Source organism: Sceloporus occidentalis, unplaced genomic scaffold (genome assembly GCF_023333645.1).
Source record: "Sceloporus occidentalis isolate IW3139 unplaced genomic scaffold, rSceOcc1.0.p SCAF_2, whole genome shotgun sequence".
NCBI lineage: Eukaryota > Metazoa > Chordata > Lepidosauria > Squamata > Phrynosomatidae > Sceloporus > Sceloporus occidentalis.
In genome coordinates this window covers 145,185,273-145,249,949 of record NW_028316982.1, presented here as the reverse complement: position 1 = coordinate 145,249,949, position 64,677 = coordinate 145,185,273, and the positions used below count along the sequence as shown (strand labels likewise).

At 45.5% G+C, this 64,677-nt stretch overlaps 4 protein-coding genes across 9 annotated transcripts; 3 read left to right on the top strand and 1 right to left on the bottom strand.

Annotated features, from left to right (window-relative positions):
• The first annotated feature begins 8,690 nt into the window (after positions 1–8,690).
• Positions 8,691–18,440, top strand: LOC149319110 (putative zinc finger protein 75C). The gene is made up of 5 exons (XM_089508384.1): positions 8,691–8,762; positions 10,980–11,146; positions 12,375–12,495; positions 15,029–15,172; positions 18,424–18,440. The coding sequence occupies exons 2-5, from the start codon at positions 11,072–11,074 to the stop codon at positions 18,438–18,440; spliced, it is 357 nt and encodes a 118-aa protein (XP_089364510.1). The 5' UTR covers positions 8,691–8,762; positions 10,980–11,071.
• A 2,132-nt stretch (positions 18,441–20,572) lies between these two features.
• On the top strand, positions 20,573–33,363 carry LOC149319109 (COMM domain-containing protein 6-like). Of its 6 annotated transcripts, none has more exons than XR_016280128.1 (8): positions 20,573–20,669; positions 22,815–22,873; positions 26,185–26,250; positions 26,476–26,552; positions 27,110–27,278; positions 28,131–28,283; positions 30,796–31,138; positions 33,197–33,363. XR_016280128.1 is itself a non-coding variant. In XM_089511122.1 (7 exons), exons 1-7 carry the CDS (start codon positions 20,630–20,632, stop codon positions 30,844–30,846), a joined length of 615 nt encoding a protein of 204 aa, XP_089367248.1. In that variant the 5' UTR covers positions 20,573–20,629; the 3' UTR covers positions 30,847–31,516. The 6 variants fall into 6 exon arrangements, 3 of the variants coding, with proteins under 3 accessions (XP_089367248.1, XP_089367250.1, XP_089367249.1); XR_016280130.1 differs by lacking the exon at positions 33,197–33,363 and adding an exon at positions 32,929–33,031; XR_016280129.1 differs by lacking the exon at positions 33,197–33,363 and adding an exon at positions 31,292–31,327.
• Positions 33,364–34,777: 1,414 nt separating this feature from the next.
• LOC149319108 (ATP-dependent chromatin remodeler CHD2-like) lies at positions 34,778–51,499 on the top strand. The gene is made up of 10 exons (XM_089508383.1): positions 34,778–34,811; positions 35,051–35,189; positions 35,296–35,446; positions 36,557–36,682; positions 37,240–37,371; positions 37,723–37,869; positions 38,087–38,265; positions 39,134–39,233; positions 39,578–39,863; positions 51,162–51,499. The coding sequence occupies exons 2-10, from the start codon at positions 35,140–35,142 to the stop codon at positions 51,497–51,499; spliced, it is 1,509 nt and encodes a 502-aa protein (XP_089364509.1). The 5' UTR covers positions 34,778–34,811; positions 35,051–35,139.
• A 7,462-nt stretch (positions 51,500–58,961) lies between these two features.
• LOC149319107 (uncharacterized) lies at positions 58,962–63,394 on the bottom strand. The gene is made up of 2 exons (XM_089511119.1): positions 63,337–63,394; positions 58,962–60,797 (listed from the first exon to the last, which is right to left on the bottom strand). Exons 1-2 carry the CDS (start codon positions 63,383–63,385, stop codon positions 58,972–58,974), a joined length of 1,875 nt encoding a protein of 624 aa, XP_089367245.1. The 5' UTR covers positions 63,386–63,394; the 3' UTR covers positions 58,962–58,971.
• Positions 63,395–64,677: the final 1,283 nt, after the last annotated feature.

The following is a 64,677-nucleotide window of genomic DNA, read 5'->3' as shown; positions in this document are numbered from 1 at the left end:
TGTTCTAGCAATGCAAAGCGTGATTTTTTTTACACCAGATCCAGAGTCACTCCTCTCTAGCAATTCGGATTGAGGTTAAAACGTCATGTTTTTGCACACCAGGTTGCCTTTCTGTTGTCCTTCCGAAGTGAGGGGCAAGCAAAGTCAGTTCGATTCCAAGCAAATCACGTGATGCGGATTCAAGCAAAGGGGAGTGAGTGCACACTGTATTACCACACCAGAGCATACTTTGAGGGTTCAGCAATGCGAATCGGCACCCTTGGGCATGCTCAGTGGTGCTCTGGACGCTGTCCTCATTTCCTGCCCCCTCCTTAGCTGTCATCCTTCATAGAGGTGAAGGAGGAGGCAGGGGATGATGGGATCGGTAGCAGGTTGAAGGAGAGGTGCAGATCAGAGTCTAGGAACAGTTAGGGGATGATGGGATAGGTCACTGGGGGTCCCTGGGGCCAGGATGGGGATGCAGGAGAAGGCAGGGGATGATGGGATAGGTCCCTGGGGCAAGGATCAGGATGCAGGAGAAGGCAGGGGATGATGGGATAGCTCTCTGGAGGTCCCTGGGGCCAGGATCAGGATGCAGGAGCAGTCAGGGGATGATGGGATAGGTCGCTGGGGGTCCCTGGGGCCAGGATCAGGATGCAGGAGAAGGCAGGGGATGATGGGATAGCTCTCTGGAGGTCCCTGGGGCCAGGATCAGGATGCAGGAGCAGTCAGGGGATGATGGGATAGGTCGCTGGGGGTCCCTGGGGCCAGGATCAGGATGCAGGAGAAGGCAGGGGATGATGGGATAGGTCACTGGGGGTCCCTGGGGCAAGGATCAGGATGCAGGAGAAGGCAGGGGATGATGGGATAGCTCTCTGGAGGTCCCTGGGGCCAGGATCAGGATGCAGGAGCAGTCAGGGGATGATGGGATAGGTCGCTGGGGGTCCCTGGGGCCAGGATCAGCATGCAGGAGAAGGCAGGGGATGATGGGATAGCTCTCTGGAGGTCCCTGGGGCCAGGATCAGGATGCAGGAGCAGTCAGGGGATGGTGGGATAGGTCGCTGGGGGTCCCTGGGGCCAGGATCAGGATGCAGGAGAAGGCAGGGGATGATGGGATAGGTCACTGGGGGTCCCTGGGGCCAGGATCGGGATGAAGGAGAAGGCAGGGGATGATGGGATAGGTCCCTGGGGGTCCCTGGGGCAAGGATCAGGATGCAGGAGAAGGCAGGGGATGATGGGATAGCTCTCTGGAGGTCCCTGGGGCCAGGATCAGGATGCAGGAGCAGTCAGGGGATGATGGGATAGGTCGCTGGGGGTCCCTGGGGCCAGGATCAGGATGCAGGAGAAGGCAGGGGATGATGGGATAGGTCACTGGGGGTCCCTGGGGCCAGGATCGGGATGAAGGAGAAGGCAGGGGATGATGGGATAGGTCGCTGGGGGTCCCTGGGGCCAGGATCGGGATGCAGGAGCAGTCAGGGGATGACAGGATAGGTCGCTGGGAGTCCCTGGGGCCAGGATCAGGATGCAGGAGCAGTCAGGGGATGATGGGATAGGTAGCTGGGGGTACCTTGGGCCAGGATTGGGATGCAGGGGAAGTCAGGGGATGATGGGTTAGCTCGCTGGGGGTCCCTGGGGCCAGGATCAGGATGCAGGAGGAGTCAGGGGATGATGGGATTGGTAGGAGGCTGAAGGAGGGGAGCAGATCAGGGTCTAGGAGAAGGCAGGGGATGATGGGATTGGTGGCAGGCTGAAGGAAGGGATCATATCGGGGTCTAGGAGGATGCAGGGGACGCAGGGGATGATGGGATCGGCTGGTTGGCAGAAAGGAGGAGATGGCATGAAGGAAGAGGAGGGGAATGACGGAGCAGGACGCAGGGGCCAAGGAGGGTGGCATCAGAGTGCTTTTTCACACCAGAACAAATCGCAGTGCAATCGAAGGCAGCCTGGAAGCGAATTCTCTGGAGTCATGAGAACAGGACCCGGAACAATGGATGCAAGCTACAGGAAAAGAGATTCAACCTCAACATTAGGAGGAAGAACTTCCTGACAGTAAGGGCTTTTCGACAGTGGAACAAACTCCCTCGGAGTGTAGTGGAGTTTCCTTCCTTGGAGGTCTTTAAGCAGAGGCTGGATGGCCATCTGTCGGGGATGCTTTGATTTGGATTTCCTGCATGGCAGGGGGTTGGACTGGATGACCCTTGTGGTCTCTTCCAACTCTATGATTCTATGAACATTGGACTTTTTCCCCGTTTTTATCAACATGAGGGGTGACTTCAGAAACACTGTTGAAGCAATTCGCAAGGGGCTCCCATAGAAATCAATGGCGTCTGATAAAACAGTCAGTTTATGACATGAAACCGGATCATTGGAAGTGCAATCACTTTGGAAGTGAGCTGGAACGGAGTCACAACACCACCAAAAAGCTGAGTGTGATATGCTCCGTATAGTACATTTGGCTTCCAAAGATTATAGTGCATTTAGCCATTTGTTGCCAAATTTCAGAGGCAAATGTCATTTCTAAAAAGCAGTTCTGGACAGCACTGTGGGCTTGAGGGCCATGGGGCCAACCCCAAATTAGATCCAGAGACATTCTCCCATATCCCCCAACATTTCACAGACGGAAAAAACAAGACGCATGTGGACAAGCAACGCCAGAAAGTGGTGAAGATGGTCAAACTTGTTTATGAGGAAGATCACACAAGCGGGGAAGGGCACAGCACTTTGCTTTTGCCTCAGACTCCTAGCAAGGACATGTCCCTGCCCCCTTCTTTCTTCTCCTTTCCCCACGTTTGAGTTGATAGGGTGCAAACTCCTTGGCATTCATTATGCAGAAACTGGAGTCAGCTGAAGAAAGGGGAAAGTGGGAGGCGAAGAGAGAAACCAGGACATTTTAAACGCCCCCGAAATAATGGGGTGACAGAGGATTAACCAGGACTGTCTCTGCCAAACTTGGACAGTATTGTATTTCATTCCTTTCATAAATTGGCCCAGCAGTGACCCAGATGAAGCTAATAGGATAGTGACTCACCAAAGAGCTGTTGTACCTCGGTAGCCTCTTTCTCTTGGAGCCCAGCTCCCTCTGGCTGGCTTCTCTGTCAGCCATCAGGTGGACAGCGGTCCTGGTGGTCCTGCACTTGGGTCACTTCCAGCAAGAGAGGAGCCAAAGCTGTGTACAATGAGGCCAAGATGAAGGTCCTGAGAAAAGGGACCAGGGTTAGGATTGGCTTGGCAAGAAACCCTGCAGCAGTCAAAGACAAAGAGAACAGCATCCTGCTGGGGACATACGCAGGTGACATATGCCGCCTTTGGGCCCATGCAGAGGTGGGTATCCCCTTCCTCCCTCTGCACCAAACAAAGCCCCCTGGACCTAGCATAGATTCACTGCAGCTCCCCTACACAACAGATACGCCATGCCATATTAGTCGTGGGGGATTAGGGCGTGGGAAATTGGAGAGGGCCCTGGTTAGATCCCCGTAGCTAGATGTGAAATGAGTGCATCATTTGCTGAAACCTCCTGACCTCCCCAGTGGCCCTCAGAGGAAGATGTCTGTTTTCCTTCTGGCTACAAAAACACAGCTGGATTCTTCTCCAATACCTCACACCCAACACTCTCACCAGGCATGGAATGGCCATGCCAGATGGCTTCCACAACTCTATGGTAATACCTGGGTCAGTGAATGCCCAGTTGTACCGTGATTCCACATGGAGCAACACTAGATCATAGAGGGTTCTGCTGGGTCAGGCTGTCTGACCTCATGGCCCCTCATTCTCCCAGTGGCCAAACCAGTTGCCCTCCATTCCCCAAGGAGGCCCCTGGTCAAGCAGAGCAGAAAAGGAGCTCTCTCTTCTCTGGTTGCCCCCCCTGCCAAGAGATCCAGCCCTCCTCCCAGGATCGGGGGGCACCAGAGGATTGAGCTGATGGGAAGGGAACACCCAATTCCCAAGGCAGCCTTCTGCCTGCGGAGAAGTCACAATTCTGAGAGTGTCTCTGCCCACACTGTTGCTTGGTCATCTTGGCTTGAGAATGTCCTGTTCTAGCCACATGCAGGACTAAATCTTAGCCTGTATCCTATCCTATACTTAGTCCTGATCAGAGTAGAATCACTCAGTCTCTTGGATTTACCTACAGATTGACTCACCAGTCAATTATGGGTTCAGTGAGTCTACGCTAGGGTTAACCAATAGGATTCATGACTCCTCAGACTTTATATTCAGAAATGTTGCAATAGAATGTAGAAAATATATATATACAGAATTATGCATTTTATAACATTCATTGTATGGACTTTAGTTTCAATAAAAATTATTTTTCAAAAAGACTTTAAATGCAGGAATGCTAATTTTTCCATGCTGTGTCATCATCACTGATGAGAATTTGATTTCTATTTCATGCAGAGGAGGAGGAGGAGCACCTTCTTTATGGAAAGCTTCTATAGCAGAGCATTAAAAAGAGAGTCTGTGAACATCTAGAAGGCAATGCCTTCTAGTCAACATGGGTTTCAACAAGAACATGAGTTTCAACAAGAAACAAGTCATGCCAGACAAATCTAATCTCCAATGATGATCCTGGTAGATGAAGGGAATGCTGTGGATATAGTATACCTTGATTTCAGTAAGGCCTTTGACAAGTTTCCCCTTGACATTCTTGCAAAGAAGCGATTTTGGGCTGCATCAATAGAAGTTTAGTGTCTGCATCAAGGGAAGTAATAGTGCCACTCTATTCTGCTTTGGTCAGGCCCCACCTGGAATAATATTGTGCCCAGTTCTGGGCACCACAATTCAAAAAGAATGTTGAGAAACTGGAGCCATGTGTCCAAAGGAGGGCAACTAAAGTGGTGAAGGATTTGGAAACCATGCCCTATGAGGAATAACTTAGGGAAGTGGGGATGTTTAGCCTGGAGAAGAGAAGGTGATATCATAGCTCTGTTTAAATTTTTGAAGGGATGTCATATTGAGGAGGGAGCAAGCTTGTTTTCTGCTGCTCCAGAGAACAGGACCCGGAACAATGGATGCAAGCTGAGGAAAAGAGATTCCACCTCAACATTAGGAGGAACTTCCTCACAGTAAGGTCTGTTTGACAGTGGAACTGACTCCTTCCTCGGAGTGCAGTGGAGTCTCCTTCCTTGGAGGTCTTTATGCAGAAGCTGGATGGCCATCTGTCAATGGGGATGCTTTGATTGAGAGTTCCTGCATGGCAGAATGGGGTTGGACTGGATGGCCAACTCTATGATTCTATGATTTATATCCCAGGTGGAGAAACTCCGGCCTCTGGGCTGTATAAAACCTGCATTACTTTATGGATCTGACCCACGGCTGCCCCTCATCACACCCCCTTCCCCATTTAGACACTGGCGAAAATAATCATTTCATTTTTCCAAATGAGACAAATCTCTGGGCTTAACTGCTGTGTTTATAATATAATAATATAATAACAATAAATTTATTTATATACCGTCTTACCAAAAAGGTCAAAGCGATTTACAAATTTACCATTACAACATTTGTGTGTTTGTGTGTGTCAGTCACAGCAGGAGCATGAAGTATGCACCTCCGCCCTCTGCTTGCTAAAGCCACACAGAAATTGAGGCATGTACATTTCTGGGCATTGTTTCTGAATGGATCTATTGTCAAAATCACAATTTCTTTACTTTTCCTTGTATATATTTTTTAAAAGATGCACACTGCTGAATATGTTGCACTTATACAACAAAAATCTATAAATGTATATAGGTTTATGAGTGAAGATTGCATCCTGGGTTATGCTCGTTTTTGGGAAGTGAAGACCTATGTAAATTCCTTTTATAAACCCAGTGAAACAAATACCTGACAAAGCTCTACTAAACAACACGAACACAGTCCCCACACAAAGGACTCACTGGCGCATTGTGTGTCTGTCTGGGGTCTGGAAATCCAACTTCCACCTTCTGGGAAGACAATGCTGCCAGAGGCTGAATTTGGGGCTTTACGGCTGCCAAGCATGGACCCAGTCTCTCAGCTGCAGCTCTCCCACACAATCCTGGACTGAAACATTTAAACAAAGGTCCTCTTCCAGCTCCAGGAATAAAGGCCTACCTTCAGTACAAAGCCCCTGATTCCTGCAGAAAGGCCTCTCCTGCAGTCCTTTATGGCCGGAGCTTCCTGGGTCAGAGGCGTCTCCTCAGCCGCAGAGAAGGGTGGCTCTGAGTGCGAAGGAGGAGGAGGAGGTCCACAGGGCTGAGGGAGGGAAGGCAATGGGGAAAAGGTCAGTGCCAATGGCCATGGAGGGCAGAAGGTGATGCCTAGGAAGCTCCTCTGAGTCCCAGCCCTAGTAACTCCTGGTAGTAAATAGCCCAGGGGGTGAGGGGGTCTCCTTTTCCCAAAGTGGAGTAGTAAGGACCGGTTCCCATGGGACTGTGGGCCCCCATGACCTCTTAGCAAATCTATGGGATACACTGCCTCAAAGAGCATTGGAGGAGTCTCTGGCTGGATGGCCATCTCTTTGGAGGACTTGAGGGCAGAATGGGGCTGAATGCATGGCCCTTGGGGCTCCCTTCCAGCCCTAGGAGCCTTTGAAGCCTACCTTACAAGGCTGTTGTGGAATCACAAGACAATTACTACACAAGAATGGCCACCTTTTAGCAGCTTACAATAAAAAATATCCATACAATACAACAATAACTTGTTTCATGATCTCCCAAACCCTGACCTTAACATTCCCATCCAAAATAAAATACCATTAAATTATTGGACAGTTGTCATTAAAAACAGGGATAGTAGTCAAAGCCCGATGTTTGTGAAGAATAAGAATAAGGCTTCTATTAAAACTATCATTCCCATTTCTGATCCCTTTTAAAACCCTTGTTCCCCAGAAGGAGCAGAGCTGTGTAATAAGAAAACCCTCTCAAAAAAGAGACACAAAGAGACACACTTCCTGCCTTTTGGCCCAAGGAGCCTGGCCTCCTTCTCTCTCTGGAGCCTCAGGAGAGAAAGAGGAGCCTCAAGCAGCACAAAATGGCCAACACTCTCACCAGGCATTGAATGGCCATGTGAGATGGCTTCCGCCTCTCTCTCCCAGCCCCCAAAGCCCAGCCTCCCCACTGCCCCTGAGTCCCCTGCCCCCCCTTCCTCAGACCCCCACAGGCTCCTTCCTTTCTTCCTTCACCCCAAAATGGAGGACCAGAGGCACAAAGAGACACACTTCCTTTTGGCCCAAGGAGCCTCTGTTCAACTGAGGCCTCAGAGAAGGTTCTGGAAAATTATTCCCCAAAGTCACAAGCAGCACAAAATGGCTGCTGCAAAGACAAAATGGCCGCCTGTGCCTCAGCGCTTGGCAGTTTGACGCCTTTAGGGAAGCCAAAATGGAGGATGAAAGGGCCCCAAAGTCAGAAGGGTCCGCAAATAGGATTCCTGAACCTAAACAATCCAGAAAGGTTTTCCTGATCGCACACGATGGATGAGAGAACACAAAAAGTCCCCAAACAGGATTTCCAAACCTTAACAACACCTAAACATTTTCCTGATGCTATTGAAAGGAGGAACCTGATCCCCTCCTTAATTACAATCAATAGTGAAAGATATTAATATTAAGTGTGCCCATCATCCACAGCTCAGGTCTTGACCGCTCAGGGAGGCCAGTCCAGCGTCCGTCCTCCTTTCCTAATGCATTCCTCCTCTTTTCCCCAGCATCAGCCCCTTTCCCAAGAAGGCTGCATCTGCACTATAGAAATAAGGCACTTTGACACCGCTTTAACTGCTCAGTGCTATGGAATCCTGGGATTTTACCTTTGGGACACTTAGCCTTCTCTGCAGATAGCTCTCATGCCACAACAAACTACAAGTCCCAGGATTCCACAGATGGAACCAGGAGAGTTAAAGCAGTTTTGATTGGGATTATTTCTGTAGTGCAGATACAGCCTAAGTCTGTTTTAAAAGGATAGAAGCACCCAAGTCGAATTTTTATCCTGTTAAAAATGATTTTGCTTTTTTAAATTAAAACTAGTTTGTTTTTCTGTCTAATCCTTATTCTTCTTCTTGTTGTTGTTGTTTGTATGTATCATTCTTGGTCATATGAGATGGTCTGGTGTCTCGCCTTCCTTCTTGCCTGAAAATCTATCCATAAGAAAACTGGGGAGACTTTTAAAACCTCCCAAAGGAGGTACTTTTGGCCTAGTTTGGGGGGCAGCCTCCTCTTAGAAGCCAAAGCCCAATGTTTGTAAAGAGGAAGAATAAGACTTGTATTAAAAGTATCATTCCCATTTCTGATCCCTTTTAAAACCATGTTCCCCAGAAGGAGCAGAGCTGTGTAATAAGAAAACCCTCTCAGAAAAGAGACACACTTCCTCCCTTTTGGCCCAAGGAGCCTGGCCTCCTTCTCTCTGTGGAGCCTCAGGAGAGAAAGAGAGGCCTCAGAGAAGGTTCTGGAACATTATTCCCCACACTCACAAGCAGCACACAAAATGGCTGCCGGAAAACAAAATGGCTGCCGGAAAACAAAATGGCTGCCGGAAAACAAAATGGCCGCCAGAATGCAAACTGTGAGTCTGGGCAGTGGGCGGGGTCTTCCAGCTCCTCTGCCCCCATTGGCCAGCCTCAAGAGGAGGAGGAGGAGCTTCTGTTTCTCTATTTAGCTCTGTGCGGAAGAGTGAGTGAGGAGGAGAGAGACAGACAAGGCCTGGAAGTGTTAGGCTTCTCTGCTTTGCTGAGGTCTGCCTTGGGTCTGCTGCTGCTTTTCTTTGGCCTTGCCCTCAGGGTGAGGAGGCAAGGAGCCCAGCAGTCCTTCTAGGCATGGCCCACTCTCTCTGAAGGTGGGAGAGTGGGACTCCCCAAAGGGGATGGCTCTCCTGCTGTAGCTATGATGGTGGTGGTGATGGTGATATTTTGAGGGCTGTGGGGCAGGGATGGGGCTGCCTCCACCCCTTAATCATCATTAGTGCCACCACTCCTGGGCATTCTTGCCTGAACCACTGTCATGGCCATGGCTCTGTGTCAGGGAGATCTGGGAATTGCCTTTTGGTTTCCCATTTTAGCTGTTGTTAAGGTTCACAAATCCTGACTTTGGGGCCCCTTCATCCTCCATTTTGGCTTCCCTAAAGGCGTCAAACTGCCAAGCGCTGAGGCACAGGCGGCCATTTTGTCTTTGCAGCGGCCATTTTGTGCTGCTTGAGGCTCCTCTTTCTCTCCTGAGGCTCCAGAGAGAGAAGGAGGCCAGGCTCCTTGGGCCAAAAGGGAGGAAGTGTATGTCTTTTCTGAGAGGGTTTTCTTATTACACAGCGCTGCTCCTTCTGGGGAACATGGTTTTAAAAGGGATCAGAAATGGGAATGATAGTTTTAATAGAAGCCTTATTCTTCCTCTTTACAAACATTGGGCTTTGGCTTCCAAGAGGAGGCTGCCCCCCAAACTAGGCCAAAAGTACCTCCTTTGGGAGGTTTTAAAAGTCTCCCCAGTTTTCTTATGGATAGATTTTCAGGCAAGAAGGAAGGCGAGACACCAGACCATCTCATATGACCAAGAATGATACATACAAACAACAACAACAACAAGAAGAATAAGGATTAGACAGAAAAACAAACTAGTTTTAATTTAAAAAAGCAAAATCATTTTTAACAGGATAAAAATTCGACTTGGGTGCTTCTATCCTTTTAAAACTGACTCAGGCTCTATCTCCGCTACAGAAACAATCCGGTTCGAAACCACTTTAACTCTCCTGGTTCCATCTGTGGAATCCTGGGACTTGTAGTTTGTTGTGGCATGAGAGCTCTCTGGCAGAGAAGGCTAAGTGTCACAAAGATAAAATCCCAGGATTCCATAGCACTGAGCAGTTAAAGCGGTGTCAAAGTGCCTTATTTCTATAGTGCAGATGCAGCCTTCTTGGGAAAGGGGCTGATGCTGGGGAAAAGAGGAGGAATGCATTAGGAAAGGAGGACGGACGCTGGACTGGCCTCCCTGAGCGGTCAAGACCTGAGCTGTGGATGATGGGCACACTTAATATTAATATCTTTCACTATTGATTGTAATTAAGGAGGGGATCAGGTTCCTCCTTTCAATAGCATCAGGAAAATGTTTAGGTGTTGTTAAGGTTTGGAAATCCTGTTTGGGGACTTTTTGTGTTCTCTCATCCATCGTGTGTGATCAGGAAAACCTTTCTGGATTGTTTAGGTTCAGGAATCCTATTTGCGGACCCTTCTGACTTTGGGGCCCTTTCATCCTCCATTTTGGCTTCCCTAAAGGCATCAAACTGCCAACTGCCAAGCGCTGAGGCACAGGCGGCCATTTTATCTTTGCAGCGGCCATTTTGTGCTGCTTGTGACTTTGGGGAATAATTTTCCAGAACCTTCTCTGAGGCCTCAGTTGAACAGAGGCCTCTCTTTCTCTCCTGAGGCTCCAGAGAGAGCAGGAGGTCAGGCTCCTTGGACCAAAAGGAAGTGTGTCTCTTTGTGCCTCTGGTCCTCCATTTTGGGGCGAAGGAAGAAAGGAAGGAGCCTGTGGGGGTCTGAGGAAGGGGAGGCAGGGGACTCAGGGGCAGTGGGGAGGCTGGGCTTTGGGGGCTGGGAGAGAGAGGCGGAAGCCATCTCACATGGCCATTCAATGCCTGGTGAGAGTGTTGGGTGCGAGGTATTGAAGAAGAATCCAGCTGTGTTTTTGTAGCCAGAAGCAAAACAAAGACATCTTCCTCTGAGGGCCACTGGGGAGGTCAGGAGGTTTCAGCAAATGATGCACTCATTTCACATCTAGCTACGGGGACATAACCAGGGCCCTCTCCAATTTCCCACGCCCTAATCCCCCACGACTAATATGGCATGGCGTATCTGTTGTGTAGGGGAGCTGCAGTGAATCTATGCTAGGTCCAGGGGGCTTTGTTTGGTGCAGAGGGAGGAAGGGGATACCCACCTCTGCATGGGCCCAAAGGCAGCATATGTCACCTGCGTATGTCCCCAGCAGGATGCTGTTCTCTTTGTCTTTGACTGCTGCAGGGTTTCTTGCCAAGCCAATCCTAACCCTGGTCCCTGGTCCCTTTTCTCAGGACCTTCATCTTGGCTTCCTTATACACGGCTTTGGGGCCTCTCTTGCTGGAAGTGACCCAAGTGCAGGACCACCAGGACCCCTGCCCACCTGATGGCTGACAGAGAGGCCAACCAGAGGGAGCTGGGCTCCAAGAGAAAGAGGCTACCGAGGTACAACAGCTCTTTGGTGAGTCACTATCCAAATAATAATAATAATAATAATAATTTATTTACTTATACCCCGCTCTTCAGCCAGAAGGCTATCAAATTGTTAATTGGACATTTCCCTGCCCTTAGGCTTACAATCTAAAGAGACAAGAAACAAAAGGAGAAGGGAATGGCAGTGGGGAAGGGGGAAAGTCCAGCAGGTCTTCACTCCCTCTTATGCCTGGACCAGGGCAGATGGACTGGAGGGAGGGCCCTTCTTATTATTTTTTATCTACAATGCCCATCAGGCCTAGCCAACATTGCCGCAGGTGAAGGATTATGAGAGCTATAGTCCTCAAATAGCTGGAGGGTGCAATTCCCCATTTCAGTTTTAAAAGATGGGGCATTTTAAACATTATTAGACTGGCAGTGGTGAGATGAGGATGTTCTCTCAGCTTCATCTGGGTCACTGCTGGGCCAATTTATGAAAGGAATGAAATAAAATACTGTCCGAGTTTGGCAGAGACAGTCCTGGTTAATCCTCTGTCACCCCATTATTTCGGGGGCGTTTAAAATGTCCTGGTTTCTCTCTTCTCCTCCCACTTTCCCCTTTCTTCAGCTGACTCCAGTTTCTGCATAATGAATGCCAAGGAGTTTGCACCCCATCAACTCAAACATGGGGAAAGGAGAAGAAAGAAGGGGGCAGGGACATGTCCTTGCTAGGAGTCTGAGGCAAAAGCAAAGTGCTGTGCCCTTCCCCGCTTGTGTGATCTTCCTCATAAACAACTTTGACCATCTTCACCACTTTCTGGCGTTGCTTGTCCACATGCGTCTTGTTTTTTCCATCTGTGAAATGTTGGGGGATAAGGGAGAATGTCTCCGGATCTAAATTGGGGGTGGCCCCATGGCCCTCAAGCCCACAGTGCTGCCCAGAACTGCTTTTTAGAAATGACATTTGCCTCTGAAATTTGGCAACAAATGGCTAAATGCACTATAATCTTTGGAAGCCAAATGTACTATACGTATCAGGATAGTCAGTATGCTAATCGGTTATCAGTAACCCAGCTATGGTCTAAATTATATTGTTGATTATATTGTATATTACAAACTAGGTCTCAAAGGCAGTAGCTTTTCTCTTGCTAACAGAATTTAAAGTTTATTTCCTGGACTAAATTCTGAGGTGATCAAATAATTTTTGGGATGCATCATGTGCTTCTCCCTCCCCTTTTATTAGTCATTCTCTGGATGAGGGCTATTTTCTATTGCAGGTGACCTTTGCGGATGTGGCGGTATATTTCACTGAGGAGGAATGGAAACTGTTGACAAACAAGCAAAGACTTATGTACAATGATGTGATGATGGAGAATTACGAGAATGTGGCCTCTGTGGGTAAGGAAGCTCAATTCATTGCCCTTACTATGAAGACTGAGGGCCCTTTCATTCTAGATTATGATGGCACTGTGATTCCACTTTAGAATTATAGAATCACAGAGCTGGAATAGGTCACAAGGACCATCTGGTCCAACCCCTTGCCATGCAGGAAACACATTGAAAGCATCCTCGACAGATGGCCACCCAGCCTTTGTTTACAGACCTTCAAAGACCCTTAAAGACCTTCAAAGAAGGAGAACTTTAGAAATTATTAATAATAATGATAATAATAATAATGAGACGCCACCATGCTCTGAGGGGGTATATTCCACTGTGGCATAGCTCAGGAAGTACCTTCTAATGTTTAGGTAGAACCCCTTTTCCTGTGGCTTCAGTCCAGTGTCCTTTGCTCTAGAGGAGCAGAAAGCAATCCTCAGTAACTCTTCAAATAGTTGACCAGGGCTATCATATCCACTCTTAACCTTTTCTTCAAATTAAACATTCCCAACTCCATAAACCACTCCTCATAGAGCTTGATGGTTTCCAGACCCTTCACCATTTTCCTTGCTCTCCTTTGGATACACTCCAGCTTCTCAACATCCTTTTTGAATTGTGGTGACCAGAAGTGGACACAGTATTCCAAGTGAGGGCCTGGCCAAAGCAGAACAGAGTTGCACTATTACTTCCCTTCATCTATTCTATAACATAGAATCATAGAGTTGAAAGAAACTATAGAAGGGCTATCCAGTCCAACCCCCTGCCATAACACTATACTCATATTGATGTAGCCTAGAATCACATTCGCCTTTTGAGCTGCTGCAAAACACTGTCGATCCAGGTTCAAGTTGTGGTCTACCAGGACTCCTAGATCCCTTTCACACTTTATTTAATAGTCATAGCAACATTCTGTGAAATCTTGGCATTTGTAGTTTAGTGAGGCACTATTGCTCTCCACTTTCTAAGGGTTCTAAATACCCTAACTTAAACTGTCAATTCTAGGATTTTGTGGGAAGGAACCATGGAGAGAAATGTGTTTTGGCTCCAAATGCTCCTCAGCCCATCCCTGACCATGTTTCCTAGCTTTTTGGCCCCTCTTCCAGCCTTTTGAGACTCTGGAGCGGCTTCTTGGGCAAAATGCCTCCCTTGGCCTTGCAATGGCTTAGAGAACAATGGCAAATGGACATCACTTCCCCAAAGGGATGCTGTTGGATATTGAGAGGCAAAATATTATTTATCCCCCACCCCCCGGGAATACAATGTGGAGGTGCCTTTGAGATCCCCTGGGGGGCAATGTGACCCCCCCCCCCCAATCGCCAACAGTAGTTCATCCCCGTCCTAGAGATGTCGTAAGCCTGCTTTCTGGCATTTTACCCTCACCAAAGTTGGAGTCCAGCTCCCAGCCCCTTTGTTCTGCCTTTCCTATTATTTATATATTTATTATCCTGCCTTTCTCAACAAATGAACCTCAAAGTGTCCCTTTTATGCATCAGGCGCTGTGGGTGTGTGTCTGTGATAGAGAAGAGATGCCGAAGGTGAAATGCTGAAGCAGTGCAGATGGGCAAGAGGGAAGGTTGGGGAGCAGAGGGAGAAAGGCAAGGGGATCTGGCAGATGGGAGCCAGGAGGGGAAGGCAGGAGCAAAGCCAGGATCGCCTAGCTCTGTGTGGCGAGGAAGGGACCTCTGGGAAGGGCCAAGAGAGGGCCCTTGGGGATTGGGAGGCAGGTCTAAAACCAAATTGAATGCAATGGGTGCTTGGTGCAAATATATCAGACATAAAGGATTAGCACACTGGCTCTTGGGTCCTTCTTGGCTCTGAATTCTGATTGTGTTCCCAAGCCAAAATACAGCACAATCTGAGGGGGATGCTCCCAGATACAGCTCAACAATAACAGAGCAGAGTAGGGAAGCAAATATCCAGATACAGATATTGATAATGAACTGACCACTTTCCACACTTAAAAATAAGTCACCAACACAGTTGATTTCATCTAAATCCTTGGAGGTTCTCTATCTTGAGTTGCTAAATAATACAAATATTTGCAATCTCTCCTCTCTGACTTCCATCAACTTCACCATCTCTTTTACACACAACTCCAGTCCAATCCACACCAATCCCCATTTTAGCTGTATAACGTATTGGTTTTGAGTCATCTCCTGGCACCAAACAGCATGAAGTGACCTCTGCAGTTAGCTTGCATCATGCCATGTGCTCTAACTCAGCACTCTATGGCAGTCTCACAGAATATGATGCCACCAATCAATCCAAGTATTATTGCACATCTTTCATGGGGTATTTTTTCCACAGTCTGTTTCCACTGATTCCTTCAAGGCAGTCCCCATACAGTCTCTTCTTTGCTAGCTCCTGTGAGTAAGGATACAGTCATTCCATGGATTTAGGGGCATAAACAGCAGGGTCACGCTTGGGTTCCTCACAGCAACTTTATTAATTTAATCTCAAATAAGGAGGTGTTAATGAGGGCTAATTCATGGGGTAACAGCCTCCTTTCTTAACTCTGATTTTCAGTCTTATCTGTCATTGTCCTTCTTTACAGAAGAACATTTGATTCATGAGAGAGTCCACACAGGAGAGAAGCCATACAAATGCCAGCATTGTGGGAAAAGTTTTTATCAGAAGTCACGCCTAGTGACACATCAAAGAATCCACAAAGGAGAGAAGCCATACAAATGCCAGCATTGTGCGAAATGTTTTTATCAGAAGTTACACCTAGTGACACATCAGAGAGTCCACATTGGAGAGAAGCCATACAAATGCCAGCGTTGTGGGAAAGATTTTTATCAGAAGTCACACCTAGTGAGACATCAGAGAGTCCACACAGGGGAGAAGCCATACAAATGCCAGCATTGTAGGAAATGTTTTTCTTTGAAGTCAAACCTAGGGACACATCAGAGAGTCCACACAGGAGAGAAGCCATACAAATGCCAGCATTGTAGGAAATGTTTTTCTTTGAAGTCAAACCTAGTGACACATCAGATTGTCCACACAGGGGAGAAGCCATACAAATGCCAGCGTTGTGGGAAAGGTTTTTCTCAGAAGTCACACCTAGGGAGACATCAGATTGTCCACACAGGAGAGAAGCCATACAAATGCCAGCATTGTAGGAAATGTTTTTCTTTGAAGTCAAACCTAGTGACACATCAGATTGTCCACACAGAGGAGAAGCCATACAAATGCCAGCATTGTGGGAAAAGTTTTTCTCAGAAGTCAATCCTAGTGACACATCAGAGAGCCCACACAGGAGTGAAGCCATACAAATGCCAGCATTGTGGGAAAGGTTTTTCTCAGAAGTCACACCTAGTGAGACATCAGATTGTCCACACAGGAGAGAAGCCATACAAATGCAAGCGTTGTGGGAAAGGTTTTTCTCAGAAGTCAGTCCTAGTGACACATCATAGAGTCCACACAGGAGAGAAGCCATACAAATGCCAGCGTTGTGGGAAAGGTTTTTCTCAGAAGTCAGGCCTAGTGACACATCAGATAGTCCACACAGGAGAGAAGCCATACAAATGCCAGCATTGTGTGAAATGTTTTTATCAGAAGTCAGTCCTAGTGACACATCAGAGAGTCCACACAGGAGAGAAGCCATACAAATGCCAGCATTGTGCGAAATGTTTTTATCAGAAGTTACACCTAGTGACACATCAGAGAGTCCACATTGGAGAGAAGCCATACAAATGCCAGCGTTGTGGGAAATGTTTTTCTCTGAAGTCAAACCTAGTGAGACATCAGAGAGTCCACACAGGAGAGAAGCCACACAAATCTCAGCAGTGAACTAACATCATTTTTACTTCAGTGGGGCTAAGGAAAAGCCTTTGTGATTTTGTTTATAAGGTTTGTCTGTCCATATGTCTGTTTGTGTTTTAAAGGTGTATTTTGTTAAGATTAGGTTTTAATTGCTAATAGTATAGATAATTGTTTTGGTTTGTAAATTTGGGTGGGGTTTATGGCTTGTGGTATAGGTTAGATAGATGGGGGGCTGGGATTTGTTGCAGCTGGCTAGAAAGTTATGGGAATGATCGCTTTGGCAATGTGTGGAATGTTGGCTGAAGAAAGTTGGAGGCTGGTATTAGGAGAAAGGGGGCTAGTTTCTGGGAATGGGAAACGTGGCCTTGTTACCTGTGGGGCATACACTATGGGAATTGGAGGTGGGGGCTAGGTTTGGAAGAGGGTGGGGTTTTAGGTGTTGGGGTTTTAATGTATTGTTTGTCTTGAAGTGGGCAGTTCTGACTTAAACACTGAATTCCTGACTCTGTGTTCTTAGTAAAGTTCTTTGCTATTTCAAAACACTGGACTCTATGATGCACAGAAGTTCTGAATTTGCGCAAAACTGACCCTTTCCTCTCTCCTCAGTCCTCAGCTCCATTCCCATCCATACGAACAGCAGAGGCAAACACACACACACACAAACATACAGGATACACAGAGAGCTTGATTTCCAAAGCAGAGCCTTCCTTTCCTGCCTTTCCCTCCTTACTACAGCTTGGCACCTTGGGCTCCATTGCAGTCTCCTCAAAGGAAGAAAGGAGGGATGGAAAGGGAGGCTGCTGAAACCCCCGGCACATGCCTTCCTTTCCCACAAAAGCCTTAGTGCAGGGGTAGGCAACCTGCGGCCCGGCAAGGCCTTGGGACCGGCCCCAGCCCGATCCTGCCGCCAATTGCTGCCGGAGCCTTTGGCCTCTCGCATGAGGGCGTGGGGCCTTTGGCCTATCAGGAGGAGGGGGCAAGCGGCGGGCAAGGGGGGCAATTGTCTATAGAAGCCTCCGAAACATGCATTTACGTTAGCATTTTTAAAAAAATCAGTAAATTTTTAAGTGTGTCCTCCATTTTTAAAAAAGTGTCCTCCATTTGAAATGTTTGTCCTAAATTTGTTCCGGTTTATTTATTTATTTTAAAATTATTTAATTATTTATTTTTTGGCTTCGGCCCCCCAGTTGTCTGAGGGACAACAACCCGGCCCCCGGCTGAAAAAGGTTGCCTACTCCTGACTTAGTGGAATAAGCATCAGCAGAGGGGATAATAGACGATTCCCTGCTGTCAGGCTTACAATCTTAAAAAAATCTCAAATGTGTAAAATATACATTTTAAGTAAAAGCCAAACCCTAACCCTCCCTCCCCCACCCCAGTCCCAATTACGCAAGTAAATGATGTAGGATAAATTACAATAGAGAGAAGAAAAAGGAAAAGGGGGCTAAAATTAGGGTGGAGAGGCTGAGGGGAGAACATCTATCTATTCTGGGTAGCTGGGGTATCGGTATCAATATCAGTGGCCGCACAGCTTGGAACGGAGGAGGAGGAGGTGGGTGGCGCGGCTGCGCGGGGAGGTGGGGGAAGATGGGTTGGCGCCGCGCGGGCCCCGAACCAGAGGCTGGGAGCCAAACCGGACTGGGACTGGGAGGGGGCCCCAAAAGCGGGTTTGTCCAGGGGGCCACCGGGACATGGCAACCCTATGCACCCTAGACGTGGTTCCTGTTGCCACCAGAGTTGGACTTATGGTCCCGCACAAGTCGCAGAAAACCAAGTTGGCAAGTCATGTTCTCTCAGTCTTAGAAGAAGATGGCCTGTGCATAAGTTTAAAGTGATGTCAAAGCATATAAGAAGAGCATACATTTAAGCTTTAATTGTCAGCTTGCGCTGTTTGTGCTGCTTCTCATTTCATATTCACTGCTTTGTTTTCACTTACATGACTTCCAACTCAATGGTCCACTCCTCTTTTGATATTAGCATAGGTCTTCAAGATCTGATGAAATGGGCTCTGATCCACCAAAGCTTATATTGCCAGGTGCCATTTTAACTTCCATTATTTTGCCATAGCTAAATCCAGAGTCTACTCATTTTGGGAAATACTGTGTGCATCTTAAGGACAAAGGAGTACAAAGGTGCCCAGCTGGTATGCAGAACAAGCTTAAACACATTTCCTCCCCATTACAGTGTTCAGTGAGGTTTAATAAAAATTAATAATAGTAAAATTTATTTGTATCCCTTCCCTCTGAGAACAATTGGGGCGGCTAACAAAGTTAAAAATACAGAACATATAAAATCCCTGGTACCCTCCCCTCCTTAAAAAAGTATTAAATCCAATGCGGAATTAAAACAAACAAACAAACAAAACATACAAGGTAAATACTGACCCGAAGGTCAACAACATTACATCAGCAAACAATCAATGGAAGCAGCAGTATCTTATTCCCAGGAGCTTTTTCTGATGCCGGTTTACTACTAAGTTACCCATTACATAGATTAATGCACTACTTATAGCTTTGCTATTCCACTTTAGCTGCTCTGGCTGCCTCCTCCTGTTGCATTCTGGGATTTGCAGTTTAAAGAGGGGCATTTAGGTTTCTCAGCCAGAGAGCTCTTGGGCCACACTGAACTACAAACCCCAGAATGCAACAGGAGGCAGCCAGAGCAGTAAAAGTGGAATAGCCGCACCGTAAGAGGGTGGTGCGTTAATGTCGTCGTAGGAGTACTTTGGATCATGTGGTGGCATGGTTAACATTCAGCATTTTACTTGCTCTGGTGCTGGAATGAGAGCAAAAGCTGTTACTCCAGGTCATGCCAAACGCTCTGGTTTGGAACGTAAACCATTTGGAAAGGGCTCCTAACTGATCATTTTAACTCAACTAAAAGGAAGTACTGCATACACAGTTTGAGGACAGGGAAACAAAACATATTGATCAGAGACTGATTGACGGCTGCTAACCCACCAGGGATAGAGACGTACGTTAAGACATCCGATGAATATGCAGGGATGTCAATGATTATTCCAATGTAACCAATGGACATGTGATTTCTCGTTTCCTTTGGTCAAAATACTATAAAACCTTGGTTCGTTTTAGAGCCGTGGTCCCAGGAACTTGGAGGAATTTCCTGCAGCTACAATAAACACGTTTCCTTTCCAATCGACTCCTTGGTCTCCCTGCTGAATTATGGCCAAGATAACCAGTAATCAATAATCTATCAATGTGAAACGTGTGCATTGGATTTCTCCCTGAAGAGACGACACATGATGCCAGAGCCAGGCGGTTCAGAAAAGGCCATGATGAAACGGCCTCCCCTCCATCCTCATACACAGCCATGGCACTGTTCTTATCCCAGTCTGACTGCCAGGGCAACGTCCAGGGAATCCTGGGATTGGCAGTTGAGGGAGGGAGGGGCCTTCAGAATCTCCAGCAGCCAGAGAGCTCTTAGGCCTCATGGAACTACAAACCCCAGAATGCAACGGGAGGCAGCCGGAGCAGCTATAGTGGTAACAGCAGCGCTGTAAGAGTGCAGTGTGGCACAGTGTGGTACAATGTGTGCGTTGGGTTTCTCCCTGAAGAGACGCATGATGCCAGAGCAGTGAAGGTGGAACAGAAGCACTGTCTCTGTGAGAGGGCAGTGTGGCAGTCATGATGCTACAAGCCCCAGGACCCCTCAAAGCAGTGAAGAAAGCACTATAACTGTATATAACTGCGAAAGGGGCCGAGGTCCAGTGTCTAAGATTTAATACCAATGCTTGTTGTTTATATACATCCCGCCTCTCCCTCAGAACAAGGCGCTAAGGCCAAGGGTGCCTCCACACTGCAGAAACCCCACGTTAGCCACCGCGGCTCCAGCCTACAGGACCCTGGGATCTGTAGTTCCGTGAGGCCTTGTGAAACTACGTAGCCCAGGGTTCCACAGGATGGAGCTGCAGCACTTGAAGTGGCCTCAAACTGCATCATTTCCACAGGGTTCAGGCCCTGCATCCACACTGGAGAAATAACCCCGTTTGGAAGCGCTTTAACTCTTTACTGGCTCTAGGCTATGGGCCCCACAACGTGCTCCAACTCCCAGAATGCCGTAGCCTTGAGTCAAAGGCTTAAATCGCTTCCAAACCGGGTTATTTCTCCAGTGTGGATGCAGCCCACAACGTTCTATTCTCCCCGCCCCTCCTCAGGCGAAAGCAACCAATCACAGCTCAGCAGGGGGCGGGGTTAGCGCTCTGACATCCACTAATCAGGAACCGCAGAGGGAAAGGGGAAGCGGGGCTTCTGATTGGACGAGAGGGAAGGTTCCGAAGTGAGTGGGCGTGGCTTCGGAGGACCAATCCAGGCGCCTCTTGTCGTTGGCTGCGGGAGGGAGAGGCTTGAAGGGGGCGTGGCTTTTGGAGCCCATGGCTGCAGCAGCAGGAGCGATGCTGGGCCACCGTTGGGGTGAGTGGAAGCAGCCCAAACGCACCGCAGTGCCTTGACTGCCCTGGCTCAGCGCTAGGCATCCTGGGAACTGTAGTTTACTGTGGCAGCAGAGCTCTCTCTGACAGAGGAGGCTGGATGCCTCACAAAACCACAGTTCCCAGGATTCCCTGGCAGTGAGCCCAAGGCAGCCAAAGCCGTCTCAGACTGGCCTTCTTCTTTCTGCAGCCTTCCCAGGAGTCATTAGAGGCCTGGTCTAGGAAGCTAAGCAGGGTCAGCACTGGCTAGTAATTGGGTGGGAGGCCGCCCTCAAAGGCCAGGTGCCAGGGAATCCTGGGAACTGTAGTTTTGTGAGAGGCTCAGCCTTCTCTGCCAGGGAGCTCTGGGGCCTCAATAAACTACAGTTCCCAGGATTCCCTAGCACTGAGCCAGGTCTCAAGCTGGATTGTATTTCTGCTGCAGTGTGTTCTGGGCCTCTTGTTTCAGAGGCAGGGACTGGGAAAAGCCCCTCTGAGGAGTCCTTGCCTGAGGAAACCCTGTAGAATTAATGGGTGGCCAGAGATTAATTAATACTTATTACTCATTAATAACCAGGTGACCAGAGGTCCTCCTTTTCTGGGGCATGTCCTACATTTCCAGCTTCTGTCCAGGACGCCTTCCATCCTAAGAAGCAGGAATTTACATTTCCAGGAGTGTTCTTAGCTTTGATTTTGTAACGTCCTCCTTTTCTCTCGAAGGCCCTACATTTTGCAGTGCCTTGTCCTCTTTTCCAGGGAGGACCTCTGGTCTCCGGCACCCAGGACCCCCCAAACCGTGATCCCTTTATGGGGCCAGTTTGAGAGGCATTAGACTCCTTGCAAGCTTTCAAAGCGCCACTGGCCTCTCCACCAGGCAGATTAAAAACCATCTATCTATCTATCTATCTATCTATCTATCTAGTATTTCCTGAAGTACCCACAGGGCAAAATGTGGTGCTTTCCATTGGGACAGAATTCAAAGGTATAGCCATGTTAGTCTCTGGAATCAGTGTGTAGAGAGATCTTGAGCACCTTTGAGACTCACTGAAAGAAAGAAATTGGCAGCAGGAGCTTTCATAGACTGCAGTCTACTTCCTCAGATGCATTTCCTCAGAGACCAGTGGCATAGATATATCTGTCTGTCCCTGGCTTCCCCTCCACCAAATGCATCTGAGGGAGTAGACTGAAGTCGGCCAGTTTCTATCTTTCAGTGAGTCTCAAAGGTGCTACAAGATCTCTCTCTAGCCGCAGGGCAGGAAGAGGTGAGGGTGGCCTGCGTGAATGCCCCTCCATTGACACCTAAACTGAGAACAGCCACATCTTGACCAAGCGCAGGCTTGTGACTAACATCGTCATACGTTTTTCCCTCCTGTATGGTTTTTGATATCTTTCCCCGATGAAGAAGCACTAGGCCCTTCTTCAGCTCATGCTTGGTGGCATCAGTTGCTGGAGTGGCCCCTGTCGCTTGCTGGCCCTTGGAGCGACTCTATGCTTTGGGAGTGGAGCTTTGAAAGCTTGCGTCATGTATTTTGTGCATTTGGGTGGTTCCCATAAAGGTATCGCTGCTTTGTGGATTTCGGATGATACTATACTTTGCTACATGGCCAACCCCAGATACAGTTTATGGGGTCACTTTAAGCCAACGGACAACTTGAAGGCTTGCCTCCCTTCCCCACAACCTTCCCCAAGGCTGATGGCTTGCAAAAGAAGGAGACACCGTTGAAATCCTAAATTAACAGTTCGACTGCAGTTCTAGGTTAGTTGTCTTCCCACCTTCCACCTCCTGTCTATGTCTGTAACATGAAGGACCGATATCTTTTTTACTACATCATAACATTTTAGTTGTTGCTAAGATGATATTACTGGCAAAAGATGCTACCTTTCCCCCGATGAACAAGGAACAGATAACCTGCAATTTATGACACGCTGTTGAACATAACGTCTTGCAAGGCGACTCGTTTTTATTGTTTTTCTTGCTTCCAGTGTTTGACAAATTATCACGTTTGCTGCATTAAATGTCTTTTATTGATTCTATAGTTGTCTTTTAAGTAATCTGAAAGTATATGTAACAGCAATTTTAAAAAAGCTAAGTACAGTAATAAAATATGAAAATCATCAAGAACCTGCAGTGACTATCTTTGTTTTGTAGATTTTGGCAACACAACGGATACCGTCCAAATGATACCACAGGATCTGTTTGCAGAACTAGTAAGTAGCATATAAAAAGAAAAGAAAACGAGAGTTCATTGTGTATCTGTCTTACGTTATTTTGTCGTTTTTCTTAGAAGTTAGCCTGTCAAAAGAAAAACAAGGACTCACATTGTCTTAAGGCAACCTTCCCCAACCTGATGCGCTCCGTTTGTTTTATACTAACAGTCCCATTGCACCCGCCAACAATGGGAATTAATCAGAGTTGTAACCCAAAACATCTTGAAGGGTGTATTGGATTATGTTGCTTGATAGGCTGTTTTTTAGGCTGCCTTTAAGATTTAGGCTGCAATCCCGTGTATGTTTTTCTTCTGAAAAGTGTCACGGTTCGCATCTGAGCCAGTATGCAATTCATATGGGAAATATCCCATATATACTCAACTGTAAGTCGATGTTGCGTATAAGTTGAGGGCAGGTGTATTAGCCAGAGGGCACTGGGCTGCTGAAGAGACTTGAGGGGTAAGCCTATTACCAGCTTGACCCATGCATACTTCGACCCAAGTTTTGGGGGCACAAATTTTTTGACTTACAGTTGAGTATATACTGTAGGTTCTAGTTTCCACTGAGTTATGAAACTCATTGGGTGACTCTGGGCCAGTTACACACAGAGTTGTTGGGAAGTTAAAACGAAAAGGGGGGAACCACTTGGCTTATACCATTTTGAACTCATTGGAAGAAACGTGGGGTATAAATGTAATGAGTAAACATGAATTGGATGACATTGTTAGACACAATTTTCCCAACTTCCATTGATAGTGAGTTATTTCTTTGTGGGAAATGCACCAGAGTCCAGTCTCATTCAGCGTCCAAGTGGCAGAGGGTTGTTTGGGTGTAACTTCCAGATCCAGAAAATGTTATTGGGGGATGTCACAAGAAGTCATCCATATTCAAAGCCATCCATGCTGCTTACTAACTGTACTGCTAGGTGAGATCATTAAGAGTTTGGGGGTTGGCTGCTAACCACTCTACTTGTCATTGGAGTTAGGTGGTCTGGTCGCTGTTATGGGCTAGATGAGAATCAACGGAGTCGCTCTGGATCCAGTAAGATAGAAGCTCTGTGGGCGAATGGTTCCCATATCTGGGAATTGGGCAAGTTATCTGTCCTGGATGGCACTGCACTCTCCTGAATACAGTATATGGTTTAGAAGTACTCCTAAGTCCATCTCTCGCATAGGAGGCCAGATGGACTCTGTAGCTTAGAGCGCCTGGGACCACTTGTCCATTAGCTACAGGTCTTTCCTGGAAAGGGATTACCTAGCCACAACAGTTGATGTGTCGGTAACTTTCTGGTTAGTCTACTGTGATATGCTTAACACTGAGCTACTCTTCAGTGCAGCATGGAAGCTGCAGTTAGTCGAAAATGTTACACAAGTCATATAATACCAGCTTTCAAGGAATAGCGCTGGCTGTTAATGCTCTGGTTTGAATTTAAGTTGCTGGTGGCACACACCATCATTAATCTTGAAATCTCATTTCTTTTCACTGTGTCTCCCTCTCCCTGCAGTATTGCTTCACCTGTTCCCCAGTAAGTTCTGCTTTCTCATCCAGACAGCAGTCAGTGTATGATCTTTTGCTCCTTCAAGCTTCCTGTCCTCATTTCATACAGGACCCATTATGTGGCCCTGTATCTCACTGCAATTTCAGCCGGAAATACTCATATTCATATTCTCCTTCAATTTAGCATGCTTCCATTTCCCCCTTTTCTGTTTTTTCATGTACCCATTTTAGATTGCAAACCCATTGTTGAACCTGCACATGGATTATATTGCTCATTTGTTATTTTGTCTACTATGTACATGGGTTGTGTTATAATACCATGACACAGTGATACTAAAACATTTCACCCTTGGGACTCTCCTTTACAGCTACATGTGGACATGGTGCCCCTCCCTTGATGTAGTATGTGAATAAAAATATTTTGTTTATTTAGTATGCATACACAGTATTGATTCACATATTCATGTATATTGATGTTTTAATATTTTATAAGGAAATAACATTCCTCAAATTAGAACAATTTTATTTAAGTAAATTCGGTATCAATGCATGTGTAAATTTTACACATAAAAAGGAGGAGCAGGAGCAGGAGAGCTTGGGATCAGGGCCTGCAAATCTTGCTCCACCCTTGAGCAACTCTCTCTCTCTCTCTCTCTCTCTCACACACACACACACACACACACACACACACACACACACACACCAGGGATGCCACCTCACTTTTTGAGATCCAGTGCCATAACATGAACTGATGGTTTTATGAATTGAATCAGAATGGATGAATTGGTAATTTATGAAAATCAGTGGAATTGAAATTTGAAGTTTTTGCCTCTTTGGATAATGCTTTTTTATTTAAAAATCACTTATGTGGCTTGTAAAATATTTTATTTGAAGTAAAAAGCTTTTATAGGTGTTGGATTGCTTGCTTGTCAGAAGACTTCATTTGGTGGTTATAAGATATATTTACAGCTGTTGACTGATTGGAGTAATTTCAGTTGATTTCAATTTGTACATTTACCAGATTAAATTTTCACAAAATTTCAACATGGAGCCCATACAGACAAGCCAAAATAAAGCTGCTTCGGTTCACTTTGGAGGTATGCTGTTTAAATGATGCATCGTGCTAAGAGGCCAGAAACCGTGCCAAAGCCACGCTCCAGTCCTAAGGAGTGAAGCACAGCTTTGGGACAGCTTCAGGCCTCCTAAGATGTGTGTGTCATTTAAACCGCATACCGCCAAAGTGACCCGAAGCAGCTTTATTTTGGCCTGTCTGTACAGGCCCATGGACTCATTCTGGGAGATACCTGTTTGTGAGAGAGCTTACAATAAGAAGGAAAGGGCATCCTTAATCTCTGTTTATTTTTTTAATTATAGGAACAAAAGTGACAAAGTTGCCTAAAAATTAGTTTGCCTAACTTTCAGCTTCAGTGATTGCTATTAGTCTATTAATTAGCTAGAGGTTAAACAGATTAATGTACTAAAATGTGCAGGCATAAGTAGATTTCTAAAGCTGACTAGTCAGTGTTTTCCTGTTATGATGCTGACAATTAGCTGATTGTCAGCTATCTATTCTTGGAACAGTGCAGCACCATGTAGGTTTTCTGATTCAGAAGCCAATTTTTTAGACCAATTCTAGAACTAGACACATACAAACTCGGGTATTGTATGCCATCTTTTCACTGATAATATATGAGTATGAAAAGCACATGCTTTCCAGACAAAAAGATATGTTCAAGTTGAACTTGCAGTTAGCAAATAATTACTGTCTGTCTTTTAACCAGTGAAATCTGCTTCTCTCTCTCTCTCTCTTTTAGTGTGAACAAAGTATCTGGTATCTGCAGTGCCGCATCCCAGCAGTAAATACAATCCAACTATGTCAGGTAAACTGAACAGCTGGCAGTATCATGAAAACAATATTGTTCCAACTGCAGTTGCTAGTCTTAACAATAGTAAGTTCAATAATTCAGTTGCTGAATGGGTAGGCACTACTTATGTAAAATTCATTTATTCATTTATAATCTACTCTAGTTGGAATTAACGGTTGGATTTAGGCACTGTTTAATTTGTCTTTTGGTGAAACCCTATTAATTGTATTTATTTCCTAGAGATTTCAAGCAGCTGGAATTGAAATAACTGCTAGTGACCTGGCAAAAGTAGTTAATGCCATTTCTTTTGTATTCAGGTAAGCAAAGGCAGTCCTTCCTGCTGCCTTAGTTGCTCAAGAAATGCATGCCTGCTATTTTATTCCCAGTGTAGCACAATCAATGGCAAAAGGGCAGAAAAGGAAGCTCCCTATTATTGATCTTTACTTGCAACTTCTATTTGTATAGAAGTGTTTGATGTGGTATAGAATGCATTTGCCTCTTCATGTTGAACAATGAGGCCTGGTTTAGCATTTTACATTAGACTCTGGAGTGTTTTAAAAAATAGGGATTTTTCACATACACAGATGTCAAGGTAAAATGGTTTTTCTTAGCTGGAAAGACTGGACATGAGGGCAAATTAATATGTCTCTCTTCAATCTTTGTCACAGTATTCTTTGTGAGAATTTAGTAGGATAATTCCAGATGTGCTGTCCTGACCTCTTTTAGAAGCAGAGAAGATAAAACATTTAGATCTTTAGAGTATAATATTTCAGCAAGTACCAAATTAAGTGCTAATTTCTTTTGACAAAAGATAACTTTGAAAGACTGATCTTTTATATTGACACCCCCCCCCCCCCATTTTTGTTTTGTATAGCACAGCAGCAAAGAACAAACTGTCACCTGAAGAATTGTCTACCAAACTAGGAAGCGCAGCTGGTAGCCTGCCAAAACAAGCGGTACAGGTTATCTGGCATGTATGGAATGAACAGGGAAGAGCTGTCATGGAAGCAGAAGATGCAAAAAATGTGGTCGCTGTCGGACAGGTAAACACTTCTTTCAGGTAGAGGTTTTCACTTACCCTATTTCTTTAGAGCGCTGGAATAAAATGATCAGGCATATTGAACATGTGAAAAAAAAATCTGAATTATATGAAGAATGGAGATTTCCCATGTTGAACACCTGAATATACAGTAACTTACAAACCATGCTCCAGTAGACCTTGGGATTCCTTAGAAATTTATCATTATCAATATCTATTTGTTCCTCTTCTACTAGAGGATGGACATCTTTGTAGCTAATTGAATGATAGTCATACTCACCGATTACTGAATTAGAAGTTCAGCAGTAATGGTCGTTATAAGGTTCTTTGTCTTCTTCTACAGACTTACCTTGGTCAGGTATAAGTGCAAACAAATGTCAGGTCTAGAATTCATTTTTACAGGCAGGTTTGGCTTGTGCCCAACATAAACCGAGCCTGTATTCTAGAATAATCTGCAGCATGCAGGGGCTCATCAGCAAGAGAGTTAATGATAAAAGAGATTCTCACAGGTTACAAAGGGTGAAAGGTAGTGATTTAAGTATTAAAATAATTTTATTGAGAGGTCCCATTTTGGTAAAATCTAGTTAAAAACAAAAATCCATCCTCCTTTCAAATGTCACAGTGGTTTAGTTCACGCATATATTGGAATTGGCAATTTTTGGATTGCTGTGACCCACAAAATGGAGAAGGGAATCTGAGCATGCAAGAGGCAGAGGGACCCATGAGCCCAGGTCTGATTCATGAAATGCCAGACCACAATTTGGTGTTGAATTTCAACACAACGCCTGGTATTTGGCATTTCCAAATAGTTCCAGTTGCCAAAGCAAACATCTGAAATGTTTGTTTTTGTTTGTAGCTTATTGATTTTCAGTGGAAACTGGGAATGGCAGTTAGTTCTGACAACTGTAAATCTTTGAAATCACCATATGTTACCATGGCAGTAAAAGTGGCAGATGCTTCAGGGCACATTACAAGCAAAACGTTTGAAATGACAGTCTCACAATTTCAGGTTGGTACTCATTTTTCATATATCTTGCTATTGTTACCCATTCTGACACTATTACAAATGAACTGTATAATGTTAAGCGGTTCTCTGGTCTTAAATCCAATTGCTGTTTTCAAGTAGAGTAGATGAACTGAATTCATGGCTAAATGGTAAGAACACTAATGTGAAGTTTATTGATTCAATGGGTCTACTCTAGTTGGGACTAAGCATTAGACTGAAGCCTTTATTTACTGTGGTAGCCAATCAGTGAAGCTAATACAACAAGAAGCAAAACATTCACAGGTAATAGATAATTTAAATGGTGCATATTAAGTTCATATTGGTAAATGAATCAGTCTTCTAGCTGAATGAACTTCTGTATTAACATGAAAGCTCAAAAACAGGGAAATCTGAGTAGTATGAACCCAAGACAGGGAAACTAGTTCAAATATGTTTTGCATTATTTTTATATAATATCTCTCTCAGCTGGCCTTCCAGGTGGCTTTATTTTTTTAGTTGTTACTTGTAACCTCTCTGTTGTTAGAGATCTCCCAGTTTAAATTAGCAGTTTCCTTGATACACCTCAATGTTGTCTGTGTTCATGGCAGTTCAATATCTAGGTCCTGGAACAGTTACTAAAGTCTATGTGTTCTGTTGGGGCTTAGCTGTGTCTATATATAAGCTCTGTCTATAGGCATATGTGTAAAAAGACCCACCCATACTGCCTCATAACTGTTGAAATGTCAGTTAATGATAGCTGACATACATTGTTCAACTATTTTAAAAAAACTTTCCAAGTGTAGAAATGCTTTAGTTAGTGCCCTTCATATTCTCAGAAGGTCCTTGAGGGCAAGTTTAAATTGAAAGAATAAGATAACACAGAATTATTTATGACTGAGCTGTTTTGAGTGTGGACAGAAAATGTGTTGAAATCTATTTTATGTATTGTTTTTCTAGTTAAAAGACAACAGAAAATGAGATTCTTTACTTACATGTATTCTATGAATATAGCAAAGTTCTTTACTGTAATGTAATGGTGTGGATTAGATTGAGAGCACACAACAGACTCATTTACTATTTCTGTGCCATCCTTGCTTTGCACTCCTAGTTCTCCCCTTTCTATTTCATTACATCTTTGCTTGCACATCCATGACTATGGGGTGAAACACATAGGCAAAATAAAGTAGCTTCCAGCTGCTTTGATGGCCGGGGGGCGGGGGGGGGTGTAGACAATGCACGAGGTGAAAGCAGTTGGGAAGCGAATCAAAGCTGCATTCTGGGACTAAAAAACAGAGCAATAAGAAACTGGGATACTCTGACTCAAGACAGAAAATGTGCATCTTCGCAACAGCATATAAACAGCCTGGCAGCAGTGTGGGACTGTGGCAAAGCAAAAACGCAATCACCAATATTGCAATGGATGTAATTACAACATACACAAACTAGACAGGCATGGGATAAAGGGGGCATGTATGGGGTGCCTCCATGATTGTACTTTGCCACTGGGCACACTGATGCACTGTACAGGTGGTGTATTGCACATGTGACTGTGTGAGCAATCATATGGGCAAATGTTTAATGGAATGGCATCTGGCATCTGAGTCAGAAGAGGGAAGTAATTGGAGGTCACTGGTGGTGCGTTTGTGCAATAAGCTGCATAAAATACACATATTAAGAGATCTATGCAATATTTATATTCAGTATAAAATTCATGATTAAAAACTGCCTGGATAGGCCTGCCAGAACTGATGGTGGGCAGGCAGCAAAAAATAAAATAAAAAAGACACAGCATGACTGGATGCCACATTGTGCAGATAGCCCACATTGGGCTGCCTTTGGTGCGGACAGTGCGGTTGCAGTTAGTTATCTACTTTCAGATAACACAGAATGGAGCCCACTTTTTCCTGCCTGTGTGCTCTGACCTAGGACTGGGTGTAAAACATAGTTTTCAACAATGGTAAGAGAAGATGAAATTATAAATCTTTAGTGGTTTGGGCTAAACATGAAATGCAGACATAATTGTGCACCATGGCTGGTTTCAGAAACAGACACTGGGTGAATTTGCATGTGAAACGTGGAAAGGAATGGCCTGCCGGATGAGATCCATCAAATTACCAATCTAGAGAGCTTTAAAAAAGCCATTAAAACTGATCTCTTCTGGCAGGCCTTCCCGGAATAAAATACTCGGCCATGAATAAGACTTCCCAATTATCGAACTCTGTTCATGGTTATTGTCTGGATTTTAAGTGTTAGTTTTAGTTTTATATTGTTTAATCTTGTTTTAAGGGGGTATTGTGTATATATGGATGTATTTTTGTCTGTTGTACGCTGCTTTGATTGCTTGGCAAAAAGCGGGATAAAAATAAAAAGATTATTTTATTAAAATTTTATTTAAGACTGAAGCGCACATGTTGCTACAGCGTAAAATGGTCTGGAACGGAATTTGAACTTGTATGTACAAACTAATCCTTGAATGTGCTATATCTGATGGTGTTAGTGCAAATATTTATCTGCACTTGTCCGCTTTCTGTTTTAGAACTTCTACAGTCAATTCAAGGAAATGGCAAGCGTTCTTGAGATGGTTTGAATGACACCTCAGCAGATGATCTGAATCAAATGAGCCCTTTAGTATTTCTTTTGAAAGTTAATAGGATTTGTTAAGAAAAAAAACATGGAAGTTGATCATCATTCTAATTTCCTACATGATATTGGTGATTTGTTAGATAATACCAATGCGAAAGAACATCTGAAGACTCACAACCAATCTATAAAAAGACTTTTTATTGACTGAATTTCTAGAATGTCCTGCTTAACAGCAGAAGTAGGAAGCAGATAGAACTGCCACCAGCCTCAGAATGTGGATATATGGGCTACACAGGGTAAGTTAACTAAGAGATATTGGGATATAACTACCAATGTTACACCTTTTGTTAAATATTTAGTGCTCTTTGTTTTAAAACTAAACTTATATACTGTAATATACTGTATAACTAATATGTTACCTATGAAAAATGGTTTCTTGTACATTTTAGGAGCCAAAATTCCATTCTCCTACTAAGGAATATTGAATCTAATGAATAAAATAGTGGAAAACATTTTTTATTTCCATTCATTGCCTATTGCTAGGTGGGAGGGTGTTGCTTAGTAACCTTTAGGTTGCATATGTTAATGAATCTACCTACCGACAGCTATAGGTATTTCACACAGTAATTTAGGCTCGAATTCAAAGGTACACTAGTAGGTGTAGGAATTATTTATGGCAAATTCTGACTCATCACTTTTTAAAGCAACTAAAATATCAAACAGCCCAATCGAAGAGAAGTCAAGGCCAGATGTATCACCTCACCACCATTTCTACGGCCATCTGCAAACAGGAAAGTTTCCATAAACCTCTGAGTATCTGCAAGGAGTTGGACAGAAGGGAACAGCCTTGATCTGACAAATGCTGTTGATACTTCTGGCAGTGAAGATCAGTGGTGTTTCAGCAGATCTGAAGACACAAAGCAGAACACTGCAGTCATTCTTGAACCAGGCTATCTAGCCCCTTGAAGACCAAAACAGCACTTTGCATTCAGCCTAGAAACTGTGGCAAACTTCCTAATGAGGAAGTGAGTTTAAAAGCATAACTTAGGCAAAGACTACTCCCAGTAGAAAGGTTCTGATACTAGCCTTGGCTGAGAGATTATAATGGACAGCCCTGCAATTATGAGCTCACGACTACCACTGGAAGACTGGCTTGTTGCAATATCAATGCGCTATTTCAGGTTTAATACCTAATAAAGACCATCCAGTGTGAGATGCTTGGGGCATTTTTCTGTCCGATGATCGTCATGTATAGACACACGTGTACATCTTATGGGGGAGGGAAGTAATTTGTGACCGTCTTTGTTTTGCTCATTTTCTCTGTAACCAAGTGAAGTGTTAAATTGATAATAAGAAAAACAACCGGCTTTTAGAATGCAGTCATTTTATTTTATCCTGTATTTTATCATTTGATGTGGCTATGAGCAAGAGTTTGGAAGTCTTTTCTTTTGTTTGAGTTTCACCCACAGCTTGTCACACCCCCACAGCTGTTAATCTTAAGTATGGTTTGTGGGGAAAAGTCAGTGTTAAAGCATGGTTTACAGTGGTGCAGTGGATTAGTCCAAACGTTTTTAGAAAAACAAAAGCTTTGACATTTCTGTAGTATTTTTTCTGTTAGCATCAAATGGAGCTATTGCATAAACTTTAGTTCTTAAATTAATGATGATTATTCTTTATACCCATTTTGTAGCTTCAAAAATATACCCCCTCCCAAAAAAAAAAACCCTAGCCTTGGTCAACTTCTCATCTAATGCACATCTATTCCAGCTTTAACTGCCATGGCGCTATCCTACAGAATCATGGGATTTGTAGTTTTGCGAGGCTCGCTGACAGAGAAGGCTAGAGACCTTGAAAAACTGCAAATCCCAGGATTCCATAGGATGGCACTTCAGCACTTAAACTTGCGTCCAGCTGCATTATTTCTACAGTGTTGATGCATCTCTCAGGAAGGACATATCTCCAGGAGGGATAGCTACTCAACTTTTTTGGAAGGTTCACTTTCTGAAACAGTTGATGATAACTGGCATACACATGAATTTCTACAGCAAAGTGATGGAAAGTGTTCTGTATTTATGTGTTTCTACAGAAGGTGTAAAGGAATAAAGCATGATTGTTGTACCTTATGGCATCAAGGAGAATGAAGCATACTTTGCCAATACAGACTGGAAAGAGGGGAAACGCAAACACTAAAACGTGCACTAATACAATGGGCAGCCTCTATTAAAAATGGTGGGCATTGTGAGCTCCAAGGGATCTTTAATTCATGGATACAGAATGAATAGCCTTTCTGATCTTGTGTGTGTGCGCGCCTTCAGGTTGTCTGTTGACTTGTGGTGATCTCATTCATTTTATAGGGCTATTTATGGCAAGGAATACTCAGAGGTGATTTTGCCAGTTCCTTCCTCTGCAATATAGCCTACAGCACCTGACATTCCTTGGTGGTCTCCCATCCAAGTATTAACCAGAGCCGACCCTGCTTAGATACAAGATCACATGGGATCTGGTGCCTTTGGGGTATTTAGGCCAGGCAACATCCCCAGCCAGCATGATGGAAGTTGCTGATCGACAACATCTGGAGCATCAAACGTTTCCCATCTTTTGTCTAAGTAAACTCTGTCTACTAATGCATCTATGGCAGTCTACTGACCCTGCCCCATAATTTGTGGATTATCTGACTACCTGTAAGGCTGCATAATGTATGTTTCTGATACTATTGAACACTGATTTTCATTTTTAAAAAGTGCTATTGAAACCAGGACAAATAAGTGCCAGGAAATGGCTATTGCAAGGCCTTGAGGATAACAAATGATTGGTAGATTAAAGGATAAGACAGCAAAAATGGTGAAATAAATGGGTAAACCTGTCAGGAGATGAAGAAAGAGGATTATCAGAGGGGCTGAAAAGTTGCCAAATAAATGCTATTAGGCAATTAGCTCGTAACAGACAATTGGGGCTCATCTACACTTTCCAGAATATTCAACGGTGTCCCTGGAGTATCATGGCTCCGAACTTGCCCCTTAGTTGCTTCACATTGTTGTGATTGTAACCTTTACTTCTATTCCCCTTCACACAGAGAGAGAGAGATACCCCAAATAAAAAATAAATAAGATAAAAGCAGGACGCTGGGCAATTTTGAAATGGAGGAAGGAAAGCCCACTATGATTGAAACATACCAGGTGAAATGACATGAAACTATCAATAACATCAGGAAAAAGTCAGAGCGTGTCAGCTAAGAATAATAAACAAAGGTTTTAGTAATGTCTGAAAGTAAGAACAGGTAGAAAACCACTGCCGTGAGAAACATCACAGAGTTTTCTTTTTATCTTTTGGGTTTGAAATGTAAAAGGAGAGCATGGAATGTCAGCTGCCCATTTTGTCTTTAGTTCTCCCCAAGAGTTTTAGAAGAAACCAGAAGCAACCTTTTAGATACGAGTGGTAGGTTTGGAAATCAGAGGTGCAACCTCCAAGCATCCAGGGTGGGATGTTTGACTCTCTTCTTGCAATGGTTGCAGTTTACTTTGGATTTCTTTTAGAGGCAGATAAGCCTGCATGGACAGTCTGCAGGTGGTAGGACTCCTCAGTGCCCCATCCCAAGACACTAAACATCCTGGTTGCTTCCTTTCCCATCTCCAGTCTCAAGTCCATTGCCCGAGACGCTGAGCTGGTGGACAAGTCGGTGGCTGATCTGAAATATTTGGGGGAGCTTCTTCATAACAGCTGTGCGTCGGCCCTGAACGAATATGCAGAGAAGCTGCAAGAAAAGTCGGAGGCTGAACTGAAAGATTTGGTTGAGCGTTTTGAGAACATCTACAGATCGGACAAGAAGGAAAATGAAGAGCAGTTGAACGATGACGCAAGAGAAGGAAAATAAAGGACCTGGGCTCCCTCAGCCTGATGGTGGATTAGGCTTTGTAGGTCTATGGGGCAGAGGTTTGGAGCAACCTCCCCAAGACCTTTTTGAATTTCCAGGTAGGATCCTTGGCTGAGCTTTGAGGTTCCAGAACTGTGTTTCTGTACCACCTAAGTTGGAATTCTTCAACTGGCAGAATGATGCAAAATATGTTTTCACAATCTGCACCATCTCTGCTAAACCGGGAGTGCGCAACGTCTGAGGATGCTTATCTTTAGACCACGGAGGGTTGCAAATCGCAAACACTCCTCTGGCCACCTGTTCTTAGACCTGATTTTTTTCAAAATTTGTTCTCCAGACAAAGGACTGGGGAAGAAGAAAGTTCCCTCCACGAAATTGCCTGACGTCAAGGTGAAGGAGAAAGACGTCACACTCAACGAAGAAGAGATGGCAATCCTGAACCAGGCCATTCCTGCAGACCCAAAGGAGAAAGCCACGTGAGTCTCGGAAACTTTTTCCCATAGGTTCTCGGCCTTTGGAGGAAAGCCACAATATGGAAAGGGGGCACTACCTCATCTTTCTCCTCTTTGCTCAAATGGACAGGTTTTGTCTGACCTGCCGAGTCAAAGCAGCCCTTTTTGATCTTGACCGGGGTTTGAAGGATGACTCGCATTTGTTGCTGGCAACAGACAAGCATGACCACAGGAAGCCGGAGTTCACGACATCTGACCACGACCTGAAACTAACTGACAAGGTAAAGAAGAAGCCTCATGGATTTTTGGCTGGGTTTTAGGTTTGGGCAGCATGTTTGCATCTGGCTGAGTTGTGCTGCTTTTGGGGGGGAGGGGTCTGCTGGTGCACAGAATATCTCTATCTCGCACCTCCCAAGCACGTTTGAGTCTCCCCAATTCTGCTGCAAGGATAGCGATTGATCCTAGCGGTGGAATTTTGCTTCAAGGAGATCTAAACATTTCATTTGGCTGGTTCCCCGCACCCCTAAGAAAGTTTGTCATCCAGCCTGGAGCAATATGTGGTCCAGGCAATTGGCTCCAAGCTGAGAACCTAACCCTACAGTCCTATATCCCATTGAGTCCATTGGGGATGCTATTTAATTTATAAGTTTGTCTGGGTGAGTGGTGGTTTCTGAGTCAGGCGAGCATTAAACCCACTAGAAACATGTTATCCAACTCTCTTCTCCCCAGTAAATTCAATACTTTGGACAGGGGGACGCAGGCCTTTGTCTTTAGTGAGAGCCATGCAATGAATTTTACGAGGCAAGTCAGCTTTATTTCAATACCACCTTACTAGTGGTAAAAATAATAGAGCAAGTGAATTCCTAACAAAAATAAAGACACTAGCTAACAGATACAGGGGAATATTTGAGTATCTTGCTTTTTGGTTGGGGATTTGGGATATCTGCATTGCATATTTAAACAAAAATAGATACATTTCCCTTTAAAACTCCTGCATCTATTTGTAGAAAGGTACACAGGTGGAAATGATTTTTCTTGCTGGGTTTTGCTCTTTTGATTTGGCGATTGTTGTCCAAACTCATTTGTTTGTATATTGTATCATTACCTTTGAGTAACTGTTATTTCTCATTGTTAGACTTATTAAGACAGAATGACAGGCAGAAAAACTGTGGAGTCACGGATCATGTGTTGTTGTGTTCCTATTACAAAGGAACAACCATTCATACCATAATGACCATGTGAACCAGATGCGTCACTTACAAACCTCTTGCAGAAAACAATGTTCGCATCAGGTTCAGAATCTCACCTTCCAATTCTTGCTTGCCTTGCTCTGGCAGGGGACAAAAACATATGGGATTTTCTTTTCTTTTTGTGTCATTTCCCATCTAAAGATCCTGCCAGTTCAGACAGACAAAACGCCACAGGAGAAGCATCTCCAAGCCCAGCTTGACTACCTCGTGAATTTCGTGAAGGAAAAAGAGCAGGAAAAGGAGGGCTTGAAACAGCAAATCTCACAGGTGCCACAAGATCTCTTTGCAAATTTAAGGAAGGGTGAATTAAGTGGGGTAAACCTATATTCAAAAAATTGAAACAGAAGAGCTGACAGCCTTTGAAAACAATTGGAAACCAAACACATGCAGGAATGTGGATTAAATCCAAAGGCACCGGGAATCCAAAAGCCATGTTTTATTTGGCGTTCAATAAAATCGGTGCCAACTGGACCCCCGAAGGTGCCCTAGTAGAAAAGGCCCTCTCTCACTTCCTCCCACCATAAACAGCGCCTTAAGCAGCGACTTCACGAGCAGGTCCATTTGAGCCAGCCAAATGGAGTCTTGCATAGTCCCCCCAGCCAGTCTCCTCCATGGGCCAGCCAGCTCTTTCACAAGGGGTATTGTTCTTGACAAGAAGGAGGAGAGCAAGAAAGATACAGAAAGGGACGACAAGAAAAAAAGAAACAAAAGAGGGGAAAGAGAAGGTAGAGCCAGCACGACCCGGCTAGTTTAGTTTTAAACTAGGACTCCCAAAGATTCCCTTTGTCTCCTTTCCTCCATCTTTTCTTCCCTTTTTCTAGCAGGATGGACAGGAGAAGAGGATTGCAAAAACAGAGCAGAAGAAAGAGAAGAAAGAAGAGAAAGAAGTTTTTGCAATCAGTCCAGAAAAGAAGGATGAGAAGGAGATGGAAAAAACCAAGGACAAGACAGAGAAGGTATAGCAAGTATAGCATGCCTGTTTAAATATTAAATTAGGGCCCTAGCAATCAGGGTTCAGTTCCCTGATCAAACATAAAAAAACCATTGGGTGACCTAGGGCAGATCAGACACTCTCAGCCTCATAGGATTGCAAGGGCAAAGCCCCTCTGAAGAAATTAGCCCAGAAGAACCTAAGACAGCTTTGCCTTTAGGACTCCATTAGTCCAAAATGACCTGGAGACACGCCAGCACCACCAGCAGCAGCACCACAACAAGGCAATGTCACACCCTCTTCCCCTCCTTTCTTCCAAGGGTCAGATCTCTCGTTTTGCTTTAGGACTAATCTGACCAATTTTCTTCTTTCACAGGCCAAAGAGAGTGAGGCCAAAGTTGGAGATCACGGGAACCCACCCCAGGGCCCTGTCTACATTACAGCTGGGAGCGAGCCCATAGCTATGGCAAAACAGGAGGAAGAAGAGGAGGAAGAGCTACTGGATCAGGAAACATTTGACATTGTAAGTTTACTGCCACTCCTAGCATGCTGAAAGCCTGCAGAAAAGAGTATCCGTTGAACTCTTCTCCAGCATCACATTTTAGATGAACTGATTTTCCTCTTTCCTTAGCTGTCCGATGCGATAGGCAAGTTTAAAAAATTCTCCCACCTTCCCTCCCACCCTTCACTTTCACATGGCTAAAGTATAGCTTCTCCTCTCTGTTTGTTCCCCTCTTCAGTGCGAAGAGAAGATGCGGCCAGTCGGGAAGGCCATACAAGATCTGGGCAACCCAGGCAAGGGGCGCTCGGTGGAAGAACTGGAGAATCTTATGCACAGCTGCATACTGGAGATAGGCGACCACATCAGAGAGTGCTTCAAAGCTTACCCTAAGAAGCAGAAAACTATACTCTGGCGAAGGTAAGCCTCACTTACTTACCTGCCAGGCCTTTTGCCATGGAATCCAATGACCCCGACAAGGCTGTAGAAATGGAGCCGGTTTGGCTCTCGGTGGCTCCCCTTATCATAACCGAGGCCCTCTTCCAGAACACCCCATTCTACCATCATCAATCCTTTGGCAGCCATTGCTTTCGATTTAGGATTGTTCTTCTAGGGGACTGACGCCTAAACTGGTATTTTGGACTTTGGTTCCCAGAAATATAGACCGTTGATCAAGATGGCTGAGGCTTCTGGGAGCTGAAGTCCAGAATATCTGGAAGCTCTAAGGACTGAGATGGCATGAGAGTTTTTTGTCCATGGTCTGCTGTGTGAAATTGTGGCAAAGACTAAATTTGACACGATGACCCGACTTCAGCTGGCCACACTCTGATGTGGCAGCTCTATACTGCCAGCCATTCTAGACCAGTGATTCCCAGATTTTCATCCCTTCAATGTTTTGGACTTTAACTCCCCAAACTCCTGACTGTTGCTCAAACTGACTGGTGATTCTGGGAGTTGAAGTCCAAAACACCCAAAGGACCAACATTTGGGAATTAGAGGTCTACACCAACTTTATAGACGTTTAGGGGTTAGAAGGCTGAATTGTTGCCCCAGGGGCCCTTGCAGGGCTGCACCTCCCAGATTGCCCTTGAATGCCACCTACCAACAGGGCGGCCGGCGGGGGGGGGGGGGGCGGGGGGCGATTTTGGCAGACTTTCAGGTGGCCCTGGCTGTTTTAGGGTCAGGAGAGGGCGATTTTTCTCAAGAGAAACTTAGCTGGAATATTTGTTGTCGAATAGCTGCTCAGCAGTCAGCACAAAGTGAAAATATCATTCATTTGATTTCCCAGGAACCTATGGGTATTCGTATCTAAATTGGCTGAATTTGATGCGATGAGCTTGTTCAGGGTTTACAAAAAGGCACGCATGAAGCGGACCAAGGATGAGGAGGTGAGATTGAAAATCAGAACATGGGAGGGACATATGTTGACGGTCATGGGGACGTTTTTCAGTGAATGGAAACAATATGGGTTTCCGGAAGTTTAAAGGACCATCCCCAGCGCTTTCCTTGCATTGGGTGTCGTACCTTTGATAGATGCTCAGGAATTGAGATCAGAAGCTAGAGTGAATTTACTGCCCTGCAGATATGGGGAGGGGGAATATAGGGAAACCACAACCCTCCATTCTTAGGCTGCCCTCAGGTAGCTCTGTCAGTAGCCAGTAGCCTTTTTGGCCAGTTTGCTCTCAAGTTTGCTACTAACCTCTCCCTTTCTCCCCTCTTTTGCTCTTGATAGGAAGGGAAACGGAAGGAGGAGCTTGTGCCCTTTCAGTCAGAGCCTTCTGGGACCAGCCAGGATTCTGTGGTCCCTCAGATAACTCATGGTCCTCCTCAGAAGGTCCACCAGCCTCCTCCTCCTCCTCCTCCTCCTCCTTCTTCTCCCCAGATGCACGGATACCAACGCAGCAAATCCGACCACCTCTGTCAGCAAAATACTAATTTGGAATTGCCTTCTTTTTATGATTTCACACGTAATTTTGCCTTGTTTTACTTTGTTATGTTTTTTAAATGTTCAGATGTTTGTAATCGTATTGGAATCAGCTATTAAATACTGGCCTATTACCACAATAAAACATTTACTTACTTACTAGGAGACACATAAATCAAATAATTATTTCAAGGTGTGGTGGTTTCAGGGTTGGACTAGGATGCTGGTGGCCAGAATTCAAATCCAGTTTGGCCATGGAAACCCACTGGGTTCCTCTCAGCCTCAGAGGATGGCCGTGCCAAACCCAGTCTGAACAAACCTTGCCAAGAAAACCCCTTGATACCTTTGCCTTAGGGTTGCCATAAGTCAGAAACACTTTGAAGGCACATGACAACAACAATAACAAACAAGGTGACACATAAATAAAATAATTATTTCGGTAGCACGTGTGTAGAAACCACTATTTCTGAACTCTCCAGGTGCCTGTTCCCAGGAGAAGTAAACCTAAGCTTGCAGCTGAGCCGCACCATCCTAATACTTGGATGCCAGTCCCAGCCAGTTGAAGGCAAGCACGCCTGCAGAGTGGGAAGTCAGCCCTGCTTTCTCTACAATCTTTTTGAGTGCCAGAGTGGTTTGAGTGTAGGCCTATGACTCTGGAGACCAGGGTTCAGTTCCCCCCTTGGCCTTGGATTCAATGGGTGACCTTGGACAAGTCACACTCTCTCAGCCTCGGGGGAGGGCCATGGCAAACCTATTCTGAACAAATCTCATAGAAGCATAGAGCTGGAAGAGACCGCAAGGGCCAATATTACATCTAGTCCAACCCCCTGCCATGCAGGAAGACATGAACAAAGCACTCCTGACTGATGGCCATCCAACCTCTGGTTAACAAGGCTGTTAGAAAAAAAGATTATTCACACTACCGATGATGCGGATCTTTTTAAAAAAACTCGGGGCTTATTCACACGGTGAAAATAATCCAGGAGGAATCTGAGTTGAAGCTCCATTGTTCACTCGCATCCTGAACACACTAGATTAAGTTGGGCTGGGGCTACCAAAAACCCCACTTTATCCAGATAATCAATATTGGGTTTCCCTCTGAGGTTTTTTTTCTAAAGCTCCACATCATCATTAGTATGAATAACTGATGCAAACGGATCTGAACAGACCTGGGATAAAACTCTGCATCACTGTTTGGTGGATTGTTTGAATTTACTACCCCTGTGAGTCATATGGATGGAGATCTTGTGGCACCGTTTGAGACTGACTGTAGGAAAGCAGTTGGCAGCATGAGCTTTCCCAGGCTTTCCTTTGGATGTATTTGGTGGAGTGGAAAACCAGGGATAGGCCTATACAGCGCCGCGTGGGGGAAAGCCATGGCGTGCGTGCTCATGGCATGTGCACCGCACCACACCGTGAGCTCACGCCCCATTATTTTCAATGGGGCTTCAGCACACACACTTTTTCTCTTACTCAGGGGTCCGGAACAGATCCTCCACGTAAGGGAAGGCCCCCCTAATGATAATAATAATAATAATAATAATAATAATAATAATAATAATAATAAACAACTGGAACTCCATTTTAACAGACCAGTCTGTTTCTGTAACAGAAAAGGTGGCAAACAAAGACGAAAATTAGTAAATAAACATGTCCTTTAAAAGCCTTCACTGATGTTAATATCCATCCATTTGTGTTTTTGGCGATGAATGACTGCGCTTATAAAAATTAAAAATTTGGTATATCAGCAGTAATAGTCCATTAGACCCATCAGTGCAGTTGTGGCAAATCGGATGTCTATATTAGGCCTGCACAACATACGGCCCCCAAGGGTCCTATAGGCTGGCCCTTTTTGGCCGTGCAGGAATCCATAGGATCTGAGAGCTGGAAGTTACTACTAAGGGTCATATAGACCAACCCTCTTCGGCCGTGCAGGAATACATAGGATCCTAGAGCTGAAAGTTACTACTAAGGGCCATATAGGGCGACCCTCTACTGCTGTGCAGGTATACATAGGATCCTAGACCTGGAAGTTACTACTAAGGGGCATATAGGCTGACCCTCTTCGGCCGTGCAGGATTACATAGGATCCTAGAGCTGAAAGTTACTACTAAGGGCCATATAGGGCGACCCTCTTCACCTGTGCAGGAATACATAGGATCCTAGAGCTGAAAGTTAGTAATAAGGGACATATAGGCCAACTCTCTTCGGCCGTGCAGGAATACATAGGATCCTAGAGCTGGAAGTTACTACTAAGGGTGATATAAGCCAACCTTCTTCGGCCGTTCAGGAATACATAGGATCCTAGAGCTGGAAGTTACTACTAAGGGTGATATAAGCCAACCTTCTTCTGCCATGCAGGAATACAGATAATTCAAGACAGTGGGAAGGGAAAGGATTAATTGGGATAACTGGGGAGTTTGCAATGGAAGGAAGCTAAGGATGAAAGAGAAAAGGGAAAGAGAAACTGGCACATTATTAAAAGCAGCTGAGAAATTGGGAGGTCAGAAGGTATGAAGAAAAAACACAGCAAAGTGCATGAACACACAAATCACTATTTAACATAACCATTTTTTATTATAAAATAACCATACTAGAACTGTCTTTCGCCAGCCTTTTTGGACTCTCTGCTGCTGGTTTTGCCTCTTTGGCCTGCTGCTGGGCTCATCAACAGGGAGCTGGTTCATCATCATCCTCCCATTCTCTGCTGCAGATGGCAGGCAGAAGGAAGGAAGGAAGGGGAAAAGGAGATTTCCCCCTGAGACTGGAGCTGCCTCCTGGACAGAGAGGAGGATGGCAGCAGCAGAAGGGCTATGCCAGTCTCAGGCACCAGCAGAGACCCATCATCATCCTCTGCCTCTGGCTCCCAGAGTCTAGTTCTGGATTATTGGGAGCCCTCCTCTTTCATGGGAAGGGAGGGAGGGAGAGAGGAAAGGGAAAAGGGGAAGAAGGGAAGGAAGGAGGGGAAGGGGAAGTAGGGAAGGAAGGAGGTATGGGGGAAGGAGTGAAGGAAGGAGGGGAAGGGGGAAGGAGGGAAGGAAGGAAGGAAGGAAGGAGGGACAAAATGAAGTGAGGGAGGGAAAGAGGGAGGGAGCAGAAAGAGAGGAAGTAGAAAAAAGAAAAGAAAGAAAGAGGGAAGGAGGTAGAAAGAAAGGGAAGGGAACGGTGGAGGAAAGAAGAGAGGAAGAAAGGGTGGGAGGAAACAAAGAAAGAAGGAAGGAAGGAAGGGAGTAGAACTTATTTTTGGATGGTATGGATATCTATTTTATACTAAATTAAATTCTAAGAAGCAATTAAGAGTATTGGTTGAATATTAAACCTAAATGTAGCCCAGTCCTTCCGAAATGGGCATCCATAAAGGAAGCGTTTTGTAACTGGGTCCAGCTAAGCCAAGAAAAATGGGTAAGGTATGAAGATCTGATTGATCAAAAAGGCAAAAGGCATACAAATAAAGTCACAAAGCAATGGATATCAGAAGGTCTTAGCTGTACCTGGTTTACTTTAGACAGATTAGGGAAAGGTTTATAATGGAAGTTAAGACTTTAGCAATTGGCGAAGCGGATATGGAATAGAAAAAAAATGTTCAATAAGAAGATAATGATAGAATCAACATTTTTTATAAAATGTTATTAAAAATTGAATTAGAGAATGAACAAGTCAAAACCCAGATGGTGAAATGGGCACAAGATTTGGGACCAAATATAGATTTTGATCAGTGGGAGAAACCAGGAGTGAAGAGATTAAAGTATACTTTAAGTGTTAATGACAAAGAAAATTATTGTAAGATATATTTACGTTGGTATAGCCCCTTTAAAAAGGCAAAAATGTTGAAAAACACATAGAAAATTGGTTGGAAATGTGAGGAAAAAACACGGTACGCTATTTCATATGTTCTGGGAATGTGCTGAAAAATACTGGAATGAAATACATAAGTCAAGACAAATTATATTAGAAGAAAAGATAGAAAAAGACCCCAAAATGTATTTACTTAATATTATCTCAGATGATAAATTAGAACAAAAATATGGGAAACAACTATTTTATATGATTTCAGCTGGCAGAATGGTTTACACTCAGAAATGCAAAATGAAAACAATACCTAATGTAAAGGACTGGTTGATAAAATTGTATGATGTTATAGAAACTGATGAATTAAGACATTTATTAAAGAAGAATTCAATGAATACGTCTGAAAAGCAATGGGAGCCTTTGATAAAAATTTAAAAAACAGAATGACGAAAAGACTTTACTTTTGGAAAGGAGTGATAAAAATATTTGTTAAATAGTTACTGTACTTTAAAGCAACTCCAAATAGATGGACTTTACAATCATGTATGCGATTGTTGATACTTCTTGAAAATGGAGTAGGTTTACTTTTAGACTGTAAGTAATATATTTCACTGTTAATAATGTCTGGAGACCTCATTTAATACTAGAAGGCAGGAGATCTCAAGTAAAAAGAAGGAAGAGTTGATATGGTTTAGACATATAATTAGATTTCTCTGTGGTTTGTTATGAAAGAAAATGAATTGTATGTGTGTGTTTAAATTTTATATATTATTTCTTTTTAAAAATTTAATAACGAATATATTTCTAAAAAAGAAAGAAAGGAAGAAGATGATGAAGGAGAAGAGGAAAGAGGAGGAAGGAAAGCAAGAGGAGGATGAAGGAGGAGGAAGGAGAGAAAAAAGAGGAAAGAGGAGGAAGGAGATGAAGGGAAGGAAAGAGGGAGAGGAAAGAGGAAAAGGAAAGAGGGAGAGGAAAGAGGGAGAGGAAAGAGGGAGAGGAAGGAGGGAGAGGAAAGAGGGAGAGGAAAGAGGGAGAGGAAAAAGGAGGAAGGGGTGGAAGGAAGGAAGGAAAGAAGAGAGAACTATATCTCCCAGCAGCCCCTGCCCACCATGCCCTTCCATCCTGCCACTGCTGGTCAGTTGGCTGGGCTCTCCTAAGCGCCAGCCAACTGACCAGCAGTGGCAGGATGGAAGGGCATAGTGGGCAGGAGCTGCTGGAAGATATAGTTCTCTCTTCCTTCCTTCCTTCCACCCCTTCCTCCTCTTCGTTACTTCCTTTTTGGTTAAGCCGGGATTTGAATCCAGCCAGCGCTCAAAGCACCTGGCTGGACTCTGAGAGTTGAAGCCCCAGAGTTTAAGCCAGACCCGGGTTTGGGTGCTAGTGCTCCCCTCGTCTTCCCCATTGGTGCAGAGCTGCGTCCCATCACTTGAACCTGGCAAAGGCAGCTCGACCTGGATGGCACATTTTAAGCTTAGGTGGAACCGGTGGGATTGTCCTGCCCCAAATGGAGAAATGTCCACACCCAACATCCGAGGGGCACAGCTTGGAAAGGCATGATGGCATCCTTCGCCTGCCACGCTCTCCTGCTGCTGCCTGTCCTCTGCTGCCTTCTGTGCCCCTGGTGGAGTTGGGGGAAGAGGGAAGGCTTGCTTCTGGCATGGCCTGCTCGACTTCCTGAGGGCTGAAGGAGTGGCTTTAGACGCTTACAATTCCTGCCATGCCCTCCTGCTGCTGCCTGCCCTCTGTGCCCCTGGTGGAGTTGGGGGAAGAGGGAAGGCTTGCTTCTGGCGTGGCTGCTGGTCTTCCTGAGGGCTGCAGGAGCGGCTTTTGAAGCTTACCATTCCTGCCATGCCCTCCTGCTGCTGCCTGACCTCTGCTACCTTCTGTTCCCTTGGTGGAGCTGGGGGAAGAGGGAAAGCTTGCTTCTGGCGTGGCTGCTGGACTTCCTGAGGGCTGAAGGAGTGGCTATTGACGCTTACAATTCCTGCCATGCCCTCCTGCTGCTGCCTGCCCTCTGCTGCCTTCTGTTCCCTTGGTGGAGTTGGGGGAAGAGGGAAGGCTCTCTTCTGCTTTGGCTGCTGGTCTTCCTCAGGGCTCGAGGAGTGGCTTTTGAAGCTTACCACTCCTGCCATGTCCTCCTCCTGCTGCCTGCCCTCTGCTGCCTTCTGTGCCCTTGGTGGAGCTGGGGGAAGAGGGAAGGCTTGCTTCTGGCGTGGCTGCTGGTCTTCCTGAGGGCTGCAGGAGTGGCTTTTGAAACCTACCATTCCTGCCATGCCTTCCTGCTCCTGGCATCTGCTGCCTACTGTGCCCTTGGTGGAGTTGGGGGGAAGAGGGAAGGCTTGCCTCTTGATTGGCTGCTGGTCTTCCTGAGGGATGGAAGAGTTTTGAAGCTTCCCTCTCTTGCCATGCCCTCCTGCTGCTGCCTGGCCTCTGCTGCCTTGTGTCCCTGGAGGAGTTGGGGGAAGAGGGAAGGCTTGCTTCTGGCTTGGCTGCTGGTCTTCCTGAAGGCTGCAGGAGTGGCTTTAAAGCTTACCACTCCTGCCATGCCCTCCTGCCTGCTCCCTGGCCTCTCTTGCCTTCTGGATTATTGGGAGCCCTCCTCTTTCATGGGAAGGGAGGGAGGGAGAGGGGAAGGGGAAGAAGGGAAGGAAGGAGGGTAAGGGGAAGAAAGGAAGGAAAGCGGGGAAGGGGGAAGGAGTGAAGGAAGGAGGGGAAGTGGGAAGGAGGGAAGGAAGGAAGGAAAAGGGATGTAGGAAAGGAAGGAAAGAAAAAAAGGGAAAAAGGAAGGAAGGAAGGACAGAGGGAATGAATGAAAGAAAGAAAAATCGAAGGAGGGAATGAAAAGGAAGGAAGAAGGAAATAAATAAAGAAAGAATAATGGATGTTTAGACTTTAGCAATTGGCAAAGCGGATATGGAATAGGAAAAAAATATTCAATAAGAAGATAATGATAGAATCAACATTTTTTATAAAATGTTATTAAAAATTGAATTAGAGAATGAATAAGTCAAAACCCAGATGGTGAAATGGGCGCAAGATTTGGGACCAAATATAGATTTTGATCAGTGGGAGAAACTAGGAGTGAAGAGATTAAAGTATACTTTAAGTGTTAATTACAAAGAAAATTATTGTAAGATATATTTACGTTGGTATAGCCCCTTTAAAAAGGCAAAACTGTTGAAAAACACAAAGAAAATTTGTTGGAAATGTGAGGAAAAAACACGGTACGCTATTTCATATGTTCTGGGAATGTGCTGAAACTAAAAAATACTGGAATGAAATACATAAGTCAATACAAATTATATTAGAAGAAAAGATAGAAAAAGACCCCAAAATGTATTTACTTAATATTATCTCAGATGATAAATTAGAACAAAAATATGGGAAACTACTATTTTATATGATTTCAGCTGGCAGAATGGTTTACACTCAGAAATGCAAAATGAAGACAATACCTAATGTAAAGGACCGGTTGATAAAATTGTATGATGTTATAGAAACTGATGAATTAAGACATGTATTAAAGAAGAATTCAATGAATACGTCTGAAAAGCAATGGGAGCCTTTGATAAAAATTTAAAAAACAGAATGAGGAAAAGACTTTACTTTTGGAAAGGAGTGATAAAAATATTTGTTAAATAGTTACTGTAGTTTAAAGCAACCACAAATAGATGGACTTTACAATCATGTATGCGATTGTAGATACTTCTTGAAAATGGAGTATGTTTACTTTTACATTGGAAGTAATATATTTCACTGTCAATAATGTCTGGAGACCTCATTTAATACTAGAAGGCAGGAGATGTCAAGTAAAAAGAAGGAAGATTTGATATGGTTTAGACATATAATTAGACTTCTCTGTGGTTTGTTATGAAAGAAAATGAATTGTATGTGTGTGTTTAAATTTTATATATTATTTCATTTTTAAAATTTAATAACTAATATATTTTTAAAAAAGAAAGAAAGGAAGAAGATGATGAAGGAGAAGAGGAAAGAGGAGGAAGGAAAGCAAGAGGAGGAAGAAGAGGAAGGAGAGAAAAGAAGACCAAATAGAGGAAAGAGGAGGAAGGAGATGAAGGGAAGGAAAGAGGGAGAGGAAAGAGGAAAAGGAAAGAGGTAGAGGAAAGAGGGAGAGGAAAGAGGGAGAGGAAGGAGGGAGTGGAATGAGGGAGAGGAAAGAGGGAGAGGAAAAAGGAGGAAGGGGTGGAAGGAAGGAAAGAAAGAAGAGAGAACTATATCTCCCAGCAGCCCCTGCCCACCATGCCCTTCCATCCTGCCACTGCTGGTCAGTTGGCTGGGCTCCACTAAGCGCCAGCCAACTGACCAGCAGTGGCAGGATGGAAGGGCATAGTGGGTAGGGGCTGCTGGGAGATACAGTTCTCTATTCCTTCCTTCCTTCCACCCATTCCTCCTCTTCGTTACTAATTCCTTTGGTTAAGCTGAGGTTTGAATCCAGCCAGCACTCAAAGCACCCGGCTGAGATTTGGAGCCCCAGAGTTCAATCCAGACCCGGGTTTGGGTGTTAGTGCTCCCCTCGTCTTCCCCATTGGTGCACAGCTGCATCCGGTCACTTGAACCCAACAAAGGCAGCTCGACCTGGATGGCACATTTTGAGCTGAGGTGGAACCGGTGGGATTGCCTTGCCCCAAATGGAGAAATGTCCACACCCAACGTCCGAGTTGCACAGCTTTGAAAGGCATGATGGCATCCTTCTCCTGCCACGCTCTCCTGCTGCTGCCTGGCCTCTGCTGCCTTCTGTGCCCCTGGAGGAGTTGGGGGAAGAAGGCTTGCTTCTGGCTTGGCTGCTGGTCTTTGTAAGAGGTGGAGGAGTGGCTTTTCAAGCTTACCACTCCTGCCATGCCCTCCTGCTCCTGCCTGGCGTCTGATGCCTTCTGTGCCCCTGGTGGAGTTGGGGGAAGAAGGAAGGCTTGCTTCTGGCTTGGCTGCTGGTCTTTATAAGGGCTGGAGGAGTGGCTTTTCAAGCTTACCACTCCTGCCATGCCCTCCTAGTCCTGGTGTCTGCTGCCTTCTGTGCCCCTGGTGAAGTTGGGGGAAGAGGGAAGGCTTGCTTCTGGATTGGCTGCTGGTCTTTCTAAGGGCTGGAGGAGTGCCTTTTCAAGCTAACCACTCCTGCCATGCCCCCCTGCTGCTGCCTACCCTCTGCTGCATTCTTTGCCCCTGGTGTAGTTGGGGGAAGAGGGAAGGCTTGCTTCTGGCTTGGCTGCTGGTCTTTATGAGGGCTGGAGGAGTGGCTTTTGACGCTTACAATTCCTGCCATGCCCTCCTGCTGCTGCCTGCCCTCTGCTGCCTTCTGTTCCCTTGGTGGAGCTGGGGGAAGAGGGAACGCTTGCTTCTGGTGTGGCTACTGGTCTTCCTGAGGGCTGCAGGAGCGGCTTTTGAAGCTTACCATTCCTGCCATGCCCTCCTGCTGCTGCCTGGCTTCTGCTGCCCTCTGTGCCCCTGTTGAAGTTGGGGGAAAAGGGAAGGCTTGCCTCTTGATTGGCTGATGGTCTTCCAGAGGGATGGAGGAGTTTTGACACTTCCCTCTCCTGTCATGCCCTCCTGCTGCTGCCTGGCCTCTGCTGCCTTGTGTCCCTGGTGGAGTTGGGGGAAGAGGGAAGGCTTGCTTCTGGCTTGGCTGCAGGTCTTTCTAAGGGCTGGAGGAGTGGCTTTTGAAGCTTACCACTCCTGCCATGCCCTCCTGCTGCTGCCTGGTCTCTGCTGCATTCCTTGCCCCTGGTAGAGTTGGTGAAGAGGGAAGGCTTACTTCTGGCTTGGCTGCTGGTCTTCCTGAGGGCTGCAGGAGTGGCTTTTGAAGCTTACCATTCCTGCCATGCCCTCCTGCTACTGCCTGGCCTCTGCTGCCTTCTGTGCCCCGGGTGGAGTTGGGGGAAATGTGAATGCTTGCTTCTGGATTGGCTGCTGGTCTTCTTGAGGGCTGCAGGAGTGGCTTTTGAAGCTTTCTACTCCTGCCATGCCCTCCTCCTGCTGCCTGGCCTCTGCTGCCTTTTGTGACCCTGGTAGAGTTGGGGGAAGAGGAAAGCCTTGCTTCTGGCTTGGCTGCTGGTCTTCTTGAGGGTTGCTGGAGTGGCTTTTGAAGCTTCCCACTCCTGCCATGCCCTCCTGCTGCTGCCTGGTCTCTGCTGTCTTCTGTGCTCCTGGTTAAGTTGGGGGAAGAGGGAAGGCTTGCTTCTGGTCTTCCTGAAGGCTGCAGGAGTGGCTTAGCCAGCCACATCCACGAACATCAAAATCCACATCCACAAAAAGACTCGAGGGCCCCATGGGAGATCCGTAGACGGAAAGATTCTTCTTCTACAGTGGGGTCTTCTTGACCTCTCAGGCAGAAGACCAGCATCGGCAGAACCAGGAGAGGAAGCCGACTAGATCCAGCCACGTTGGCTTCTCAAAGCCCATCTGCCCAAGTGGATGCATTCTGGAACCTTTTCAGCCATGTAGCTGATTTTCCATTGTGACTTCATAAGACCTCAGGGTTCTGCTGAGCTGTCATGGTTGACTCAAAGATATATGCCCTTGTTACTCTGTAAAAGCAGTGTCTCGCAGCACCTTTGAGACTGAAAGAGTGAATTTGGCAGGAGGAGCTTTCCTAAAGTCCAATTGCATGAGGCCACTATGACCACGATGTGGATATCTGGTCTTATAGCATAAGACCGTAACATCTGTTTTATTGTATTGAGAAAGTCAGTTCCCCCTCCTTCTCCATGGATTCTCCAAAACAAACCAACTTATTTTTATTTTTATGTGTTCATGGTATATCTAGCCTGCTTTTCTCCTGGGTCAGGCTGTTGGTTAGGAGGGGCTGATCCGAGGCAGAGAACATGGGAAACTCTCTTTCTCTGTATCCATCAGGGTCACAAGATGGGAGCCCCTTGTCATTTATTGGGATTTGCGGAATTAGCAAAAGCATCCTTCCTCCAGACTGTAAAACAGAGCACTCCTTAACGCTGTGTCTACATCACACTACATCCCATTATTAGATCAGTTTCATACCAGCTGAGCCTCCTGGGAGTTGCAGTTTTGTACGATATTTTAGCCTTCTCTCTCAGAGTGTTCTCGTGCCACAGCAAACTACTGCACATCCCAGGATTTCTATCAGATGGAGCCACAGCACCCAAAGTTAAACCTGCACTGGATACGTGGGCTGTATCTACACTGTGGAAATGAATGCAGTTTGACGCTGCTTCAAGCACCGTGGCTCAGTGCTACAGAACGCCTGAGATGTTGTGGGCGGGGCCGGCTGCATGATAGGCAGGTCACGTGTGCAAAACACCAAGCAGCTCCACGTGGGCAACAAACTTACACCGCCAGTTGCAATAGAAACAGAAACTTTAATGGGAACTTCCCTCAAACCAACAACAACAATCCAACACTAAAACAAACCCAGCTCTCGGGCCCTTCGCTTGTCACTCCTTCAAGCTTCTTCAGGGCTCGCGTTCTTAGCCCGCAATTCTTCCTGGTCTTCCTGGCTGTTATGCCGGCTGCCTGAGTGCTTCTCCAGGGGCTCTATTTCAGCTTTTTCTCTTTTTCCTGGGACAGGCCCGGCTTCCCACCTATCTCCCTTAAAGTCCCACCACTGTCCTTCCAGGTTCTCTCTTTCTGTCTGCCTCCACAACTCCGCGTCGGGATACGCTAAATTCCCTTCCACCTGAGGGTCTCTTAGCCGTACCTCTTCGTGGGGCCCTCGTCCTCGTCCGCCCGACCTCCTTTGGAGAGCTGCAGGACCCCCGTCTCTGTGTGGGCTCCTTGTCACTGCCGCTGTCCCTGTCCCGACCGCTGCTTCTCGACCCCTTCTTCCGCGTCTCCTTCCTCCTCCCGCGCAGCTCTGCCCCTCTCCTCTTAAGCTCCCTGAGGCTCCTCCTCGTTCGTCCCGTGACTCTTCCCCTTGCTCCGCCTCCACCCTCTCCTCCACCTGGTCCCCATTAGCCCCTCTAGCTCTCTCTCTCTCTGCCTCACCACAGATGTGTAGTTTTTGTGAGATGGCTTTTGTGCCACAGCAAACTGGGCATCCCAGGATTTCCATAGGATGGAGCCGTGGCAAGTAAAGCGGTGTCAGGCTGCATTGATTCTGCAGTGTGGCAGCAGCCCGGGCTTGAAATGGAATTGCTGCTGTGAGGGCATTTCCCATTGTCAGCTCAGTTCCCAAAGAAGGATTCTGGCTGGCCAGAGCCGCTGGGGCTCTTAAACGGCTGGTCTGATCTGGAAGCTGAAATGGATGAAGGCACTTCAGATGTCAGGCAGAGGTTGGTCACCCCTCCCTCACATTCGGCACATGGCCAGGGGCCTCTTTGCGCTTCTATTGTGGTTCCATCCAATTTTAGACCAAGTGCTTTGAAGTTAATAATAATAATAATAATAATAAATTTTATTTCTACCCCGCCCTTCCATAGAAATGATCAGGGCGGCTTTGGGAATGATCAAGTTGTTTCCAATTTATCACGGGGCTTCCTTGGCATCTTTCTTCGGGGGGGGGGTGTCTTTGCCATGGCTATTCTCTGAGACTGAGAGAGTGTGCCTTGGCCAGGGTCACCCACTGGGTTTTCATGGCCGAGGCAGGATTTGAACCCTTGCCTCCCTACTTCCTCGTCCAACACCACATTGGCAGCCTGAATCCTCTTTCTCCTTCTGCTTTGCACAACTATCTCCTTTATTTTGGGAGGGATTTCCACACTTGGGACAGATGGTTTGGACTTCCAGAATTCTTGACCCTTTGTGATAACCTTTGCAAAGCAGCATTGCCAAGAGGTAGTTGGCGATCCTTCAAGTCCAATCGTGTGGTTGAGTCAAACCCTCACCCCCAAAGACTTACTGGCAGTCAAAGTTCAGAAACGTGAAGACCCCTTTGATTTCAATAGTAAAATCTCAGCGTTTAATTCTTGGCAGCTGACTGGTTGCTTAGGAATTTCATGTGAAAGGGATCTAGGAGTCTTAGTAGACCGTCAGTGTGATGCTTCAGCTAAGAAAGCCAATGCAATTCTTGGTTGCATCAACAGAAGTGTAGTATCTAGATTGAGGCAAATGATAGTACAGTGGGCCCTTATTATCCGCTGGGGTTTGGTTCCAGGATCCCCTGCAGATAACAAAGTCCATGGGTGCTCAAGCCCCATTGAATAAAATGGCCTAGCAAAATTGTGTCTCTTATATAAAATGGAAAATCAAGGTTTGCTGTTTAAATCTGTGGATAAAAAATCCATGGATAAGGAGGGCCGACTGTATTCCAGTCTATTCTGCCTTGGTCAGGCCTCACCTGGAATAATCTTGTGTCCGGTTCTGGGCCCCACAATGCAAAAAGGATGTTGAGAAGCTGGAACGGTGTCCAGCGACTAAAATGGTGAAGGGTCTTGAAACCATGAAGCCCTATGAGGAAAGACTTAGGGAGCTGGGGATGTTTAGCCTGGAGAAGAGACAATTAAGAGGTGATATGATAGCCCTGTTTAAATATTTGAAGGGATGTCATATTGAGGAGGGAACAAGCTTGTTTTCTGCTGCTCCAGAGAACAAGATACAGAACAATGAATGCAAGTTACAGGAAAAGAGATTCTAGCTCAACATTAGGAGGCAGTTGCTGACAGTAAGAGCTGTTTGAGAGTGGAATATGCTGCTGCCTTGGAGAGTGGTGTAGTCTCCTTCTTTGGAGGTCTTGCGATAGAGGCTGGATGGCCATCCGTCTCAGGGAGGGCTTGGATAGTGTTTTCCTGCATGGCAGAACGGGGTTAGATTGGATGGTCCTTGGGGGTTTCCTCCAAATCTATGATTTTAGGATTACAAAAAGGCAATAATTAAATAGCAGCAAGACTGAGAATCCACATTAGGCATTCCTTTTGCATTCTGGCACCTCCTAGCCAGCATCTGGATGACTATCAGGATTGCCTCAATGCCCATCAGTGCCTGTTGCACATTGGGTCCGTGGTGCATGAGTCACTCCACCCTCAACTATTGCACAGCGGTTGTCTCGATGATGTAATGTCACAGTAGCCCCTGAAGTGAAGACGAATATTGCAAAAGTACTTAATTATGTTCTCCACACATGTAAGTATCCTTACAAAGACCCAAGTCCCATGCCAAATTGCAGCCATATTCTTAGAACCTGGGAGCAGCCATAGAGAAGGCCCTGTCCCTCATTCTGATTAAGTGTGAAGGTGGTGGGATCCAGAGTAGTTCCTCCCCTGAGGATCACAGCGGCGTTGGATGTTTTATGAGATCAAAATCCTAACATCTGATCACGAGTGCTTAATATATGCGAAGAAATCTGTTAGGAAGGCCATGGTACCCAAGTGACCAGATATTCTAAACAGAAAGGAGGACAGGCACCGTGAAATGTAGGGCCTTCAAGAAAAATGTAGGACAAAATGCAAGCTAAAAACACGAAAACGGTCAGTCCTCAATATCAAACCGATTTTTTTTATCCACGGATTCAAGTATCCATGGATTGAAAATAGTCCAAAAAATATAAATTCCAAATAGCAAGCGTTCATTTTGCCGTTTTATATAAGGGACACCATTTCAGTATGCCATTGTATTTAATGGGACTTGAGGAGCCACAGATTTTGCTATCCATAGGGGATCCTGGAACCAAACCCCAGCAGATAACAAGGACCCACAGTAATAATAATAATAATAATAATAATAATAATAATAATAATAATAATTATTATTATTATTATTATTATAATACCAATGCCATTGTATTTAATTGGACTTGAGCATCCATGGATTTTGCTATCCACGGGGGATCCTGAAACCAAACCCCAGCAGATAACAAGGACCCACATTATTATTATTATTATTAATAATATTAATAATAATATAATAATAATAATAAATTTTATTTTTATACCACTTTTCCAGAAGATCAAAGCGGTGTACACAAAATTTAAAACAGTTACAAACACATCATAAAATAGTTAAAACCAATAACACAATATACAATATACAAATCTAAAACAATCATTCGAAATGGTGAGGCAGAAAGTTGATGGGATCAAAGTACACTAGTTTCATTTTCCAGAGGGGAAGGCTTGAGAGAAGTGGAACGTTTTTAGCCTCTTTTTGAATGTTTTTAGCGGGGTGATCAGGCGGAGTTCCTCGGGAAGATTGTTCCAGATTTGTGGGGCCGCTACTGAGAAGGCCCTCTGGGATGTAGTAGCATAATTAGATGATGGAATTTCTAGCAAGTTCTTCACGGTTGTTGTGAGTGTGCGGGCCGGATTATATGGGGAGATACGGTCCCTCAATTAACTCGGGCACAAACCATGTAGGGCTTTATATGTAATAACCAACACCTTGTTTTGTGCTTGGAAACAAATAGGCAGCCAGTGCAGATCTTTCAGAATAGGTGTTATATGGTCAAACCTGGAAACACCAGTGACCAATCTGGCTGACATGTTTTTGTACTAGCTGAAGCTTCAAGGCTTGGTACAAGCATTGCTCCACGTAGAGTGCATTATGGAAATCTAAGCGAGAGGTTACCAGAGCATGTACCACAGTTTCAACGTCCCTTTGGCCCAGGTAGGGTCGCAGCTGGCGTATCAACTGAAGTTGATAGCAAGCACTTCTCACCGTTGCATCTACTTGAGATGTCAACTGCAGAGACGAGTCCAGAAGTACTCCTAGACTGCGAACTTCGTCCTTCAGGGGAAGTGTGACCCCATTCAGGACAGGCCTGGGGAACCTATCACCAGTACTTCCGTTTTCTCTGGATTCAAACTGAGTTTGTTTTCCCTCATCCGGCCCTTTACCGACTCCAGGAAGGTGTTCAGAGGAGAGACCCCATCCTTAGTCACTGAATCAGTTGGGGGCACAGAAAAGCATATTTGGGTGTCATCAGCATAGTGATAACACTGCGCCCCGTGTCTCCGGATTATCTCTCCCAGCGGTTTCACGTAAATGTTAAACAAAGTGGGGGACAAAATAGCACCCTGAGGGACACCAAACGTGAGTTCCTTCTTAGAGGAGCAAGTGTCCCCCAACTGCACCATCTGGAATCTGCCCGAGAGGTAGGATCGGGACCACTGGAGCACAGTGCCCTCGATGCCCAACTCCCTCAGGCGTTCCAGAAGGATACCATGGTCAATTGTATCGAAAGCCGCTGAGATGTCCAAGAGCACCAACAAGGTCACACTTCCCCTGTCGATACCCAGATGGAGATCATCGACTAAAGCGACCGTGGCAGTCTCAATTCCATAACCCGCTCTGAAGCCAGTTTGAAATGGGTCCGGATAATCGGTTTCATCCAAGACAGCTTGGAGTTGGAAGGCAACCGCTCTCTCGATCACCTTACCTAAAAATGGCAATAGTGAAAGCGGCCTATAGTTGTTTCTTATCAGGGGAAGTTCTGGACACCTCTACAATTGTCTCTGATGAAGTGCCAGCGTCGAGATCAGCCCTTATCCGAGAGATTTTATCTGCGAAGAAGTTGTTAAAATTGTCACAGCAGGCCTTAGTTGGTTCTAAGATAGGGTTCAGGGCGGGGGTGAGCTGAGTTAGCTCCCTAACCACCCTGAACAGCTTTGCTGGATGCGACTCCGCAGACGCAATACGTGCAGCATAGAAAGAATGTTTTGCTGCACCTATTGCCACTCCATAAGACTTCAAAAGAGCCTGATGAAGTGTCTTATTGGACAAACGGTGGTCTCTCCACCAGCTGCTTTCTAGTCGTTGCGCAGCCCGCTTCATTTCCCTGAGATCTTCCGTGTACCAGGGTTTCTTATTAGAAGCGGGCCGGAAAGGACGCTTAGGAGCGATGCTGTATATAGCCCTGGAAAGGTCATTATCCCAGATGTCAGTCAGGGCATCAACAGAGTCGCTGTCAGATCCAACCATAAGCCCCTCTGAGGCTTTTTGGAACCTTTTGGGTTCCATCAGCCTTCAAGGGTGGACCATTCTAATAGGTCCTCCACCCCCGGGGGGGGGATTAAGGTAGCTGCCTTAAGTCGAATCTCAACCAGGAAATGATCCCTCCATGATAGGGCAGAGGTACCACCAATCTCTGCCCACGGATTGTCCCCGTCCGTGCTAAAGATGACATTGAGCGTATTACCCGCGCAATGCGTTGGACCCGAGACTAATTGGGACAGGCCCATAGCCATCATGGAAGCCATGAACTCCCGAGCTGCACCTGTCAGATCTTGAGAGCCAGCCTCGAAAGAGATGTTGACATCCCCCAGAACAAGAAGTCTGGGGGACTCCAACACCACTTCCGAGACCAGCTGTGTCAGCTCGGCCAGGGAGTGTGTTAGCACACGGGGTGGATGGAAGACTGTCCCTAGCCTTCAGGGTCAGGTAAATACACTCGATGAAGTCCATCTTCCGGACGGGGTTCCTGGTTAGGGTAAGAGTGTTTTTATGGACGAAGACAACACCTCCACCCCCACCCCCGCCCACATAACCTGGTGTGCTCCTTAACAACATACCCGGCTGGGAGAGCCTGTGCCCACACTGCAGTACTCTTGGCCCCCAGCCAGGTCTCAGTAATGCAAGCCAGGTCACAGTTCCTATCCTCCAGAAGGTCGTGAATAATGTGGATCTTATTCTTGATTGACCTGGCATTGCACAGGAGCAGAGACAGCGTCTGTGGTACGATTGGACTGACCCTCGGTTCTATTGGGTTAGCAGGGTGGATGGAGGGCAGGATAGGTATTAAGTATCGATCCTGTCTTCCCTTATATTGTGATTCCACCCTCCTACCGCTATATCTCCCCTTGCCCCACACTACTTCAATTTGAGCTCCGTCAACACGATCAAAATTCACAATACACCCCACCTCTCCACCAATCCCATAACCAGTGTGTGACATAATTAATAGCTGGAGGAGAACCTGTATTAAGGACATTCCTCAAGCTATCACAAACTTATCCAATCACATACACCAACCCACTTAGCCCCACTTCTCTCGACTGGACTTCTGCAATGAGCTCTACCTTGGGTTACCCTTCTTTCACGTTCAGAAACTGCAATTGGTACAAAATATAGCAGCCAAATTGTTCGCTGGAACACCTGGAACCGACCACATAGCACCTGCACTGAAATCTCTTCGTTTCCTGCCAAGTTGTTTCCAGGCACGATACAAGGTGTTGGTTATAACCTTTAAAGCCGTACATGGCTTGGGTCCAGACTATTTGCAGTAGTACCTACTTCACCCCCTTACAAGCGTTTAAAAAGGCGGTTAAGATGGATCTCTTTGAGCAACCCTTCCCAGATTAGCCCTCCCGCTTTTACTGTCACCGACACTGATATTGATACTGATACCCCAGCTACCCAGAATAGATAGATGTTCTCCCCTCAGCCTCTACACCCTAATTTTAGCCCCCTTTTCCTTTTTCTTCTCTCTATTGTAATTTATCCTACATCATTTACTTGCGTAATTGGGACTGGGGTGGGGGAGGGAGGGTTAGGGTTTGGCTATTATTTAAAATGTATATGTTGCACATTTTGGATTTTTAAAGATTGTAAGCCTGAGAGCAGGGAATCGTCTATTATCCCCTCTGTTGCTGCTTATTCCACTAAGGCTTTTGTGGGAAAGGAAGGTATGCGCCGGGGGTTCAGCAGCCTCCCTTTCCATCCCTCCTTTCTTCCTTTGAGGAGACTGCAATGGAGCCCAAGGTGCCAAGCTGCACTAAGGAGGGAAAGGCAGGAAAGGAAGGCTCTGCTTTGGAAATCAAGCTCTCTCTGTGTATCCTGTGTGTGTGTGTGTGTGTGTGTGTTTGCCTCTGCTGTTCGTATGGATGGGAATGGAGCTGAGGACTGAGGAGAGAGGAAAGGGTCAGTTTTGCGCAAATTCAGAACTTCTGTGCATCAAAGAGTCCAGTGTTTTGAAATAGCAAAGAATTTTATTAAGAACACAGAGTCAGGAATTCAGTGTTTAAGTCAGAACTGCCCACTTCAAGACAAACAATACATTAAAACCCCAACACCTAAAACTCCACCCTCTTCCAAACCTAGCCCCCACCTCCAATTCCCATAGTGTATGCCCCACAGGTAACAAGGCCACGTTTGCCATTCCCAGAAACTAGCCCCCTTTCTCCTAATACCAGCCTCCAACTTTCTTCAGCCAACATCCCACACATTGCCAAAGCGATCATTCCCATAACTTTCTAGCCAGCTGCAACAAATCCCAGACCCCCATCTATCTAACCTATACCACAAGCCATAAACCCAAGTCGAATTTACAACCCAAAACAACTATCTATACTATTAGCAATTAAAATTAGTGATTGGGCAGTATATAAATAAATCCTATTAATCCTGTTAAAACCTAAACTTAACAAAATACACCTTTAAAACACAAACAGACATATGAACAGACAAACCTTACAAACAAAATCATAAAGGCCTATCCTTAGCCCTAGTGAATTAAAATATATTTTTAAATATTACTTATTGACAAAAATAATGTTGGTTCACTGCTGAGATTTATGTGGCTTCTCCCGTGTATGGACAATCTGATGTGTCATTAGGTATGACTTCGAAGAAAAACTTTTCCCACAATGCTGGCATTTGTATGGCTTCTCTCCTGTGTGGACTCTCTGATGTTTCACTAGGTGTGATTTACGATAAAAACTTTTCCCACAATGCTGGCATTTGTATGGCTTCTCTCCTGTGTGGACAATCTGATGTCTCACTAGGTGTGACTTCTGAGAAAAACTTTTCCCACAATGCTGGCATTTGTATGGCTTCACTCTTGTGTGGACTCTCTGATGTGTCATTAGGTGTGACTTACAATAAAAACATTTCGCACAATGCTGGCATTTGTATGGCTTCTCTCCTGTGTGGACAATCTGATGTCTCACTAGGTGTGACTTACGATAAAAACATTTCGCACAATGCTGGCATTTGTATGGCTTCTCTCCTGTGTGGACAATCTGATGTCTCACTAGGTGTGACTTCTGAGAAAAACCTTTCCCACAATGCTGGCATTTGTATGGCTTCACTCTTGTGTGGACTCTCTGATGTGTCATTAGGTGTGACTTACGATAAAAACATTTCGCACAATGCTGGCATTTGTATGGCTTCTCTCCTGTGTGGACTCTCTGATGTGTCACTAGGACTGACTTCTGAGAAAAACATTTCCCACAACACTGGCATTTGTATGGCTTCACTCCTGTGTGGACCCTCTGATGTGTCACTAGGTGTGACTTACGATAAAAACATTTCCCACAACACTGGCATTTGTATGGCTTCTCTCCTGTGTGGACCCTCTGATGTCTCACTAGGTGTGACTTACGATAAAAACATTTCCCACAACACTGGCATTTGTATGGCTTCTCTCCTGTGTGGACCCTCTGATGTCTCATTAGGTGTGACTTACAATAAAAACATTTTGCACAATGCTGGCATTTGTATGGCTTCTCTCCTGTGTGGACAATCTGATGTCTCACTAGGTGTGACTTCTGAGAAAAACTTTTCCCACAATGCTGGCATTTGTATGGCTTCACTCTTGTGTGGACTCTCTGATGTGTCATTAGGTGTGACTTACGATAAAAACATTTCGCACAATGCTGGCATTTGTATGGCTTCTCTCCTGTGTGGACAATCTGATGTCTCACTAGGTGTGACTTACGATAAAAACATTTCGCACAATGCTGGCATTTGTATGGCTTCTCTCCTGTGTGGACAATCTGATGTCTCACTAGGTGTGACTTCTGAGAAAAACCTTTCCCACAGTGCTGGCATTTGTATGGCTTCACTCTTGTGTGGACTCTCTGATGTGTCATTAGGTGTGACTTACGATAAAAACACTTCGCACAATGCTGGCATTTGTATGGCTTCTCTCCTGTGTGGACAATCTGATGTCTCACTAGGTTTGACTTCTGAGAAAAACTTTTCCCACAATGCTGGCATTTGTATGGCTTCTCTCCTGTGTGGACAATCTGATGTCTCACTATGTGTGACTTCTGAGAAAAACTTTTCCCACAATGCTGGCATTTGTATGGTTTCACTCTTGTGTGGACTCTCTGATGTGTCATTAGGTGTGACTTATGATAAAAACATTTCGCACAATGCTGGCATTTGTATGGCTTCTCTCCTTTGTGGACTCTCTGATGTGTCCCTAAGTGTGACTTCTGATAAAAACATTTCACACAATGCTGGCATTTGTATGGCTTCTCTCTGGTGTGGACTCTCTGATGCATGACAAGGATTGACTTGTAAGCAAAACGTTCCCCACAATTCTGGCATTTATGTGACTTCTTTCCTGTCTGGACTCTCTCATGAATCAAATGTTCTTCTGTAAAGGACAATGACAGATAAGACTGAAAATCAGAGTTAAGAAAGGAGGTTGTTACCCCATGATTTAGCCCTCATTAACACCTCCTTATTTGAGATTAAATTAATAAAGTTGCTGTGAGGAACCCAAACGTGACCATGCTGTTTATGCCCCTAAATCCATGGAACGACTGTATCCTTACTCACAGGAGCTAGCAAAGAAGAGACTGTATGGGGACTGCCTTGAAGGAATCAGTGGAAGCAGATAGTCAAAGGACTGTGGAAAAAATATCCCATGAAACATGTGCAATAATACTTTGATTGATTGGTGGCATCATATTCTGTGAGACTGCCATAGAGTGCTGAGTTAGAGCACATGGCATGATGCAAGCTAACTGCAGAGGTCACTTCATGCTGTTTGGTGCCAGGAGATGACTCAAAACCAATACGTTATACAGCTAAAATGGGGATTGGTGTGGATTGGACTGGAGTTGTGTGTAAAAGAGATGGTGAAGTTGATGGAAGTCAGAGAGGAGAGATTGCAAATATTTGTATTATTTAGCAACTCAAGATAGAGAACCTCCAAGGATTTAGATGAAATCAACTGTGTTTGTGACTTATTTTTAAGTGTGGAAAGTGGTCAGTTCATTATCAATATCTGTATCTGGATATTTGCTTCCCTACTCTGCTGTGTTATTGTTGAGCTGTATCTGGTAGCATCCCCCTCAGATTGTGCTGTATTTTGGCTTGGGAACACAATCAGAATTCAGAGCCAAGAAGGACCCAAGAGCCAGTGTGCTAATCCTTTATGTCTGATATATTTGCACCAAGCACCCATTGCATTCAATTTGGTTTTAGACCTGCCTCCCAATCCCCAAGGCCCCTCTCTTGGCCCTTCCCAGAGGTCCCTTCCTCGCCACACAGAGCTAGGCGATCCTGGCTTTGCTCCTGCCTTCCCCTCCTGGCTCCCATCTGCCAGATCCCCTTGCCTTTCTCCCTCTGCTCCCCAACCTTCCCTCTTGCCCATCTGCACTGCTTCAGCATTTCACCTTCGGCATCTCTTCTCTATCACAGACACACACCCACAGCGCCTGATGCATAAAAGGGACACTTTGAGGTTCATTTGTTGAGAAAGGCAGGATAATAAGTATATAAATAATAGGAAAGGCAGAACAAAGGGGCTGGGACCTGGACTCCAACTTTGGTGAGGGTAAAATGCCAGAAAGCAGGCTTATGACATCTCTAGGACGGGGATGAACTACTGTTGGTGAGGGGGGGGGGGTCAGATTGCCCCCCAGGGGATCTCAGAGGCACCTCCACATTGTATTCCCGGGGGGGGGGGGGATAAGTAATATTTTGCCCCTCAATATCCAACAGCATCCCTTTGGGGAAGTGATGTCCATTTGCCATTGTTCTCTAAGCCATTGCAAGGCCAAGGGAGGCATTTTGCCCAAGAAGCCGCTCCAGAGTCTCAAAAGGCTGGAAGAGGGGCCAAAAAGCTAGGAAACATGGTCAGGGATGGGCTGAGGAGCATTTGGAGCCAAAACACATTTCTCTCCATGGTTCCTTCCCACAAAATCCTAGAATTGACAGTTTAAGTTAGGGTATTTAGAACCCTTAGAAAGTGGAGAGCAATAGTGCCTCACTAAACTACAAATGCCAAGATTTCACAGAATGTTGCTATGACTATTAAATAAAGTGTGAAAGGGATCTAGGAGTCCTGGTAGACCACAACTTGAACCTGGATCGACAGTGTTTTGCAGCAGCTCAAAAGGCGAATGTGATTCTAGGCTACATCAATATGAGTATAGTGTTATGGCAGGGGGTTGGACTGGATAGCCCTTCTATAGTTTCTTTCAACTCTATGATTCTATGTTATAGAATAGATGAAGGGAAGTAATAGTGCAACTCTGTTCTGCTTTGGCCAGGCCCTCACTTGGAATACTGTGTCCACTTCTGGTCACCACAATTCAAAAAGGATGTTGAGAAGCTGGAGTGTATCCAAAGGAGAGCAAGGAAAATGGTGAAGGGTCTGGAAACCATCAAGCTCTATGAGGAGTGGTTTATGGAGTTGGGAATGTTTAATTTGAAGAAAAGGTTAAGAGTGGATATGATAGCCCTGGTCAACTATTTGAAGAGTTACTGAGGATTGCTTTCTGCTCCTCTAGAGCAAAGGACACTGGACTGAAGCCACAGGAAAAGGGGTTCTACCTAAACATTAGAAGGTACTTCCTGAGCTATGCCACAGTGGAATATACCCCCTCAGAGCATGGTGGCGTCTCATTATTATTATTATCATTATTATTAATAATTTCTAAAGTTCTCCTTCTTTGAAGGTCTTTAAGGGTCTTTGAAGGTCTGTAAACAAAGGCTGGGTGGCCATCTGTCGAGGATGCTTTCAATGTGTTTCCTGCATGGCAAGGGGTTGGACCAGATGGTCCTTGTGATCTATTCCAGCCCTGTGATACTATAATTCTAAAGTGGAATCATAGTGCCATCATAATCTAGAATGAAAGGGCCCTCAGTCTTCATAGTAAGGGCAATGAATTGAGCTTCCTTACCCACAGAGGCCACATTCTCGTAATTCTCCATCATCACATCATTGTACATAAGTCTTTGCTTGTTGGTCAACAGTTTCCATTCCTCCTCAGTGAAATATACCGCCACATCCGCAAAGGTCACCTGCAATAGAAAATAGCCCTCATCCTGAGAATGACTAATAAAAGGGGAGGGAGAAGCACATGATGCATCCCAAAAATTATTTGATCACCTCATAATTTAGTCCAGGAAATAAACTTTAAATTCTGTTAGCAAGAGAAAAGCTACTGCCTTTGAGACCTAGTTTGTAATATACAATATAATCAACAATATAATTTAGACCATGGCTGGGCTACTGATGATGGATTAGCATACTGACTATCCTGACACGTAGGACCTTATCACACATGGGGTGGGGGTTGCAGCTCAGATCCGCAGTCACTGCTGTTCTAGCAATGCAAAGCGTGATTTTTTTTACACCAGATCCAGAGTCACTCCTCTCTAGCAATTCGGATTGAGGTTAAAACGTCATGTTTTTGCACACCAGGTTGCCTTTCTGTTGTCCTTCCGAAGTGAGGGGCAAGCAAAGTCAGTTCGATTCCAAGCAAATCACGTGATGCGGATTCAAGCAAAGGGGAGTGAGTGCACACTGTATTACCACACCAGAGCATACTTTGAGGGTTCAACAATGCGAATCGGCACCCTTGGGCATGCTCAGTGGGGCTCTGGACGCTGTCCTCATTTCCTGCCCCCTCCTTAGCTGTCATCCTTCATAGAGGTGAAGGAGAAGGCAGGGGATGATGGGATCGGTAGCAGGTTGAAGGAGAGGAGCAGATCAGAGTCTAGGAACAGTTAGGGGATGATGGGATAGGTCGCTGGGGGTCCCTGGGCCCAGGATAGGGATGCAGGAGAAGGCAGGGGATGATGGGATAGCTCTCTGGAGGTCCCTGGGGCCAGGATCAGGATGCAGGAGCAGTCAGGGGATGATGGGATAGGTCGCTGGGGGTCCCTGGGGCCAGGATCAGGATGCAGGAGAAGGCAGGGGATGATGGGATAGGTCACTGGGGTCCCTGGGGCAAGGATCAGGATGCAGGAGAAGGCAGGGGATGATGGGATAGCTCTCTGGAGGTGCCTGGGGCCAGGATCAGGATGCAGGAGCAGTCAGGGGATGATGGGATAGGTCGCTGGGGGTCCCTGGGGCCAGGATCAGCATGCAGGAGAAGGCAGGGGATGATGGGATAGCTCTCTGGAGGTCCCTGGGGCCAGGATCAGGATGCAGGAGCAGTCAGGGGATGGTGGGATAGGTCACTGGGGGTCCCTGGGGCCAGGATCAGGATGCAGGAGAAGGCAGGGGATGATGGGAT

Excerpts from the sequence above, each read along its gene's own strand:
- LOC149319110 (XM_089508384.1), top strand. The coding sequence starts at position 11,072 with ATGGCTGACAGAGAGGCCAACCAGAGGGAGCTGGGCTCCAAGAGAAAG. Across the intron at positions 11,147-12,374 it reads CGAGGTACAACAGCTCTTTG|GTGACCTTTGCGGATGTGGC; the intron begins GTGAGTCACTAT and ends TTTCTATTGCAG. Across the intron at positions 12,496-15,028 it reads CGAGAATGTGGCCTCTGTGG|AAGAACATTTGATTCATGAG; the intron begins GTAAGGAAGCTC and ends CCTTCTTTACAG.
- LOC149319109 (XM_089511122.1), top strand. The coding sequence starts at position 20,630 with ATGGCTGCAGCAGCAGGAGCGATGCTGGGCCACCGTTGGG. Across the intron at positions 27,279-28,130 it reads ATGTGGTCGCTGTCGGACAG|CTTATTGATTTTCAGTGGAA; the intron begins GTAAACACTTCT and ends TTTTGTTTGTAG. Across the intron at positions 28,284-30,795 it reads TGACAGTCTCACAATTTCAG|AACTTCTACAGTCAATTCAA; the intron begins GTTGGTACTCAT and ends TTTCTGTTTTAG.
- LOC149319108 (XM_089508383.1), top strand. The coding sequence starts at position 35,140 with ATGGCAATCCTGAACCAGGCCATTCCTGCAGACCCAAAGGAGAAAGCC. Across the intron at positions 37,870-38,086 it reads ATCAGGAAACATTTGACATT|TGCGAAGAGAAGATGCGGCC; the intron begins GTAAGTTTACTG and ends TCCCCTCTTCAG. Across the intron at positions 39,234-39,577 it reads AGCGGACCAAGGATGAGGAG|GAAGGGAAACGGAAGGAGGA; the intron begins GTGAGATTGAAA and ends TGCTCTTGATAG.
- LOC149319107 (XM_089511119.1), bottom strand. The coding sequence starts at position 63,385 with ATGTACAATGATGTGATGATGGAGAATTACGAGAATGTGGCCTCTGTG. Across the intron at positions 60,798-63,336 it reads CGAGAATGTGGCCTCTGTGG|AAGAACATTTGATTCATGAG; the intron begins GTAAGGAAGCTC and ends TGTCCTTTACAG.